A 67,758-nucleotide genomic window follows, 5' to 3' on the forward strand; every position below is an offset into this window, starting at 1 on the left:
CCACGTACTAGTTTCGTGTCTTCGCGTAATCGCCACCTTATGTCCGAAGAATTTAGTTTTGGCTCGTGTCACATTTTCAAAACTTATTTACCATGTCGTTATCATAATTTGTTCAAACTTTTTCTTTCACTCGCTTAACCATACCATTTCATACGCCCATACGTTAGGTTTACGTACCTGGGGTCAATTCGTTTCATTACTTGCCTCGATGCCGGTCCTAAACCGCATTCACGGATCATCTCTCCCAGCAATTGCGCTTACCCTTCACAAAACATACTATTAGTTTCCTTCAAATACGTAATCTAATACATACTTACATTCGCTTTTGCCTTTAGGCCTGGATCGAGTCTTGGATTGCACGGGTTCTTGGTCACGAGAGCACACCGGTTTGAGTTCAAGTATTTACCTCCTGTTACTTGATTCTCTCAAACCAGGGCTCTGATACCAACTTGTAACACCCTAACACGTAATTAACGAAAGTCGCAGCGGAAGTTCATGCCATAAAAATTCTTTCATTATAAACCTTACGTCTTACCTGAAAGTTCACTTTTAAAATAACTCTTTTATACTGAATACAACAAACTGACTCAATTATAGAATAAATCATAACTTATGTATAACAAATTACATCCTTAGACAACCCCGTACAATCCCTCAAGTGACTCGGTCCTCGATCTTTATTCCTTGATGATCCTTCGTGACCCGTACAACCTGCATTCACCACATACATTCAAAAAGTTAACACACAATGTATAAACAAGATCATTCGCGTACACTTCACATCTCGTTCTTTAACAAACTTCAAGCATTTCATCTGCGTATCCATTTCCTGGTGAGGCTTCATGAATGTACCTGCATTACTTATCATTCTCAAGGTACCCCATTAATAACGTTAATCCTCAATGTGTCTAAATCATACACATATACGTATTTACATACCCACATACATATACATCTACATACGTACATACACTCATACATACCCTTATACATACCTACATACACAACTACATACTTACATATCCTTCCTACAACTAGACATACGTACATACACTCATACATACCCTTATACATACCTACATACACAACTACATACTTACATATCCTTCCTACAACTAGACATACGTACATACACTCATACATATCGTTATACATAACTACATATCCCACTACATACGTACACTTAGAGTTATAAACATACATACGTATGTACCTACATACATACTTACATAACTTCTACATACGTATACAAATACATACAAACATACATACTTGCTTATCTACATATGTGCATACCTATATGCTCACAAGAAGTTTTACGAATCATCGGGTCGAAAAACGATACACCGGGATGCGTTACAGATCATTCGGAGGTGCAAAACTTAAGAAATCGGAGAAGTGGGCTTAGACAGCCCGTCGGCGACGGGGTGGGGACCCGTCGGCGACGACCTCTTAAAACACCCGTCGCCCAATCTTTCCCGTATCCAGTTAGATAGGCCGTCGGCCAAAATAGTGGTTTTGGGAGCCCGTCGGCGACGGGGTGGGAGCCCGTCGGCGACGCCCTCTTGAAACACCACTTTTCTGCAGTTCCGTTCCATCGTTCGTACGCACTAAAACGCGCGTATCTTTTGAACCGTTTACCCGTTTAACCTCCCGTTTCTTCCTACATGCTTGTAAATTCACATCCTATCAAATGAACTTAAAATCCCATAACCGCCTTAAGGAAAATCTTAACTTACACGCTATCGGCTTATTACCCTCTTACCCACAATTCGACCCGTTCATGCATTCATCAACGTAACTTGTTTGTTTTACCATAAACTCTTATAAACCTAATAATATCAGTGACATCTATCATAAAATAATAAGTTCTTAGACATTTTGCATCCTCTTAACACATTATCGTTCACATACTTAGTTTTGACCCGTTAAGGGTATTTGCGCGTTAAATGGTTTATGACATACCAAGACCATACTCTTCGCTTCCATACTTGTCCAAGACATTACACTAATCAATAACTTGTTTCTAAACTACTTATTAAGATCGTTTGCCCAAAATACCCATCAAGGGCATTTTGGTCAACTTTAATCCCATCATTTACGACGAAAGACTTTCCTACATATTTAACCTCAAACATCATGTTTAATTAATTTCAACACTTTATTACTTACTTGAACTAAGAAGTGATTACGGAAATCACTTACCTTATGCATCCGTGCTCATATCCGTTTTCTTGCCACTTCTTGACCCGTTAGCCTTCCGTGCTTGATTCCGTCTCGACATGATTCCTATACTTCCATGTCATCGAAATCACATTCATATTAGCATACGCAATTGTACATGTTAACGATCATATCGATCGCATAATTCACATTTAACTTTCATTTGTCACTTCTAACAAGCATAATACATGCAACCAAGTTCATGTCATTTCAAACTCATGTAATCTATCGTTTCATCGTATTAAACACACTCACGTCTAACACGTCATTAGCCTAACTCATGACACATAATTATTCCTAAACCTTACAGTAGCATTCATAAGTCGAACCATACCATTCGTATATTCGTTGACTTTTCAGAAAGTCAACAATCAAGCATACAAATTTCCAACTCAAGAACATATGTCCATATTGATGTAGTGGACCATGCTAACGACATCCTATGCATTTTGTAATCATATTCTTGCACACATACAACCATATAATTACTTACCTACGTACACGCACGTATACGTTATCCATTCCATTTATACTAGTATTTCTATAACTCCACAACTAACAGTATAACACGTATTTAGCTAGCCTTATACTATTCCAACAATGATTCTTTTTAGGAATCTCATATGCTTCACATATACTTCTAGTTCACAACTAGCGGATCAAACAACCACATGGTGTGCATCACATCATTTAAACACATAGTACAAGCCACTAGTGCACCCTTCTACCCGGGCATGAAATCAACAAAATCTCCACATGGAATCAATCTAACACATCTTCTTCATGTAGGTTTACTAACAATCACATAATTTCCACCATATATCCTTATTCATCCATTGTTATCATGTAATTTTACATACTAACTTATACTAGGCATTTCTTCAAACACTTGGCATGCGTACTACTATCTAAGCATAATGTACAACTAATTAAAGCACATTCTTCCTAGTTTCATACATAACTCATCAAATCCTCCTACTAATAACATATATCATTCCCACATAAACATTCAAACATATTATCATCATATTTCTTTCAATTCCTCTAGTAAGAATCCATCCTATCCATCATAATACATCAACAATCATGATTAATTAAACATGGATGATCATTCAAGTCACCATTCTTACCAAAACAAATGGGTTTCACCTCTAATCATCAATTTAGGTCAAACCATGTATAATCTTGGTTCTATATCATGACATTAACACCTACTCATACTCAATTTCATACCAATTCACGATTTACAACATAACCCATCACATTCAAAGTCATCAAACACCAAAATTCTACTTACCTTGTGTTCAAGAATGCATAGATGATCCAAAATCGAGACATGCATCGACTCAAGATCACATCTAGGGCTTGAATTTGCTAAATTTATGATGATTAGGGGTTTCCCCCTTTTCTCCTTCCTGATCCACGCGACACACACACCTGAATGTGTGTGTGTTTGTGTTTTAACCCTAATTAACCATTCAAGTTCTATTTTTAACATGTTTGCCCCCTAAGGATTCATTCCTTTATTATTCTTAGCTACCCCTTTTAACTAGGTTCAATAGCCTAGTTATTTATCTCATGTTATGTCCTATAGGAATATACGACAATATAAACATTCGGGTTTTGGGGCGTTACAGATCTCATCGAGAGTTCTTGGTTTTCACACCTGGTCTCGACTGGATCACTCGGTTTCGTTATGCGAGTATTTTCAAAAACGTGTGCATTGTGTCAGCCTTAGGAAAGGCTAAGTAGTATTTCAGCCTTAGGAAAGGCTCCTTTGTGTGAAGCTGTAGTACGCGGTGTTCACACAAAGTTGTAGTTTTTTTAGCAATTTCGATCGAGAGCATCAAGTAGGCCCATACAAACCCTACTGGGTTCGTACGAGTCGGCCTGTTGGTACTTAGACTATAGACTAGGTCAATTTCTAAGACGTCGACCCGGACTAGGTCGAGTCACAAAATTTTACCTAATTCCCTTTAGTTATGGCTCTGATACCAATCTGTCACACCCCAACTGATGGCAGAATCATCGGGGCGCGGCACTATGTGGATCAGATTGCTCAAGAGAATCCATAACAACTATATTGCGACAGTATTTAATGTGTTCATTATCCCATACTAATAAACCATACAATCACATAAGGTATCACGGATTTCTTGTCCTCTCGAACAATACAATCCGACAACATAGATTTTTAGGTGAGTTTCTAGACTTCCTAGCTTGATTTGATGTAGGCTGCTACTAAACCTGCAACATACGTTAAAACAACATCAATACAAAAGTATTGGCGAGTATACAAGTTTTGATAGAGTATCGTAAAATAGTTAAAAGTGTTGCGAATTACCAAATACATAAACGGGATACCTCACAATACATGCAAAAAAATGGATACTACCAGCTAAGTCACTCGAGCTGCGATTGCGATTGCTATTCATCCTAACTAGACCCCGTCGGTGCTATAGTACTATACTAGTTAAGGGGGGACCTCGCGAGTATAAGTCCTAACACATATGTAACTAGCATCACGTGTAAATATGCATAACAGTTATTCGCAAGTGATAAACAGTTTGATTGAATAATTCGTTTTGATAAATTCGATTTAATAGGAACGTATGTTACACCCGAAATGCGATAAAAGGGATTCGAGTATACTCACAGTCGGTGCTCAGCAAGCAAACACAGCTTGGTTGGATTGAAAGGAACGCGTCTGAGATTAGCCTGATTACATATTGATAGCGTAAGCGTTAAATAGTGCGTTAAATGGTGTAAAGTGTCAAAGGGTCGGACGGTACTCCGATCGGATGGCAATTCGATCCGGTGAATGTTAACCGGTCGATCGGTTGACAATCCGCTCGGACGGTCATCCGGTTGGGTGACCTTTCGAGTGGATTGTTTCCTTCTCTAGGAAGGATGTGTTTGTGTATGATGGTTTGCCTTTTGAAGTTTTCGTTGTACCATTTTGAAAACAGAGAAGTATCTCCACCTTTCAGGTCGGTCGATCGAACGACCGGTCGATCGAGTAGCAACTCGATCGGGTGGTTGTTCGATCGGATGGTTGTTCGATCGGATGGTGATCCGATTGGCAAGGCACTTTGGTTAATGATAAGTTCACAGCAGCCTGGTCGCTCGATCGGGTGGAAATCCGATCGGGTGACAATCCGTCGAAACTGATGTGTGATAAGGATTTGTAAAACGTTTAAGTGTTGATGATCCAAAAGTCAGCCGATCGGATGGTCGTTCGATCGGATGGCAATCCGATCGAACGGTAATCCGTTCGTTGTTCAGATCCTTGAATGTTTGAAAATTTGTTCAATTCTTGACCCCAAGTGCAACCCGACCGGGCTGCAGGTCGATCGGGTGGCAGCTCGATTGGACGGCAATCCGATCCGACGGTAACCTGTCCCGCAATCTTATCGCTTTACATCTTGGCTATCTCGTTAATTTTTTGTGATTTGATCGAGACGTTTCGACTACGAGCTAAACAATGGAACCCTACCAAGTCTGAGTCACCGGATCAGATGGGAATCACCCCGTCCGATCAGTTAACTGTTATCGAAGGTTATTCGTGTTTAACACGACAAGCCGGTCATCTCGTCGATAGGAACCAGTTCTCAAACTGACACTTCACTATAGGAAGAGTAGAAGGTCTGTACGAGCTCTGTTGCTACCGGTTTCGAGTGAAAAGTTAAGAAAGTTTGAAGAAAAACTTAGAAAACTTAGATTTGGCTTAGATCTAGGTGAGATTTGTGTTTATGCACCGTTGAATCTATCAGATCTGGACTGTTCTTGATGAGATGAGGTCACACTTCATTGTCCTAAGAACTCCATGATGACATCACCTTGGAACGGCTCAAATCCGAGGATTTAACTGTGAAAAAGTGAGATTTGATGGTGGAAAAGATGAAGGAGTGCGTGTAGATCATAGAAGTACAATATTTGAGGTAGAAACTTACAAGAATTGAGAGAAATCGAGAGAAAATGGCGAGAAGGCGTCTGGTTGAGCGAGAGCAGTCACATCAACTGTTGTTGATGTGACAAGTGGGGTATTTATAGGCAAAGGAGGAGAAAGGCGGTGCAGTGCATCGGATCGGATGGCTGTCCGATCGATTGGTTGTCTGTTCGGATGGCTGTCCGATCGGATGGCCATTCGATCGAAGTGCCATTCGATCAAACGCCCCCGGCGAGCTGAGTTTTGGCGTTCTGTTTCGATGGTTAAGCGTTGCAATAGTTTGGTTACACATTCTCATCCACATAATTATATATTTATTATAATTAGCCACGTTGGGTCGTATATACATATCCATATTTCAAAGTTGCGATACAATAACCGGGTTTCGTTTCGAATATGCGTTACCATGCGACGCTTCACGGTCATCGAGGATGGTAGAATAGGTCCTCACACAACGTCATCGTGAACGTTAATGTGTGTGATGCGATGTGCGTTTTGAGTAATGAGTTGCACTGTGACACATCACGCAATCAAGGAGGGTAGAATTGGTCCTCACTCGACATCTTCGTGGTTGTTAGCAAGTAGAATGTGATGTGATAGTGATAAAGTACGCGAAATTATGCGAAAATACTGCAATATAGCGATATATGTGATATAGGTACATTATGATCCGAATCTCTGATGCTAGGCGTAACGAGTATAACGAGTAGTAACAACGCACGAACGTGCGGGTTGTTACATTTAGCTCTTACCACGTCAGCTCATAGGCTGTGTCATTTCCGCGTTTGTTCCTCTCGGCCGTCCACCAGTCTAATGCGCGGGACTGGAAGACACCGGTAGCGAGTACGGAGATTCTCAGGACATCCACTCTGGCGCAGAGTGACTTCGATGGAATCAAACCATTGAAACATAGCCGTAGGGCCATCTTCGCCAGTAAATTCCTTTGGACCACAAGCTTTGAACTGCTTGAAGCTAAAAGCAGTCTTTGGTGCATCTGTTCACGATTCTTCAGACGATTTGCTAGCGTTCTCGTTTAGCTCGCTGACGATCTGGGGAATTACTTTGACGACTTGGGAAGCGACGAGAGAGGCGAGTCGCTTGTCAGATAGCTTTCGTTTCATGGCGCGAGAGTGAAGGGATCCAGTAGTCAACATTGTCTTCAACAGACATCATCACAGGACTCAGACACAATAAAATCGAATCTCACCTCACACGCCTAGTATCACTAAAGCTCGGAACGCGATCACCTAACACATAATCACATAAGCATAGAAGCACGTAGGCACATAACACGAAAGGCACATAGGGCACGTAGAACACATATAAGCACATAGAGGCAGTCAGAATACAGAAACCTATCATTCACAGTCGCACGTTCGAGGATAGCGATTGCGAGTACACAACGAGTAGTATGGCGTAGCGAGCAGCGTATCGAGATAGATGTGTAGTCCGGTTTGTGTGTGTCGATCGAAGCGAAAAGCGAATAAATCACCAAAATCGAAGCACATAAACAGTAAAACCACATAAAACACACATAAAAACGTTAAATATCAGAGTTAGCAGTTGCGGGCTTATAAAAATCGGCGGAAATGCGAAATTAAAATCGATCGTAGATTGTCTTAGGTTGACAGACATTGACTACCCAAAGTGATTCGACTATTCACAAAGACTTTTGGTACACACTTTGGCTCTCGGGACTATGCTCTCGCCTCGATTCGGGCGAATGGCACACATCCTTCGAGTTTTAGTGCGACTTCAAGTCGTTGGAGTCCCTCGAGACTTTGGTGAGAGTTTTGTAAAACCAAAATAGATGCGGAACAAGTCGTCAAGGTTCGGGAGTCACCCCTGACTTAACAACTTCGTTTCCTGTTTTGATGAAGTAGAAAAGAAAATCTGTGTTAAAGTGCGGATTTCACTCCTGATTCAACGCAAATTCTCGTGTTTTATAGATAAATGTGGGTCGAACAAGCGATTTAATCGAGAGTTTGCGGTTTTCACACCTAATCTCAATCCAACCACTCGTTCAAAATAGTGCAGTGCGACTACCTTAGGAAAGGCAGTTGTGATAGTATAGTGTGAGTGCGAGCGAGAAATAGCAAGTAAGCTCGTGCAGAACCCCTACAGGATTGGCACAAGTCGGTCCTTTGGAACTTAAACTATAGACTAGGTCGTTTCTAAGACATCGACCCGGACTAGGTCGAGTCTGGCCTAATTCCCTATAGTTATGGCTCTGATACCAATCTGTCACACCCCAACCGATGGCGGAATCATCGGGGCGCGGCACTGAGCGAAACAGATTATTCAAAGAAATTCCATAACGACTAAATTACCGAATAGTTTAAAATATCATGTCCCATACCATGACCCATAAGATAATCAAGTTATTACAGATAGAGATTTTCTTCAAACAAAAGCATGTTCCGACAACTCATATTTTAACAAATAAAAGTAAATTGTCTTTGTTTCTAGACTCTTTCCTAACCTCGATTTCACAGCAATCCAAGCAAATAAGCATCTTAAACACCTGCCACATACGTTAAAGTAAAAGTCAATACACATAGTGTAAAGGTGAGCATACAAGTTTGATATAGCATAATAGAGTTCGAAATCGTTTACGCATAACCAGCACGTACACAGCGTGGAATGAAGCACGTAAGTTATCGACATGATCCTATCAATACCAATGACTGCGGGTTGACTGCCCAAGGCAGTTCGTAATGCATGATCACCACTGTGACTCATGTGATTAATTATCCTATACAACCCCTGAGTGAACAGGTGCTGAGTCCAAACTATAGTACTATCGTTGCTAAGTGTCACACCCCGATTTCCACGTGTCTCACCGGTGGGCCCGGTGGGGGATTACCGTGACGATGTTGGCAACAATATAGTCAAACCACACAATTATATAATGCACAGCGGAAGCATAATTTAAATATATAATTTCAACCTCTGATTGTAATATCAAAATGTATTACAGAAGTTGAATATCCACAGTGGATCGTAAATACAAATAAAGTATTGTTCCATCAGATACTGCAATCAAGCTTGCGAGGCTTATCCCGACGCTAGGGAGCTAATACCAGCCAATTACGTTTAGGTACCTGCACTTAATCTTTTTGGGGAAAATACGTCAGTTTACACTGGTAAATACATTCAACTGACACATTTGAAAATGTTTATTTAAAATTGATTTGAATGCACAAGGCACAAACTCTTTTATAACTTGGGAAAATTCATAATGATCTTGTGAACGTTTTACATGTTCTTTTATGCGTTCAGTAGCCCGGGTCGTGCCGGGTTAAAGATTTATAGACACACCACGTTTGCGTAAAACCGTAGTATGAAAACCAACGGCTACGTCTTTTAGTTTTAATGTCGACACTTTATACCGGGTGTACGCCTACACCGGGATGTCGATGGTCGTGGCCATTTCGTAAAATGATGCCGAGGATATCCGGGACAACGGTCATTAAACCCCCCAAAGGCTTATAAGCAACAAAACTGTTTAAATGAGCCAATCATATTTAATCAATTAACCACCTAAGCGATGGAAGTATATAATGCTCAATCAAGCGGTATTAATATACCGTAACCCAAGCCCATATAGGGGAAATAAGTCAAAAGTATTTACCTTTGCAAGTATTAATCCTTAATTTAGATCAAGTCACCGATAGCTTTTACTGGGGCTCCTAATCTGGAACGAAGGTTTTAATTAACCTCTTAGAATCCTAACGGTCCTTGTATTAGCCGTAGCTTAAACCGGTTGATTCCGATATATAGATATGGTTAATTCGCACGAAAAGGCGAAAACCGAGAATGGAGTATGATTTGGACCCAACAAGTTCAGTGACTTGTTTTATATGGGTTTATAGTTCATACTCTGGATTTTGGGGTTCAAATAATATAATTTGACCCATATCGGCTATTGCACGAAAACTAGTTCCATGAGCCGTACCGTGTGCGCAAATAGGCGAAACGGTTAATCATAAGAGTCGTACGCTTATTTCCTAAGTCAATATGCCTTAAAAGTATTTTGGTATCAGTAGGATACCTTCCGTAATGCCCGTAACGAGTTTAAGTTTATATTATGCCCCGTAGGGGCTTTTCGGTCATTTTAAAGACTTTAAAAGGGATTTTCGAGTTCTACAGGAAATCTGAGTTTCCCGAACAGCTTATAAAGCTTAAAATACTTTATTTATTATTTAAAACCAGTAGCAACTGGAATCGGGTCAAAAGACCTTGTAGAACTCCCGTTTTGGCCAAAAAGGGCATATTCGGTATTTACCGAACCGTAGCCATAACCGCAGGTTATGAGCAAGGTAAAAATTTATTAAAAATCTTTAAAATTCCCAAAATATTATTTTACCACAGTGGGTAAAAGTTTTGGTGACGAAAACTTGGGTTAGATGGGCGTTATGCTAATTGCGCCGTTAATTGTAAAACTTTCTTAAAAGTGCGCCTTTTAACATAACTCTCATTCTAGACCTCGGATTGACGTGAGACTTTAGGGACATGCTTATAATTTAACAAGCAAGGTTTTGGTCCGTTCACGTGTCCGAAATACTTGTTTTTATTTTAAAAGGCCGTTACGGTCAACTTTTAGGCGAATGACGGAAATGCGCTAAAGACTCGGATAACTCATGAACCGACCACAGAGGCTTATACCAACATGTGACCTGGTCCTAAGAGAGTCCTAAGGTATATTTATACCTCACTAAAACGGGTCAGAACTGAAGTCAAAGCAAAAGTCAAACTTTTGCGACTTTCTGCTCCGAACCGGTTCTATATAGCAAATGATCGATTCAAACGAGCGCAAACATGTTTATATACTTATTATCATGTTTTATGATTGTCAAAACAGGTTCCATAACATATATATCACAGATTATGCTTAAATTGCTAAAATAGCTTTCTGTTGACTTTTTAACCGCACGTTTGACTCGATAATTGACACAATTAGAGTGGTGATCAGGGGGAACCATTTTAGAGGTTTAATACCCACATAAATACCAACTCATAACCATTTTTGATTCGTCATAAGACTGAACCATTTGCAAGATATTGCAATGACAACCGTTAGTTACGACGGTTGCGTTTATAGGCTATAACTATGGAAATGTGAACCCAAAATGGTTATGAACGACTTACAGAAGTTAACTCTTGATGAGAGAACAGAAGGGAAAGCTAGAGAGCTCTTGAATGATCAGATATAAGTGTTTTTGAGTTGTGTGAATTGTTATGCTTAAGGCATGCTATTTATAGCCAATGCCAAGCTTTGTTGATCATTGCAAGCACTACCATCTGACCAGAGGTAATGGTAGGTGTCCCCTAAGTGATATGGGTTGAGCATAGGGTGCCCATGCCCCATAATCATGTGTATGATCGTTCACAAGCTCCAAAAGCCAAGTAGTTACAAAGTTTCTGCATCTGGGCACTTTACGCGACCCGCATGGACATTCCATGCTTCTTTTACGCGGGTCGCCTAAAGTTCATATAACAGACGCGAAATAGAGGAGGCTCGCGGCCCGCCTCAACTAAACCATAAACTTCACGCGGGTCGCCTAAGGTTATATTTTCTGAATTTTTCAAATCTTTTATAATGATTACAGAATCGGGCCATTAATAACGAAATCTTTCGTAATGATTTGCCTGACCTTTCGGATTTGAAGGGGTAACTTTGCGGTTTGGCCCTCGGTTATTTACCGATAGGGGCCTCGTGTTAATTACCCGCATTATTAAGTCCCCGGTTTATTTATTAATTATTTTGGAAAGCCTTAACTTTCACTGTTGACGCTTTTAACCCTTCTTCTACGAATTCGATCGTAACTTTCTCGTTTCATATCGAAACTTCGCGAAATTCATATATATTATTTTAGTGAGGGTTTAATACCGTTACAAAGTCTTTGGAACGTTAAAGGGTCACTCAGAGGTATTATTAAACATGTTGACACAGTTAACCCCTGTAGTTTGTAATCTCTCACTTTCTTCCGCGTTTTATATTTGTACGATCTATAATTTATTCGTCTGAAGGTTTAAGCATTATTTAGGGATACTATACAGTATATTTACCCTTGTTGACATTTATAACCCTCGAATTTATATACTTTCAAGGTTTGTCAAAATTAGTCCTTTATTTATTATAGATGCCACGTGTAAACAAATGACACGTGTTAACACATCACTGGACACAAAAATTCGAGCTGTTACATCCTCACCCCCTTAAAATAAATCTCGACCCGAGATTTACTCAAATAAATAGGGGTATTTTTCTTTCATTGTAGCTTCGACTTCCCACGTATATTCAGGACCTCTACGAGCATCCCATTTGACTTTTACAATCGGTACGTGCTTTCTGCGAAGCTTCTTCACCTGTCGATCTTCAATCGACAAAGGTTTTTCTATGAACTTTAAGCTCTCATCTATATGCACATCTGTGTGTGGAATCACCAACGATTCGTCGGCGAAGCACTTCTTGAGATTGCAGATGTGGAACACATTGTGAATTCCATTGAGCTCTTCAGGCAAGTTTAGTTTATAGGCAACTGATCCGACTCGTTCAATGACCTCAAAAGGCCCTATGTATCTCGGACTCAGCTTGCCCTTCTTGCCGAAGCGCATCACCCCCTTCCAGGGTGACACCTTAAGTAATACTTTTTCACCCACTTCGAAGTGAAAATCCTTACGCTTTGGATCAGCGTAGCTCTTCTGCCTATCGCGGGCAGCCTTGAGACGTTCTCGGATCTGGACAATCTTATCCGTCGTCTGGAAAACAATCTCTGGTCCCGATAATTGGACCTCTCCTACTTCCGCCCAACAAACAGGCGATCTACATTTCCTACCATATAATGCCTCAAAAGGCGCAGCCTTTATGCTGGTGTGGTAGCTATTATTGTAGGAGAATTCGATCAGGGGTAGGTTTTTATCCCAGTTACCACCTAGATCGATCGCACATGCACGAAGCATGTCTTCTAGCGTTTGGATAGTACGCTCACTTTGACCGTCCGTCTGTGGATGGTAAGCCGTACTAAAATTTAAACGCGTGCCCAAAGATTGCTGGAAACTTTTCCAGAAGTGAGATGTGTATCTAGTATCCCTGTCAGAGATAATAGACACAGGTATGCCGTGTAAGGCTACAATCTTATCAACATAAAGTTGGGCTAACATATCGGAGCTATACGTCTCCTTGATGGGTAGAAAGTGAGCTGATTTAGTCAGCCTATCAACTATGACCCATATTGTATCGTTTCCTTTCCTGGTTTTGGGTAACTTGGTTATGAAGTCCATAGTTACACATTCCCACTTCCACTCGGGAAGTTCAGGCTGTTGTAGCAAACCAGACGGCTTTTGGTGCTCGGCTTTGACTTGAGCACAAGTCAAGCACTTTGCTACATGGGCGGCTACAGACTTTTTCAAGCCTATCCACCAATAATTTGCCTTTAAGTCTTGGTACATCTTATCAGCACCAGGATGGACTGAGTATTTGGAACTATGGGCTTCCTGGAGAACAACATCTCGTAGCCCCCCATAAATCGGAACCCATATACGTCCATTCAGCCTAAGAATTCCATCCTTGCTAAGAGTCAACTGCTCCGCAGTTACCCCCAGCTTTTCATTAGGATAATTAGCTTCCAACACAGCCTCACGCTGCGCAGCTAATATCCTTTCCATCAAATTATTTTTAACTTCCATGCTCTTGGCACTGATTCGAATGGGTTTTACCCTTTCTTTCCTGCTCAATGCATCGGCGACCACATTCGCCTTGCCAGGATGGTACCTGATTTCGCAGTCATAATCATTCAGGGTCTCCATCCAACGGCGTTGTCTCATGTTCAACTCCTTCTGGTTGAACAGGTGCTGGAGGCTTTTGTGATCAGAATAAATCACAAATTTAATACCATAAAGGTAGTGCCTCCATAACTTCAGTGCAAATACAACGGCACCCAACTCCAAATCATGGGTGGTGTAATTCTTTTCATGCACCTTTAATTGCCTTGAAGCATAGGCAATCACCTTGCCCTTCTGCATAAGCACACACCCCATGCCTGTGTGTGATGCATCGCAGTAAACTACGAATTCATCTGTACCCTCAGGTAAGGTCAACACAGGTGCGTTGCTTAGTTTCTGCTTCAGTATTTCAAAGGACTCTTGCTGCTTCGGGCCCCAAATGTACTTTTCTTTCTTCTTGGTCAAAGAAGTCAAGGGCGCAGCAATCCTTGAAAAATTTTCAATAAATCTCCGGTAGTATCCTGCTAACCCCAGGAAGCTACGGATTTCGGTAGGCGTCTTTGGCTCTTGCCAGTTCATAACTGCCTCTACCTTAGCGGGATCCACTTGGATACCACGCTCACTCACAACGTGTCCTAAAAACTGGACTTCTCGTAGCCAGAATTCACATTTCGAGAATTTGGCGTAGAGTTTCTCACGTTGTAGTAATTCGAGAATGCAACGGAGGTGCTTCTCGTGGTCAGCTTGATTCTTGGAATAGATAAGGATATCGTCGATGAAGACTATGACGAATTTATCTAGATACGGCTTGCAAACGCGATTCATGAGATCCATGAACGCAGCCGGTGCATTTGTGAGCCCAAAAGGCATCACTAAGAACTCGTAATGACCATAGCGAGTCCTGAATGCAGTCTTGTGTACATCTTCATCTCTGACCCTTAGTTGATGATAACCCGACCTTAAGTCGATCTTGGAGAAGTAGCTTGCTCCTTGCAGCTGATCGAATAGATCATCGATCCTTGGTAAAGGATATCTATTCTTTATGGTAACTTTATTTAGTTCTCTATAGTCGATGCACAACCGCATCGATCCGTCCTTCTTCTTTACAAATAGGACAGGAGCTCCCCAGGGAGATGAACTAGGTCTGATAAAACCTTTCGCCAGCAGTTCATCCAACTGGGTCCTCAGTTCTTTCATTTCCGTTGGCGCTAGTCTGTAAGGTGCTCTTGCTATCGGAGCTGCTCCCGGAATGATGTCAATTCTGAACTCCACTTGTCTGTCTGGTGGCAACCCAGGTAGTTCTTCAGGAAAAACCTCGGGGTATTCAGAAATGACGGGAAGATCCTCGATCTTCGGCTTTGGTTCTTCTATTATCACCTGTGCCATGTAAATTACACAGCCTCTGTTCAAACACCTTGAAGCTTTCAGCATAGATACGTCTTCGGGCAACCCGTACTGCGTATCTCCTCGAATGGTAAGAGATTCACCACTCGGAGTCTTTAAAACTATCTGCCTCTTGCCGCAAATGATTTGGGCCTGGTTATGGGATAACCAGTCCATGCCTAGCACGATGTCAAAACCCGCAAGTTTGAAAGGAAGTAGAGATAAAGGAAAAGAATGGTTCCTAATGGATATTTCACATCCTTCTAGAACAGTAGAGATGGTTTCTATCGTGCCGTCTGCTAACTCTACTTCGTATTTCACGTCAAGGGTTTTGATTGGCATATTCAGTAGTTGGCAAAATTTCTGGTCTACAAAGGACTTGTCAGCGCCAGAATCGAACAGTACTCTTGCAAATATATTATTTACGAGAAAAGTACCTGTAAGCACATTGTCGTCCTTGACCGCTTCCTTTGCATCCAAGCGAAAAACTCTCGCATTTGTCTTCTTAGTTTCTTCCGCCTTCTTGGCATACTTCGGGCAATTACTCTTTATGTGCCCCTTTTCATTGCAATTAAAGCAGGTTGCGTCCTTTATCTTTTTGCACTCTACTGTCTTATGCTCCTTGGACTTGCATAGCCCACAGGGTGGAGTCCTTTGTTGCGACTGCGAACCAGACGCAAACCTACACTTCCCGGAGTGAGGTTTCTTGCAGACCTTGCAGTAAGGTCTTCCATCAGCTTGCCCCTCCTTCTTTGCCTCCGACCCTCTTTTGCCCTCACCGTTTCCACGGTGCTTTTTACCGGACTTTCGTGAGGTATCATCCTCACGCTTTCGCTTTTCAGCCTCCTTGCTCCTTTGTGCCCTCAGACGGACAGCATCAAGTGTAAGAGACAAGGAGAGGTCAGTAACTGACCTGAAGGTCGTTGGCCTAGAGGCCTTTACACTGGCCTTAATAGCCGGTTCTAAGCCCCCAATGAATCGGGCAATTCTTCGTGGTTCTGGTGTCACAAGATATGGCACCAGGCGTGACATAGTGTTAAAGCTTGTCAGATAAGCTTGACAATCCAGGTTTGTCATCACTAGTGAGACAAAATCAGCCTCAATCTTCTCAACCTCGTGCTGAGGGCAGTAGTTTTCTTTTATGAGGGTAATAAACTCCCCCCATGACATTTTGTACAAGGCAGACTTACCTGAAGCCTGCACCAGAGCTCTCCACCACGCCAGGGCCTCGCCCTTGAATGACTGGGACACAAACTTAACCACGTCCCTCTCAGCGCACCCGCTGATGTCCACAATCGTGTCCATCTCGTCCAGCCAGGTGATACAATCAACCGCACCTTTTTCCCCTGTAAATTCACGGGGCTTGCATGATACAAAGTATTTATAGGTGCAACCCTTAGCACTGGACGCATCAGTATATTCTCTATCGCGGTGAACGCTGTGCTCAGTAGACGAATGCTTGTCGTCATCTTTCTTGGGTTCAGAGGGTGGTTTGGAGTGTGTCTTTGGTTTAGATGGTGGCTTTGACACAGATCTGCCGTGAGACTCAGTATTCTGACGATCAATCGCTGCCTGGACAGCATTGTTGATCAGAGCCTTTAGTTGTGCGCCTGTCAAATGTACTGACGCATTGTCATAGTCATCTTCGTTTGTGTGGCTGTTCTCTCCATTGGGATCCGCCATTTGTAACTTGAATCTGTTACAGAAGATAACAAAATTTTTAATTTAGGAGATTATATAAAATTGTCTTTTATGACAATTTGTCAACCATGGTACGGAGACCATATCTGGTTAATTTATTATTTCATTATATATTAGGATCTGAATATCTCCTATTTCAACTATATAAATAGTATTGGCGGCATCAAGCCTAATCATGATGATGTTTTATAATATTAGCCGAGATTCCAGAGAATCAAAGGCATAGAGAGTCGAACCGTAGTTCTTTTATCTCTTTCTGACAGAGAGTCATAGACTACTACTGCCTTTTGTCTTATAAGACAATTATTATGGCCCATAGGCACTACACCTCTAATGGATGTCTTAATATGGTTGGCCCGTAGGCACTACATCACTAATGGATGTTTTGATAATATTGGCCCGTAGGCACTACATCACTAACGGATGTTTTAATAATATCGGCCCGTAGGCACTACATCACTAATGGATGTTTTAATAATACTGGCCCGTAGGCACTACATTACTAATGGATGTCTTTATAATATTGGCCCGTAGGTATTGCATCGCTAAATGGATGTCTTTATAATATTGGCCCGTAGGCATTGCATCGCTAAATGGATGTCTTTATAATATTGGCCCGTAGGCATTGCATCGCTAAATGGATGTCTTTATAATATTGGCCCGTAGGCATTGCATCGCTAAATGGATGTCTTTATAATATTGGCCCGTAGGCATTGCATCGCTAAATGGATGTCTTTATAATATTGATCACCTTTGTTGGTGATTTAACCCACGATTTATATATCATTTAGTTGGGTTTTGAAATCCTTAAAGGATTATTGTATAGGAATGACGTGCGTGATTATAACGAATCACATCTGCCATGAATGTTAACATGCGTACAGAGGTTAACAGGGAATCTGAATCTTTTCAGCTAGGTCGTACCATCTTGACTGATCTTAAAAGACCCCAAGCTAGGTTTCACCCCTTTAAGATTCTTTATTAGGCAGATCAATATAAAAGGAATGATTTTGATTTATTTTTATATCTATTAAAACAAAACTCATAACATACATTCCAAAATCTCAAATACAATTACATATTGCCCTAAACGGGTCTTTCAAATAATACATACCTCCATAGAGGTTTTTAAAATAAGTGACAAGTCCACGCAGGGACTAATATAAGATAGGTGTCCATGCAAGGACTAAAGATAAGTCCACATAGGGACTGAAATACGATAAGTTGTCCACGCAGGGACTTATTTCAAAGTAGAAATTACATTCGTACTATTATTAAGAGCTAGTGGTCACGTTTCTTCTTTTTGCCCTTTAGTAGATTCGCCAAGCCCTTGAGAAATCCTCGGTGGCTTTTCTTTTCTTCCTCGAACTCTCTCTCCACACGATCTAGTCGATGGAGTATTTCTTCCTGTTCAGGAGGAGAAAATCGTGGTTGTGGCGCTTGATGTGGAACTGGAGGTCTGGGAGGTATTGGATACCCATGAGCTGAGTAGTCCGGTGGTCCCATGTTTCCATGTGCTCCGTCAGGGTAGCGCGCATTATATCTAGCCGACACCACATATGGGTCGCGCTCATAGCCGTAGTTGTATTGTGCTTGAGACGGTTCAAACGGGTTGTAAGCCGTTGGACCTGTGTAAGCTGGTATGGGTTGGTCATACCCAAATGGTGGCGAATTTCGTGCAGTAGGTGCTGAGTTCGCCTCCTGTATAGGACTTGAAGGTCCTTCCTCATGTAGTGGCGGATAGTGGCTACTACTAGAATGTCGAGGAGTGCTGAAGTGGTTACCCCCTCCTCCTCGTGTAGACATACGAGCATTGGTCCTCCTACGCCTCGGCGGATCAGGTATAACTGGTTGTGCCGGTGGCGGAGGTGGTGGCGTAACTGCCTCAAAGCGTGAATCCTCAGATGGATCCTGTGGATGTCTCGGTTGCGATGTCTGATGAGATGGTGTGTTGTACCACTCATGTCGGTCAAACAAGGCCATAAAGCTGTCTGGGCCTTGATATTGTGGACCATGATATGAAGATCCATCAGATACTTCTATCGGATGCGTGGGCGTACCACGAGCTGGTTCAGTTGGATCCTCATCTTCCTCCATGGGATCTTCAGAAAAGTGGTCTTGAGGACCAAGCGGAACAAATCCTGAAGGTTCCTGTATGTAGTCAGCCGGATTAAACTGAGCTACGTAGTATGGACTAGGGTCGTCGTAGTTTCGGTGCGATACCGAACGTTGCAGAGGTATGAAGGAAGGTTGTGGGTTATTGGGATCATTTTCTGAATTTGGCCCAAAGGAGTGCCGGTAGGATGGCGTCGAGCTGTGCGAAGTGGAATGCCTCGCTGGTTCGTAAAGATCTCTTCGCTTCGTGTCATCGAAGGATGTCTTGTACCAGACGGTCCAGCTTCTTGATCGTGATGTGTCACGATTTCTCCTCGGCCTCTTCGTCCCCTTCCTCTTCCTCGGAATATAACAGGTGGCATTTTCCTGCTCCAAAACTTGTTAAAATTCAAATCGAAAATAAAGACAAAAAGGGAGTAGAAATCCGAATTTGTCCTATGTTCTTGTCTAGACTCAAGTATGTGCAATTGTGTCACTGAGATTAAACACAATGGGGTAGTGTTTAATTCACTCAATGTTGGCTCTGATACCAACCTGTCACACCCCGATTTCCACGTGTCTCACCGGTGGGCCCGGTGGGGGATTACCGTGACGATGTTGGCAACAATATAGTCAAACCACACAATTATATAATGCACAGCGGAAGCATAATTTAAATATATAATTTCAACCTCTGATTGTAATATCAAAATGTATTACAGAAGTTGAATATCCACAGTGGATCGTAAATACAGATAAAGTATTGTTCCATCAGATACTGCAATCAAGCTTGCGAGGCTTATCCCGACGCTAGGGAGCTAATACCAGCCAATTACGTTTAGGTACCTGCACTTAATCTTTTTGGGGAAAATACGTCAGTTTACACTGGTAAATACATTCAACTGACACATTTGAAAATGTTTATTTAAAATTGATTTGAATGCACAAGGCACAAACTCTTTTATAACTTGGGAAAATTCATAATGATCTTGTGAACGTTTTACATGTTCTTTTATGCGTTCAGTAGCCCGGGTCGTGCCGGGTTAAAGATTTATAGACACACCACGTTTGCGTAAAACCGTAGTATGAAAACCAACGGCTACGTCTTTTAGTTTTAATGTCGACACTTTATACCGGGTGTACGCCTACACCGGGATGTCGATGGTCGTGGCCATTTCGTAAAATGATGCCGAGGATATCCGGGACAACGGTCATTAAACCCCCCAAAGGCTTATAAGCAACAAAACTGTTTAAATGAGCCAATCATATTTAATCAATTAACCACCTAAGCGATGGAAGTATATAATGCTCAATCAAGCGGTATTAATATACCGTAACCCAAGCCCATATAGGGGAAATAAGTCAAAAGTATTTACCTTTGCAAGTATTAATCCTTAATTTAGATCAAGTCACCGATAGCTTTTACTGGGGCTCCTAATCTGGAACGAAGGTTTTAATTAACCTCTTAGAATCCTAACGGTCCTTGTATTAGCCGTAGCTTAAACCGGTTGATTCCGATATATAGATATGGTTAATTCGCACGAAAAGGCGAAAACCGAGAATGGAGTATGATTTGGACCCAACAAGTTCAGTGACTTGTTTTATATGGGTTTATAGTTCATACTCTGGATTTTGGGGTTCAAATAATATAATTTGACCCATATCGGCTATTGCACGAAAACTAGTTCCATGAGCCGTACCGTGTGCGCAAATAGGCGAAACGGTTAATCATAAGAGTCGTACGCTTATTTCCTAAGTCAATATGCCTTAAAAGTATTTTGGTATCAGTAGGATACCTTCCGTAATGCCCGTAACGAGTTTAAGTTTATATTATGCCCCGTAGGGGCTTTTCGGTCATTTTAAAGACTTTAAAAGGGATTTTCGAGTTCTACAGGAAATCTGAGTTTCCCGAACAGCTTATAAAGCTTAAAATACTTTATTTATTATTTAAAACCAGTAGCAACTGGAATCGGGTCAAAAGACCTTGTAGAACTCCCGTTTTGGCCAAAAAGGGCATATTCGGTATTTACCGAACCGTAGCCATAACCGCAGGTTATGAGCAAGGTAAAAATTTATTAAAAATCTTTAAAATTCCCAAAATATTATTTTACCACAGTGGGTAAAAGTTTTGGTGACGAAAACTTGGGTTAGATGGGCGTTATGCTAATTGCGCCGTTAATTGTAAAACTTTCTTAAAAGTGCGCCTTTTAACATAACTCTCATTCTAGACCTCGGATTGACGTGAGACTTTAGGGACATGCTTATAATTTAACAAGCAAGGTTTTGGTCCGTTCACGTGTCCGAAATACTTGTTTTTATTTTAAAAGGCCGTTACGGTCAACTTTTAGGCGAATGACGGAAATGCGCTAAAGACTCGGATAACTCATGAACCGACCACAGAGGCTTATACCAACATGTGACCTGGTCCTAAGAGAGTCCTAAGGTATATTTATACCTCACTAAAACGGGTCAGAACTGAAGTCAAAGCAAAAGTCAAACTTTTGCGACTTTCTGCTCCGAACCGGTTCTATATAGCAAATGATCGATTCAAACGAGCGCAAACATGTTTATATACTTATTATCATGTTTTATGATTGTCAAAACAGGTTCCATAACATATATATCACAGATTATGCTTAAATTGCTAAAATAGCTTTCTGTTGACTTTTTAACCGCACGTTTGACTCGATAATTGACACAATTAGAGTGGTGATCAGGGGGAACCATTTTAGAGGTTTAATACCCACATAAATACCAACTCATAACCATTTTTGATTCGTCATAAGACTGAACCATTTGCAAGATATTGCAATGACAACCGTTAGTTACGACGGTTGCGTTTATAGGCTATAACTATGGAAATGTGAACCCAAAATGGTTATGAACGACTTACAGAAGTTAACTCTTGATGAGAGAACAGAAGGGAAAGCTAGAGAGCTCTTGAATGATCAGATATAAGTGTTTTTGAGTTGTGTGAATTGTTATGCTTAAGGCATGCTATTTATAGCCAATGCCAAGCTTTGTTGATCATTGCAAGCACTACCATCTGACCAGAGGTAATGGTAGGTGTCCCCTAAGTGATATGGGTTGAGCATAGGGCGCCCATGCCCCATAATCATGTGTATGATCGTTCACAAGCTCCAAAAGCCAAGTAGTTACAAAGTTTCTGCATCTGGGCACTTTACGCGACCCGCATGGACATTCCATGCTTCTTTTACGCGGGTCGCCTAAAGTTCATATAACAGACGCGAAATAGAGGAGGCTCGCGGCCCGCCTCAACTAAACCTTAAACTTCACGCGGGTCGCCTAAGGTTATATTTTCTGAATTTTTCAAATCTTTTATAATGATTACAGAATCGGGCCATTAATAACGAAATCTTTCGTAATGATTTGCCTGACCTTTCGGATTTGAAGGGGTAACTTTGCGGTTTGGCCCTCGGTTATTTACCGATAGGGGCCTCGTGTTAATTACCCGCATTATTAAGTCCCCGGTTTATTTATTAATTATTTTGGAAAGCCTTAACTTTCACTGTTGACGCTTTTAACCCTTCTTCTACGAATTCGATCGTAACTTTCTCGTTTCATATCGAAACTTCGCGAAATTCATATATATTATTTTAGTGAGGGTTTAATACCGTTACAAAGTCTTTGGAACGTTAAAGGGTCACTCAGAGGTATTATTAAACATGTTGACACAGTTAACCCCTGTAGTTTGTAATCTCTCACTTTCTTCCGCGTTTTATATTTGTACGATCTATAATTTATTCGTCTGAAGGTTTAAGCATTATTTAGGGATACTATACAGTATATTTACCCTTGTTGACATTTATAACCCTCGAATTTATATACTTTCAAGGTTTGTCAAAATTAGTCCTTTATTTATTATAGATGCCACGTGTAAACAAATGACACGTGTTAACACATCACTGGACACAAAAATTCGAGGTGTTACACTAAGGCAGGTAGACAGCAATCCATGTGTAAACATAACAAACAAGCATTCATTGAGTCACATATAACATGCAGTAACGGTTAACGTGTAAATAGTGTTTATGTTGTGTGATTGATGTGGTTTGAATATAGGTAACGTATGTAACACCCAAAAGTGCTAAAAGCAAAAAAGGGTTAGATTATACTCACAGCGATGATGGATTGAGGGGAGCGCTAGAGTGAATTTAGCCTGATCAGAATGATAGCATAAATGATAAGCAATATGTAATCGGGGTGAAGTGTCAGTGGATCGGACGGTAATCCGATTGGACGGCAATCCGATCGGGTGGCCGGTCGATCTGGTGACAATCCGCTCGGATGGTCATCCGATCGGGTGACCTTTCGAGTGGATTGTTACCTGTTTAGGAAGGATGTGTTTGTGTATGATGGCTTGTCTTTTGAATTTTTCGTTGTAGCATTTTGAAAACAGAGAAGTATCTCTACCTTTCAGGTCGATCGATCGAACGACCGTTCGATCAGGAGATAATCCGATTGGAGGACACTTAGTGAGAACAAGTTCACAGCAGCTTGTCACTCGATCGGATGACCGTCCTATCGGGTGGCATTCCGTTTGTCTTGTTCATGCAGTTGAAAATTGTTTAAGTGTTTGAGTTTAAAACATCACAGGGTCGGATGGTCGGTCGATCGGGTGGCAATCCGTTCGGTGTTCAAAACTCCTGAAGTTTGAAATGAAAGTTAAGTGTGAGGCCAAGGTGCAATCCGATCGGGCGGCAACCCGAGCGGGTGGCAATCCGATCGGATGGCAGTCCGGTCGGACGGCAATCCGTCCTGGTCGATCTGATCATCTTACAGTTGGTTGTTTTGATAGTTTTGTAGTTTTATCGAGACGGTGTGATAACGTGCTAATCAACAGAACCCCATTTTGACCCAAGTGACCCGATCGAACAGGAATCACCCTAGTTCAACCGGTTAACCTGTTCAAGACGGTTGTTCATGCTTAGCCCGAAATCGGTGATCTCGTGGATAGAATTTAGATCTTGAGCTAACACAACACTAAGAACGATTAGAGGTTAGAACGAGATCCGATTCCATCGGTTTTGAGTGCATTGAGTGTAATAGAGTTGAATGAAAGTTAGAAACCATCTTTCAATCCCTTTTCACCATGAATATGTTCAGATCTATGCAAGACCTTTGTTTATTTGTATGGAAATCGTTCAGATCTAAGTTGTTCTTGGTGGATCGAAGCCAAAACATGAAGTTCATAAGAACACCATGATGCCATCATCCTACAACATCTCAAATCTAGTGATTTCACAGTTAAAAGTTAAGATTCAAAAGATAGAAAGGTGTAAGAGTGCGTGTAGATCAAGAAAGTACAAGATTTAGGTTGGAAACTTACAAGAATCGCGAGAAATCTGAAGAAAAGTGGACAAGAAGCGCTGGTCGGACGAGAGGTGCAGAAAAGGTAAGTGTGTGATGTGACAGGAGGTATTTATAGGGTTTCCCATAAAGGAAAGTGGGAGATGTGGCTAGTCGATCGGGTGGCAGCCCGATCAGGTGGCACCTCGATCGAGTGGCACCTCGATCGGGTGGCAGTCCGATCGGGTGACAGCTCGATCGGCTGACCACTCGGGTGGAATGTTTGGCGCAACGAGTTTTGCGGTTTCGATTCGCGTGTTGAGCGTTGCGATACGATAGAGTTTCCTATTCAAATTACTTTTAATCCCAACTACTATATCAACATACAATCATCCTAACTTAACTTGCGTTTAACGTCTGCGATTCGATTGCGATAGAGTTTCGATTGCATTTCGATTAATCACCACATCATAAACATTAAATAAACATGCACAAGTAACACATAAATAGCGCACACACACATAAAACAATATCCAGAACGCATAAGTCGGGTTGCGAGTGCGATTGCGATAGGCGATAAAGCGATAAAACATGCGATAAATAGCGATTAACCTCGATTATTAATAAGTACTCCACATAATACAACTAATGCGATAAAATAAATAGGCTATCTACAAGTCAAATAAGTCAAAACAGAAATTGAGCAAGGAGTGGCAGATCGCAATTAGCAATCTTTTCTTCCTTTGACTTCAATCTTGACTTTGACTTTGATTTTCGAAACACGGGGTGTTACATCGCGCAACTCTCTTAGTCCTCAAAATCTCCATAGAGTCAACGCCGGACATCGCACGCCCGCAAACACATTCATCAGATGTCGTTTGGATCTTGTTTGCAGAAGTGCCCAAGGTTATTTACAGTGGCGGCTTTGATAGTGTGCGGGGAGGACCTCCGCACAAGGCCCGTGATTTCGAGGGGCACGCGATTTAAAAAAATCCGATATGTATATGTTATTTTTTTAAATAGTAAACACATACCAATTCCAATATAGATCCATTTACAAATCATTTTTTATGGTTTAGAACTTCGCCCCACTTTGTATTAAGTTTATTGAGTCCAATACTAATTTGATTATTTTTTAAAATAATAATAAAACATTACGAAATGACACATTTTTTCAAGTTCGAATAAAGTACATGAATTCTTAGAATTCTTAGAGATGCCTCTAGTTATTTAACAACTTATTAGATAACTCTTTTAAAATTCTTTTAATTTTATTTTAATGGGTAAACAACTAATTTAACTTGCCTTTAACATATATGTAATTTCAAAATTTTGAAAACCAAAATTAGAATATGAGAAAACACAGGACCATTCATGTAATTGACTGGAAAAAAATTAATAAAAAATCTAACTACTATAATAAAAGAAACCAATTTTTGGACACATGTCATTCATTGAAGGTATCCTCAAATTTATATTTATCTAAATTAATATCATAATTTAATAAAATATTATCCTCAAATCTAAATTGTTAATTTAATATATTTTTAAAACAAATACCTCTGTTATCTACTTATCTTATATTAAATATATAAATAATAAATTAATATTAAATGTTATCCTAATTATTTAAAAACATAACTTTTTTTTATTATTTGGTATACAAACTTATGTTTATTCAACTCGAGTAAAACACGAGGTTTTAAGGATATAATTTTTTTTATTATTTGGTAGATTTTTCAACCTGACTATACATGGGTTTTTTTAAAGATACGAAGTTTTTAGTATTTAATATACAAAATTACATTTATTTAGGATATAATTTTTTTATTATTTGGTAAATTTTTCAACCCGACTATACACGGGTTTTTTAAAGATACGACGTTTTTAGTATTTAATATACAAAAATACATTTATTTAATCTGTGTAATACACATGGTTTTTAAAAATATAACTCTTTTTTATATCTATTCAACACGTGTAATATACGGGGTTTTTAAAGATGTAATTTTTTATTATTTGGTAGAGTTATTCAACCCGATTATACACGGATTTTTTTAAAGATACGACGTTTTTAGTATTTAATATACAAAATTACATTTATTTAATCTATGTAATACACATGGTTTTTAAAGATATAACTTTTTTATGATTTGATATATAAAATTACATTAATTTAACCCGTACAATATACAAGGTTCATAAAGATATAAGTTTTTATTATTTAATATATAAAATTACATTTATTCAACCCGTGTAATACACGGGGTTCTAACCTAGTATACATATATCGGAATATTCGACGTGAAGACCGACCCCTTCTCTATTCGTTTAGCACCTTTCAAAGCACAAACGTACAGCCAATGATCTCTAGATCAAGTGGTGGAGGGCAGGGCCGTCTCCGAGAATATTAAAAAAAATCTGGGCCTTGGGCGAGACAAAAAGTTGGGCCCACTCCTTATAATGTAAACTCATCGATTATATATCAAGAAACCAATATGACGATAATTGTAATAAAAAATTAAAAAAAAGATAATGTAGCAAAATAATTGAACTTATTTAAGCGAATCATGCGGCTCTCCTAATGTTTTGAATAAAATCATTTACAACAGCTACATTATCCATAAACATGTAATCGCTAAAAAAATCAAACATTCAAAATCCATACAAGTAATATTGCCAGCAACAAGATTTACTATTTTAACCAATAAGCAGCAACATATAAGCATAAAACTCTAGTATTAATTTAGGGCAACTTGAATTTAATGTGTAAAAAATAGAATATGAAAAATTCCCATCACAAACAAATATTTCTGAAACCAGGAAATATATACAAAAAGTCAAAGGCCAACTGGCCACCTACAAAAAAATAAAAAAATGGTAGAAAAGCGGAAAAATCAAGAATCGAACACAAACACCTTTAAAAACTAAACTGAAGTACAAACCAGCAGTAATACTCACTGTTAGCATATGGCCTAGTCCCTTGTTATTCATATAATAATATACATAAACAAAATTTTAAATTTTGGGCCCCTTTTAGTTTTGGGCCTCGGCCATTGCCAGGCTGCGCAGCCCAATAACCGGGCCTGGTGGAGGGCTTGCATTTCTTTTGAGAGACGCATGTTCGACTCTCACTTGGTGCAAAGTGAGGCACTGGTGGGCAATGATAGGAGACCCAGGGAAACCTGGGTTGGATCCTTGAGTCAAACGGGTTTTACCGGTAATTTCACTGTTGTGCCTACGGGCGGGTGGGTTACCGGGTTTTCCCCGGAATTGGTGGTGGACTTGGGTTACTCTCGGAGTACTCCGTTTATCCAGTGGGTGCCCCAAAAGTGCCCGGGATTAAGTTTGTTGGCCGTTAAAAAAAAAAAAAAAAAAAAAAAAAAACACATACACGTACATACATACATCTGACATATCTCACTTTAAGCTTTGACATCTTTTGGACAGATCCCTCCCTCCTCAGGTTATTCAATACATACAATTTTCAATTTCTTATGAACTAGGGTTTTTCAACTTCCACACTCCCCCAAATTCAATTAAACCATCATAATTACTGTTTTCCGTTGTCTATGATGTGCTGTTTGGCTAGGGTTTTAACAAGATTTTGTTTCATGCTTGTGCTTAAAGTAGCAAAAAAAGTAGCCATTTGTCACACTGTAGCTGCTCTTATTTCTTTACTTTATTGTTTTAATTGGTTTGATATATTAGCTAGCCTTCATTTCATGGAATTGGAATTTCGGTGTGTTTGTTTCAAAGAATGAAATGAAATTGGAATGTAGATTACATTCCTTATGTTGTTGTTCAATTGGAACGAACACTATCTTAGGGTTTAAGAGGTGTTTAATGGTTCAGACATTTTACTGGTTCAACACTTAATGGTTCAGATTGTTTGTTTCGCGAGCGGATGTCTGAATGATTCAGACATTTGCCTCTGAATTGTTAAGCATTGTACCGAGTCTGAATGGTTAAAACCTCTTATCTAAATTGGTCAGACATTTGCCTCTGAACGGTTAAGCATTATACCGGCTCTTAATGGTTCAGACATCTTATTGGTTCAACACTTAATGGTTCAGAACTCTTACTGATTCAGCACTTACCCATTCAGAAGTTGCCAAACAACCCCTAACTGTAATTGTGATATACGCAAATAGATTTTGCAAGATACTTGTTTCTAGGTGCAGTTTTGTATTTATAGAAGAAATGTAAAGAATAATCACCAGGTTTAAGTTAGGATATTTTGGTTTAGATTAAATTAATTCTAGAGTATTCTGGTAGCTAGACAAGTCAAATAGTCAAGCTTTTTTGAACCTGTTGAAGTTAACTTCTGATCGAAGCTCTAGACATTTTATATATTTTGATCCTCATATGATACTACTTATGGTTGGATGATTAAATAATGAGTGTAGGAAGTTGTTTTTCTAAAATTAATTTTACAAATGGTTTTTAACCTTTTTAGTGTCCCGTGACAGTAAATTTTAGTTTTGTTGTAGATATACTAATAGTTATCGTTGGGGTATAACATTTGAACACCTTGGTTTAGGGCTACAGGTACTTTATTGATATCTGATTTTTTTTTAACGGCCAACAAACTCAATCCCGAGCACTCTCGGGGCACCCACTGGACAAACGGAGTATTCCGAGAGTAACCCGAGTCCACCACCAATTCCGGGGAAAACCCGGTAACCCACCCGCCCGTAGACATGACGGTGAAATTACCTGTAAAACCCGTTTGGCTCAAGGATCCAACCCAGGTTTCCCTGGGTCTCCTATCATTGCCCACCAATGCCTCACTCTGCACCAAGTGGGAGTCGAACCTGCATCTCTCAAGAGAAATGCAAGCCCTCCACCACTTGACCTAGAGATCATTGGCTTGATATCTGATACACTTCAAAATTGGATTATTATTTATATGTACCCTGTGACATGTGTTTTTATCATTAAAAATGGATATTATATATCCCTACAAAAAGCAACTTGGGTTGCCTCTCTAAGAATGAAAAGTCGTGACTTTTAAAACACCACACATACATACCCATTTGCTTAATTATTATTAGTACAATGGCTGTCTGTCTATGTCTAGAATGAAAAGTCGTGACTTTTAAAAAACTATACATACATGCCCCTTTGCTTAACAACTTGGGTTGCCTCTCTAAAATGAAAAGTCATGAATTTTAAAACACTACACATACATACCCCTTTGCTTAATTATTATTAGTACAATGGTTGCCTGTCTAGAATGAAAAGTCGCGACTTTTAAAAAACTACATACAAAAAGCAACACGTACTCATTTGTCTAACACACATACCCCCTTGACTAAAACATACCCATTTATTTAACACATACATCCCTTTTATTAAGACATACCCCTTTGATTAATAAATACACATTTGTTTAACACACATACCCATTGATTAACAAATACCGCTTTTGATTAATACATACCCCTTTATTTTACACACAAATACACGTTGGTTAACAACAAATACATAAACGATAGTTGGTTGCCGCTTCGGTTCACATAACAAATATGCCGCTTCAGTACACATATGTAACTGCCACCCTTTTTCAAACATAAGACAAAGAAGAGAGTGTGTACAATGTGTTATTATAGGGTTTCTTTTTTTTTTTTTTTGCGAGAAGAATTAAGGAAGGTATATTAAACGGAATGAATACGTAGGCATGTTTCTATTTTACCTTCAAAATCCAGTCAATTTCAACCAAAAATAAATTAATTCAATACACACCTGTTCGTGAAACGAAACTAAATTGAGCACATTATTCCAATTCCACCCTTTGGGTACCAAATCGAACAAGAAAACATGAAATCAAAACAATGAAAAGCAGAATTTCACAATTATAACAAAATCTCAACACATATATGGCCGGTCCTGAGAATTCATGTGCCCTGTTCGAGTTTGAAAAAACGTGCCCGGCTTAATGAAATTGGGTATTGGGCTCATTAAAGACAATGTAATAACTAATCTAAACCATAAAAATAGTTTTGTAAGTGGGCCAATGTTGGTGTTTGTATAACTATACCCTATTAATTTATTTATTTTTACATTTACATATCGGATTTTTTTTAAATATTGTGCCCTTCGAAGTATCGGGCCCTGCCCGGTGGTCCTCCCCGCCCACCCTAAGGGCCGGCCATGTGATATATACGTATAATTAGAGTATTTGAAGTGAGAGAAAGAAAAGATTTAAATGATGGTAAAATGTTTATGCCTAAAAACCAGAGATATTAGAAAAGAGATGGTGTTCTTTATGGCTTATGTGAGATGTAATCAGGTGTGGATGAGGTGTTGGGTTTGGATGATGGGTTACACATTTTAGCCTGAATCTTTGTGTGCTCAAAATGGGAATTAATGACTGGTACGTGACACATTGTTTGTTTATGGAAGTTAATGAGTAATATTAATACTTTAAAACACATTTACCTATTTTTTATGTTAGGGCATGTTTAAGTTTTTGAAACAAATTATTGACTTATTGGTTTTTTAAAAAGTAATAAGCTCCAAAATGATGTTTGGCAATGAGGGTGTATGTGAGGGGAAAAAGCCAATAAGTCACTTCATACTGACTTTTCCAAAAAGCCAATAAGTCAATAAGTTGTTTCAAAAAGCTTAGCCAAACATGCCCTTATTAATGAATGATTATCTCAACCGTCCTTCCATAACAAAACGCCCCCTAACACCAAAGTCGAAAGAGCAATTGGGCATTTGCTCGATTTGCAACAAGAATATGTAGCATGAGAAGGCCATGAAAAGACACATTCATTGGCACACGGCTGAATAGAGAGAAGCCGAGCAAGGAAACGATACCTCATGAAATAGCCTTTTATCAACCAAATTTAAAAGTTTCTACAATAACAACAACTTTTATAACGAAATAGTACATATATTATAATAACTTATTCCAAAATTAAGAATTTTTGTATCTCATATAGTCATGATAATGGCTTTCATAACCAACATCCCGCTGCAACGCGCGGGTAACGTCAACTCGTTATGTTATATAATCTATATCTGTTTGTATACTAGTGGTTTTTTACTTTTTTTTAACCTGCTCCTTTAATCTTATTCTGACAGATAATAAGAATATGAGTATCTGAGTAAACGATTGTAGGAGGTTGATCGCATTAAAAAAGATTTTGAACGAATTTCAATCTGATTGACCCATTTGACCTGTTGTTTTCTTTGCCTATTTGACCCATTTGAAAAATAAAGCAACTCAAATCGGCGCATTCATAAGTAATTTAGTTGAAATTGTCATTTTTGTTATGGCCGTTGTTTCGTGTTTGGATATGTACTGTCTTTTAGTCATAATCACGCTAAGATACTTTTTGGTGTAGTCATCTCTGAACGGATCGGCTTCAAGCTTTCAAGACAACACTGGGCGACCATTTTCTGCATCTTTTTCAACTCAATCCGGTGCACCGTCTCCTGTTTTTCATCAAAGTGGTTAGAGTTCTACTGATTACCTTTAGTATTCTTATACGTAAAACTACATGACACCTTTTTAATTTTTATAGGATCTGTTCAGGGGCTCCACAACTTACATGGTAGTTTCAATGTCGCGGACACACTTGGATCCCGAAATCCAACAACCGCTAATGTACCTTCAAGTGGGCTTCAACAACAAAGCGGAAACCTTTCTGCTGGAAGATTTACATCAAACAATACGCCTGCTGCTCTTTCTCAGGTACTTCATATATGTATATATACGTTACTATTTGTTTTTGTGAGTTGGTTTTACTTACATATAACTATTCGCGATGAACCATTGAGAACAAAAAAATACTGTTTTATTTTTTCAGATAGCTCATGGCAATTCATTCAGTCATTCAGGGCTAAATAGTAGAGGTAGCTTGAGTGTTGTTGGAACCCTTGGGTTCAGCAGTGGTGCAAATGCAATTAGTGGTTCGATTCCTGGAATCCTGCCTACGACTGCAGCAATCAGTAACCGTAATTCTATTGCGGGAGTCGGAGTCCCACCGGTTTTAGGAAATCTGAGCTCCCGGATCACCGGTTCAGCTGGAAACATCGGCAGCAGTGGTATCATTGGAAGAAGCTTAAGTTCTGGTGGCGGTTTATCAATCCCGGGCCTTGCTTCTCGATTAAATCTAAACACTAGTGGTTCCGGAAATTTAGGTGTGCAGGGATCAAATAGATTAATGGGCGGTATGCTTCAACAAGGTGTGTTGTTGCATGTCCTAGCATGACATTTTTTTAATTTTTATATAGAGAGTAAAATGCCATTTTCGTCCCTGAGGTTCGGCCAGTTTTGCGACTTTCGTCCAAAGGTTTGTTTTTCCGCATCCGAATACAAAAGGTTTGAAATCTTGTCATTTTCATCCGGCTCGTTAAATCCATTCATTTTTCCCCGTTAAGTCAGGGGTATTTCCGTCTTTTTTTGTTAACTTAAAATGCAGTTCGGTCTTTTTCACTTTATGTACAAGCATTTAGCATAATGTACAAGTATTCAAACGACCGAATTGCCCTTTAAGTTAACAAAAAAGACGAAAATACTCTTGTCTTAACGGAGAAAAATGGATGGAGTTAACGAGCCGAATGAAAATGACAAGATTTCAAACCTTTTGGATCCAGATGCAAACATTACAAACCTTTGGATGAAAGTCGCAAAACTGGCCAAACCTCAGAGATGAAAATGGCATTTTACTCTTACATATCATCATCATACTCAGTGAATCCCACCAATAGCAAAGCTAAGGTAGGGTCTGAGGAGGGTAGGATGTAGACAACCTTACCTCTACCCGTTAGGAATAGAGAGGTTGCTTTAAATTGTTTTTTTAATCTCTATATTTTTTAATGTTTTTATAATGCAGCTTCCCCGCATGTTATGTCGATGTTTGGAAATTCATATCATTCAGGTGGACCGCATTCTCAAAATCATGTTCAAAACTCCATGGGAATGTTAAACGATATGAATAACAATGACGGTTCTCCTTTTGATCTAAATGACTTCCCTCAGTTAAGCAGCCGTCCTAGTTCCTCTGGAGGGGCCCAAGGGCAATTTGGTAATCTAGAGCTATGCTTGTCAGTTGTCACTAATTTTACTTCAAGTCTTCGTTTCCATTCAAAATTTTATTTTCATTACAATTACAGGTTCGTTACGGAAACAAGGTCTTACGGTTAGCCCGATTGTTCAGCAAAACCAAGAATTCAGCATCCAGAACGAAGATTTTCCAGCCCTACCAGGATTTAAAGGTGATTGAACCTTTTATAATAAGAACATTCGTTTAACAGGATTTATCTGAGGCATTGGTGTATAAAATGTGATTTTTTGGACTTTGTAATTTAAGTACTTTTGGACTTCGTAAACGAACCGGACGAACACGAACATGGCCTTGTTCGTGTTCGTTCGTTAAGGAATGAACATGTTCATGAACGCTTGCCAAACGAGATTTCTAGTTCATGTTCGTTCATTAAGGGAATGAACATGTTCATGAACACTTGCAAAATGTAAACGAACACAAAAAATGTTCATGAACATAAATGAACACAAGCGAATGTTATATATTCATTTTGAAATAGTATCTGCATTTTTCATCGGAAAGGTTACAAAGAATTCACCAAAAATAAACAAGTACTCAACATAACGCTCCAAACATAGTTGACATAGTTATCATAAACACAATTAATACAAAAATTAAGTAGTTTGTCAAGCTTTACCACAAACTGAAATTAAAATGGTCAAACGAGGGATGTTGCGGAGGCGTATAGCAAAACTATAGTTTCAAACTTTTAAAAACTAAAACCAATAAGATAAAAATATAGAGTTAAGTTCCCGTGAAAATAAAATAAACGTACGAATTGAAAGAAAGTCAAAAAAAGTGGCGGTGGCATTTTGATAATTATCAGCAACTTCAAAATTACTTTAGTAGAGTAATTTTGAGCTTCTGTAGAGTAATTTTTGTAAAAGTTCATGTATTGCTCAATGTAGCAATTTGAGCAATAACAGTCGACCAATAACAGCTGTTCAGCACTGTTGAGCAGTGGTAAATCAACATCGGTAAAAACGTCTTCATTTAAAGACGTTGAGCAATAACAGATGTTCAGAACTTCTATAAAGTTAATCATTGATAATTCTTTGGAAACTGTTGTTGTGAATAACAGATGTTCGCACCAGTAGCAACTCAACAGTCGTTACAAAAAACAGCATTTTATGAGATGAGACAATACCTTTAAACAGTGGATGAATCTTTTGTCAAACAGTTGTTTTAAAAACAGCTGTTTCAACAGACTTTTAAAGATTTTTTGTCAAATTTTTTCAAAATACCTATTTTTTAAGAATGTTCAGAACTTCTATTGGATTGATGGTTGACAATCCTTTAGAAACCGCTAATGAGAATAACAGATGTCGCCAACAGTAGCAACTCAAGAGTCGTTACAAAAAACAGGAATTATGAGAACAGACAATACCTTTAAACAGTGGATAGATCTTTTGCTAAACAGATGTTGGCAACAATAGCAACTCAACATTTACAATAGCAGATATCAACACTAACAACTGTTAATGCTCAAATCAGTAAAAATAAAATGCTCTACAAAGATCAACAATTACGTTAAGAATTGAAAAACGAAATTTAATAATCTTCAGCTCTTGAACAGTAGTCCTATCCTCATATACTTGATCCTCAACTTCCTTGAAAAAGCAATACTTTAAATCATAAGAACCTACAGAAGGATATATTGACATTTTTAACTTGTATATTTCTTCAACTCCGATGTTAAAGAAGGATATAATGATAGTAAAACGTGATGAAAAGCTTCTGCACTGTTTTTGAATTCCGAAGTGCAGAAAGATATCACCAAAACACCTCTTCAGCTCTTCAGCTCTTGAACAGTAGCCATATCCTCATATAAAAGAAGGATATCATAATCGTAGTAAAATGTTAAATATCAATAAACCGAAAGAACAAAAATAAAATTAGAAAAAAAAACAGATTCTCATAATTACCATTAAGTTCTTCATTTATCATAAAGAAGTACTCCACTTTCTACACTTCAGACTTCAAAAACAGTGCAGAAGAACTTCCCACTGCTCGCTTGAAAAAAAAAAAGCTGAAATATATCAACACCTTAAAATAAATATTATCAACATAATCAACAGTCTAAAAGAATCCACAAACCTAAAATAACCCGCAAAGCCAAGGTCAAAGGCGAGTGTGTGAAACAGAGCTACCATGAAACAACGATGTTGGAACAATGATACTAGAACAATGACACTGGAACAAAGAACTGTACCTGAAGATTAACCAGCTCAATCATGAGAGCTATGCATTTGAGTAAGAGAGATATGATCGCAAATATAAAGTAGAGAGATAAATTGAAATTTGAATGTGGAGCCAAATTCATATGTAGATATGAGCGAGAGAGATTTGAATGTGGAGCCTGATAATTATATTTTATTTATAGGATTAGAATTAGAATATATATGGTTTGAATTTTGAATGTGGAGCCAGAATTTTGAATTTTGAACGTGAGAAGAGGTTTTTTGAATTTTCAATTAACATCAGTACTTTAATATAAACGATCAGGGCAGACCTTTGAGTATAAGGCAGACCTTTGAAAAGGTGGATGTGGGCCAAGTTTGAATTTTAAACTCTTTTAATATTGATGTAATAATGAGATAAGAAAAGCCTTGTTGGACATGCTCTCCTGCTGACACATCAGCTTTTCTTATGTCATTGAGATTTCTCATTTTATAGAAAGTATAGATATATAATTTTTCAATTCCAGATCATGAGAGAATTAAAGAACTGAGTAACATCGCTCTGATACCACATTTTAATCAGTTCTTTTAATATCTAATGGAAAAACACTTTAGGGATCTTGATATACCTGACAATCCAGTAGTGGTTAGAGATGAAGAAGAAGCCATCTTGATCGGTTCCCGTTTAGGGTGAGCAGTTAGGATGGAGTTGAACACGAATTAGGTTATTGCAATAAGGGAGGCCGTAAACTTTTTATGGTGTGTCTTTAGGGTTCCCAACAACGTGTATTTATATGCTTCACCCAAGGGGAAACCCTAATTAACTAGTACGGGCCTTTACGTCCATCAAATAAAGCCCACTTAATTTTATTGGGATATTAAGGTAAATATCGATCTGGTTATTATATAAATGATTAACAAAGGCACCATAAATTATTTAATAAATAATTTACGCTAACATCTAGGCCTTCAAACGTTTAGCCCCCACATTTTTTAGCCTATTTTTTTTCTTTCAAATCAGGCAATTTGTCTCGTCAATGGCTACCATCAGCCATGAGGCATGAGGAGGAGCATTAAGCCATCATTGATAAGTTTTTTCGAACTTATGAACAAAACCATATGATTCTACAATTATGAACAAAACTTACCTCTCCTTGTTGTTTATATCTGACAACCATGTATTGCTACAACTGAAAGTACATTGGTATGGCCTTTAGTGTATGTCTTTTGTGTTTCAACCTTGTTTTGTTTATTTTTTGTATACGTGACGCGATATGTTATTCTATTGTTGATTAACATGATGGTTTGCCTTTAGTAACTTATGTTGTAATCTGTCAAAGTTTTGTTTGCTATTTTTTTTGTTTTATTCATTGAATGATTGATTTTTGTTATTCATAAGTGTTCAATGATTGCAATTAGTGCAATCTTTGGTATGCTAATTAACAACATCTCAATTTTTTCCAACTTAATTCTCTATTATACCCTTGATGATACCCTTCGAAAAGAGGAAATGACACACGGATAAGGGTTCATATTACCGTTCACAGGCATACACCAGAGTAACAAGCTCCGAATTCACTCCATTGGTGACAAAGACCCCACCGATGAATCACATGCGACGACAGCACCGTCTCTCAATCTCCTTACCAACCCTCACGCAACTCTCTCAGTCCTCAAAATCTCCATAGAGTCAACGCCGGGCATCGCACGCCCGCAAACACACTTATTAGATGTCGTTTGGATCTTGTTTGCAGAAGTAGGGTGGGGCCCAAGGTTATTTAACAACTTATAATATCCCTTTTAAAATTCTTTTAATTTTATTTTAATTATTAAGGGTAAACAACTAATTTTACGTGTTAATTTTATTTTAATTATTAAGGGTAAACAACTAATTTTACGTGCCTTTAACAGAGTAAATAGTCAACCGTCAGAATTATAAATTGCAAACCACCAATAACATATATGTAATTTCAAAATTTTTGAAAACCAAAATTAGAATATGAGAAAGCACAAGGACCATTCATGTAATTATGTAATTGACTGGAACAATTTTCATACTATAAATTAACAACATGTTGATGCTTTATAAAGTTGTACATTAAGGGGCTGTTTGGTATCCTCTTAATCCATTCAGAGGTTGTCTCTTAATGAAATCATTTGTGGCCCTTATGTCTGAATGAATAAGAGGTAACCTTATGTCTGACTGGATAAGAGGTCACATCTGAATGGTAAACCATCACATGTCACATTCTTCTACATTATCTTTGTTAAACTCTTAAATGATTTCATTAAGAGGTAGCCTCTTAATGTCATTCAGATGCTACCAAACAGCCCCTAAGTATTGGGAGTTTTTAAAAAAAAAAATTATTTTCCACTTCTAGCCCAAATGTTTTATTTTTTTGTATTCTAACCCCTTTGATTTTTTACTTTTACCACAAAACTTTTCATCTTTGCAACTTAGTCAAACACTTTTTTATTTTCAATATTGATCCCCCATGTTTTTCATCTTTTGCAAATATTTCGTTCTAAATTTTGCAAATGAACACGCCGCAACGTGCGTGTGGGGTTCAACGTTTTTTCGTCTATTTTTTCCCGTTTGACGGGCCCATCGCAAGTCGCAACGCGTCTATTTTCCCTGTTTGACAGGTTCGTCGCAACACACGGGGTCCTATATCGACTTACTTATTCTTTTATATGTTTTACGTTTCAGTCTAATTTCTTCGCATTAACACACCGGAACGGGTATCCGTGGTTCAACAATTTTACGTCTACTTTTCGTTTGGTGTTATGTTTTCCTTTTTCTTTATTTTGTTTTTATGGGTTTTTTCATGTAATTTTTGTGTTACTTGGTACGGTTAATGTCCCCACCGCAACGAGAGGAGGCCTTAATACTAGTATTAATAAAAAAGAATTTCACATATAAATATATCGGAATATTCGACGTGAAGACCGACCCCTTATCACCTTTCAAAACAAACACGTACATACATACATCTGACATATCTCACTTTAAGCTTTGACATCTTTTGGACAGATCCCTCCCTCCTCAGGTCAGGTACTCTCTTTCTTTATGTATTCAATACATACAATTTTCAGTTTCTTATGAACTAGGGTTTTTCAACTTCCACACTCCCCTAAATTCAATTAAACCAGCATATCATAAATACTGTCTTCCATTCTATTTTGCTGTCTATGATTGGCTAGGGTTTTAACAAGATTTCGTTTCATGCTTGTGCTTAAAGTAGCAAAAAAATGTAGCCATTTGTCACACTGTAGCTGCTCTAATTTCTTTACTTTATTGTTTTAATTGATTTGATATATTAAGTCACCTGTTAGCTAGCCTTCATTTCATGGAATTGGAATTTCGGTGTGTTTGTTTCACAGAATGAAATGGAATTGGAATGTAGATTCCACTCCTTATGTTGTTGTTCAATTCCAATTCCATCAAGATTCCATTCCATTCCGTGAAACAAACACTATCTTAGGGTTTAAGAAGTCGTTTGTTTGTTTAGCTCTTAATGAGACTCTTAATGGTTCAGACCTTTTACTGGTTCAACACTTAATGGTTCAGATTGTTTGTTTCGTGAGCGGATGTCTGAATGATTCAGACATTTGCCTCTGAATGGTTAAGCATTATACTAAGTCTGAATGGTTAAAACCTCTTATCTAAATTGGTCAGACATTTGCCTCTGAACGATTAAGCATTATATTGGCTCTTAGTGGTTCAAACCTCTTATTGGTTCAGCACCCATTCAGAAGTTGCCAAACAACCAACCCCTAACTGTAATTATGATATATGCAAATAGATTTGCAAGATACTTGTTTCTAGGTGCAGTTTTGTATTTATAGAAGAAATGTAAAGAATAATCACCAGGTTTAAGTTAGGATATTTTGGTTTAGATTAAATTAATTCTAGAATATTCTGACAAGTCAAATAGCCAAGCTTTTTTGAAGCTGTCGAAGTTAACTTCTGATCGAAGCTCTAGACATTTTATATATTTTGATCCTCATATGATACTACTTATGGTTGGATGATTAAATGAGTGTAGGAAGTTGTTTTTCTAAAATTAATTTTACAAATGGTTTTTAACCTTTTTAGTGTCCCGTGACAGTAAATTTTAGTTTTGTTGTAGATATACTAATAGTTATCGTTGGGGTATAACATTTGAACACCTTGGTTTAGGGCTACAGGTAAATTATTGATATCTGATACACTTCAAAATTGGATTATAAGTACCCTGTGACATGTGTTTTTATCATTAAAAATGGATATTATGTTATATAATCTATATCTGTTTTTATATTAGTGGTTTTTTACTTTTTTTTTAACCTGATTATAGGAGGTATTAAAAAAAGATTTTGAACGGATTTCAATCTGATTGACCAATTTGACCTGTTGTTTTCTTTGCCAATTCGACTCATTTTGAAACAATATCATCACAATAAGAATATGAGTATCTGAGTAAACGATTATAGGAGGTTGATCGCATTAAAAAAAGATTTTGAATGAATTTCAATCTGATTGACCCATTTGACCTGTTGTTTTCTTTGCCTATTTGACTCATTTGAAAAATAAAGCAACTCAAATCGCGCATTCATAAGTAATTTAGTTGAAATTGTCATTTTTGTTATGGCCGTTGTTTCTTGTTCGGATATGTACTGTCTTTTAGTCATAATCACGCTAATATACTTTTTGGTGTAGTCATCTCTGAACGGATCGGCTTCAAGTTTTCAAGACAACACTGGACGACCATTTTCTGCATCTTTTTCAACTCAATCCGGTGCACTGTCTCCTGTTTTTTATCAAAGTGGTTAGTGAGTTCTACTGATTACTTTTAGTATTCTTATATGTAAAACTACATGACACCTTTTTAATTGAGTTAAATGCCATTTTAGTCCCTGTGGTTTGAACCATTTTGCCAGTTTAGTCCAAAGGTTTCATTTTTAACCTGTGGGTCCAAAAAGGTTTCACAGTTGCCATTTTAGTCCACTTGGTTAACTTCATCCATTTTTTCTGTTAACGAGAAGGCCAATTCGGTCATTTTCTATGTAATTCTGTTAACTAAAAAGGGCAATTCAGCCATATAAAATGATCGAATTGGCCTTCTCGTTAACAGAAAAAATGGATGAAGTTAACCCAGTGGACTAAAATGGCAACTGTGAAATCTTTTTGGACCCACAGGTTAAAAATGAAACCTTTGGACTAAACTGGCAAAATGGCCCAAACCACAAGGACTAAAATGGCATTTAACTCTTTTTAATTTTTATAGGATCTGTTCAGGGGCTCCACAACTTACATGGTAGTTTCAATGTCGCGGGCACACTTGGATCCCGAAATCCAACAACCGCTAATGTACCTTCAAATGGGCTTCAACAACAAAGCGGAAACCTTTCTGCTGGAAGATTTACATCAAACAATATGCCTGCTGCTCTTTCTCAGGTACTTCATATATGTATATATACGTTACTATTTGTGTTTGTGAGTTGGTTTTACTTACATATAACTATTCGCGATGAACCATTGAGAACAAAAAAAAAACAAAACATACTGTTTTATTTTTTCAGATAGCTCATGGCAATTCACTCAGTCATTCAGGGCTAAATAGTAGAGGTAGCTTGAGCGTTGTTGGAACCCCTGGGTTCAGTAGTGGTGCAAATGCATTTAGTGGTTCGATTCCCGGGGTCCTGCCTACCACTGTACCAATCAGTAACCGTAATTCTATTCCGGGAGTTGGAGTCCCACCGGTTTCAGGAAATCTGAGCTCCCGGATCACCAGTTCAGCTGGAAACATCGGCAGTGGTGGTAGCAATGGAAGAAGCTTAAGTTCTGGTGGCGGTTTATCAATCCCGGGCCTTGCTTCTCGATTAAACCTAAACACTAGTGGTTCCGGAAATTTAGGTGTGCAGGGATCAAATAGATTAATGGGCGGTATGCTTCAACAAGGTGTGTTGTTGCATGTCCTAGCATGACATTTTTTTTTATTTTTATATAGAGTAAAATGCCATTTTCGTCCCCGGCCAGTTTTGCGACTTTCGTCCAAAGGTTTGTTTTTCTGCATCCGGATACAAAAGGTTTGAAATCTTGCCATTTTCATCCGGTTCGTTAAATCCATTCATTTTTCTCTGTTAAGTCGGGTATTTCTGTCTTTTTTTGTTAACTTAAAGTGCAGTTCGGTCTTTTTCACTTTATGTACAAGCATTTAGCATAATGTACAAGTATTCAAAAGACCGAATTGCCCTTTAAGTTAACAAAAAAGACGAAAATACTCTTCTCTTAACGGAGAAAAATGGATGGAGTTAACGAGCCGAATGAAAATGGCAAGATTTCAAACCTTTTGGATCCAGATGCAAACATTACAAACCTTTGGATGAAAGTCGCAAAACTGGCCAAACCTCAGAGATGAAAATGGCATTTTACTCTTACATATCATCATCATACTCAGTGAATCCCACCAATAGTAAAGCTAAGGTAGGGTCTGAGGAGGGTAGGATGTAGACAACCTTACCTCTACCTGTTAGGAATAGAGAGGCTGCTTTAAATTGTTTTTTTAATCTCTATATTTTTTAATGTTTTTATAATGCAGCTTCCCCGCATGTTATGTCGATGTTTGGAAATTCATATCATTCAGGTGGACCGCTTTCTCAAAATCATGTTCAAAACTCCATGGGAATGTTAAACGATTTGAATAACAATGACGGTTCTCCATTTGATATAAACGACTTCCCTCAGTTAAGCAGCCGTCCTAGTTCCTCTGGAGGGGCCCAAGGGCAATTTGGTAAATCTAGAGCTATGCTTGTACTCTTCGTTTCCATTAAATTTTATTTTCATCACAATTACAGGTTCGTTACGGAAACAAGGTCTTACGGTTAGCCCCATTGTTCAGCAAAACCAAGAATTCAGCATCCAGAACGAAGATTTTCCAGCCCTACCAGGATTTAAAGGTGATTGAACCTTTCATAATAAGAGCATTCGTTTAACAGGATTTATCTGAGGCATTGGTGTATAAAATGTGATTTTTTTGGACTTCGTAATTAAGTACTTTTGGACAAGGTTTAAAAGAACGGAAACGACTTTCGAGGCGTTTTCCCTTCGCCTCACGGGGCGTAAGCCTCGAGGCGAAACGAGGCGTAAGGCCGGGGCGGTATTAATAAATAAATATAAAAATTATTTATATGAACATGAACATGGCCTTGTTTGTGTTCGTTCGTTAAGGAATGAACATGTTCATGAACGGTTCACGAACGCTTGCCGAACGAGATTTCTTGTTCATGTTCGTTCATTAAGGGAATGAACATGTTCATGAACACTTACAAAACGTAAACGAACACAAAAAATGTTCATGAACATAAATGAACACAAGTGAATGTTATATATTCATTTTGAAATAGTATCTGCATTTTTCATCGGAAAGGTTACAAAGAATTCACCAAAAATAAACAAGTACTCAACATAACGCTCCAAACATAGTTGACATAGTTATCATAAACACAATTAATACAAAAATTAAGTAGTTTGTCAAGCTTTAACACAAACTGAAATTAAAATGGTCAAACGAGGGATGTTGCGGAGGCGTATAGCAAAACTATAGTTTCAAACTTTTAAAAACTAAAACCAATAAGATAAAAATATAACTTAAAAAAACCTTTAAATGAACAAACACAAATGAACATAAACAAGTGAACATAAATAACACATTACAGAACGTTCACGAACATAACCGAATGAACACAACCTCTGTTCATGTTCTTTTGTTTAACTTATCGAACGAAATTTCTTGTTCGTGTTTGTTCATTTATCAAACGAATGGACATAAACGAACTTCTCGCCGAACGGTTCACGAACTGTAAATAATCTAGATCTTTCTTTTGTGATAGTGGTGTTTTCTGGCTTTCAAGGATCACATTCATCTTATCACTCACAGGTTTCCTTGCACGATCTCGATCATTTTAACGGTATTTTTCTAATTGGTGTAAACGTAACTTGATATTGAGATGTTTTTAGGGCGCCGGATCATTAAACTCCCCAGGTGTTGGTTTGAGACCATTAAACTCTCCAAATACCGTCTCAAGTGTCGGTTCATATGACCAACTTATCCAACAATATCAACAGCAACAAACTCAATCTCAATTCCGGTTGCAGCAAGTTTTTTCTTCTAGCCAATCTTTTAAGGATCTAGGAGTGAAGTCAATGCAGGTCTCACAAACCGCCCCAGATCGGTTTGGATTACTTGGCATATTAAGCGTAATTAGGATGAGTGATCCTGATTTAACATCTCTTGCACTCGGAATCGGTTTGACAACACTTGGCCTCAACTTAAATTCTTCTGAAAATCTTCACAGGACGTTCGGTTCCCCATGGTTGGATGAACCTTCCAAAGAACCTCCGGAATTCACCGTCCCACAGTGTTACTATGCCAAACAACCACCTGTCCTTTTATTTACTCGTTTGACTCATTTGATCTGTTGCAGGTATAACAGAGGGTGGTTCTACCACCGAGAGCCAACGTTGTAGAAGGCGCTAGGCGCTAGTCGGGCGGTGAGGTACAGCCTAGGGATTAATCGGAATGGGATTTTTGTATGTATTTTTTCAAAATTATATATATATATATATACCCAATAATATAAAAATAATACTTCAAAATTCACATAAATACTTCAAGTTTCAGATAGTATGGTTCGATTTTGACCGATTTTGACCGATTTTGACCGCCTAGGACCGATTTTGACCGACTAATATTGTCCGATTAATCCGATTTTTGACCGCCTAGGACCGATTTTGACCGATTTTTGACCATGACCGATTAATTGACCGCCTAGCTCAAAATTAGGCAGTAAGTGACCGCCTAGGCGCCGATTAATCGGCCGCCTAGGCCGATTTCTGCAACAATGCCGAGAGCATAGATTGTGATTTATGCGGGCGGCAAATATGGAGCCTCTTGTTAAGACAAAGACATACGAGAGAGGATCTTATGTTTGTTTTGACCCAAACACATGGGAAACCGTACGCAAGGTTGAAACAAATTTGTGATACATGTTTAGTCTAATTTTGTTTTATCGTTTGAATTCTAACCTGTTTTTGTCGGTTTGCAGGAAAATTTTGTGGTCTACTACGAGATGTCGGAAAAAAGACCGACGCTACCTCAACATTGACGATTTTACATGTAAAGTTTGTTGATAGTTCATTGGTTATGGTAGTCAGGTTTCAGGTATAGGATTAGGTTAATGTTGTCTAATCCTTTGTAATATTGGTTATTTACTTGTTCATTATGATTTATGATGTCATTCTAGGGTCTTTTTTCAAATTGAAATTAAGCAATGTGAGATATTTGAAAATGAGTGTTGTTTGGTAATGTGGGCGTCAAAATTGGGCTGGGCCAAATTAAAAAAAAAAAAAAAAAAAAAAAAAACCCCTTAACCGAGCCCGCGGAACTTGCTAAACTCAAATTGTATAATGTATTAAGCTTTAGTCTACTCAAATCATACAATTAGCCAAAAAATAATGAAACTTGCTAATAGGTCATCATCATCATTGATCAATGTTTGGTTGTTGCTAAAACCACTGGTGTTGCCTTGCCACCACTACCATCTACTGTCGCTGTCAACACCACTGCTGCGATGCCACCCTAACCACTGTTGCTGTAGTCGGCGCCATTGTAACCACTGACGCCTTCACCACCCAGCTGCAGTCACTGTCCCAACCGCTGAGACCATAACCGCCTTCGTCACCTTCTGACCAACCACCATTTCGCCACCTACACCCCCATCGCCGCTTCCACCATCACCAGCGCTACACCACCTGCACCGATATTGCCATCAGCGTTACCCCATTGCAACCACTAGCGTAGTTGCTGCCTCCGTCACTAAAGGCCTTGAAAGAATATAGTGGCTGGACCCGTTTTAATGCTTTTCTTTTTCTAAAACGACTAACTTTAACTCAAGGTCATTTTGATCAGAACCCGTATTGGCACGAAGTGAGAACCTGTTACCCGATCACCCGTTTTACTAGACTTATCTGTGTCCAATGTGATCCGGTCTACTTAAAGCTCGTTACCACGCTTATTTTTTCTTTGCTACAACAGGATGAAATTTAAACAAAAAGACCAAAAATATTTTGTTTAGAACTATTTTTTTCCCTCAAATCGCGTACATTTTCTTAAACTCGGTACCATGCGCTTCCGGATCCGAGAGTACAGACATCGACCATGACCTCGACCTCGAACTACTTCCACCACCCGACGTCGACTTCCTTCTCAGTTTTCTCATATTCTTATCTTCGATCCGATGCATGATGACCCAATAACACATTAAACCCAAAGTCGTGACCATTATCGTTGTTCCTATAATCGTCACACAAATCGCTAGCCATTTCTCGTGTTCCCCGACCACAATGAACGCAAGTGCCAAATACGCAACGGATACAAGCACACAAGCTAACCACATTAGTTTGTTTATTATAGCCATCATTTGCTTCTTCGCTTTGCTTTCGATAACCACCACGGACGTTTGAACCACGACCACGGCTAACGATATAAATAGAGCCACCGAGTCGAAAACAAAAAAGACTATAAATAATGGTTGTGGAGCTATATTCGCTTCACCTAGTGAAAACCCGTCCGGTATATTGTTCCGGTCATCGGCATATTGGCCTGGGACAGTAAAGATTGCTGCAAAGGCCACAGTCGCGATCAACACCGCCACCACAGTGGTGGAGTTTATCGCATTGTTGAGTCCCTCGGCGTGCATTTTGTTGAGGTGTCTTGCAATGCCTTGGACCCTTCTTCGAGTTTGGCGAGTGTGTTCTAGTTGGTTGTGGACCTCGTGCTTTATGTCGCTGACGGTTTGCTTTAGCTCTCGGGCTGGAGTCGTTGGAGGTTTTAGGACCCGCGCGCTTGGGACTCCATGTTCTTGTAAGATGGACCCGATGTGGGGATGCCCCATTTTATGGGCCGTGTCTAAGGCGGTTTCATTCGACCTGTTCACGACTCTTGTATTCGTTTCGCTTCGAGCTAGTAGCATTTTAACAATCTGCATAAATATAAAATTTATTTGTATGAGAACAAAATACTAACAACCTTTCTCTGACAGGTTGCATTTGGCGTCCCAAACATTTTAGACGTCAAATGCACCCATTTAGTGCATCTGATGTCTTACTTCAGATGCACTGACATAAAACTTTATTATTTTACCTGAACGCGGCCTTTGCGCGCTGCAATATGCAAAGCCGTATTCCCCTTCGCGTCAACCATATTAATCAACGACGGATCCGCCTTGATCAACTCCTCAACCACCTCATGCTTTTGCCCTTTCGCCGCCATGTGAAGCGCGGTCTGCCCCTTCTTATCATTCCTCGCCGATATCCCAGGCGCCTTCTCCAAAAGCGCCTTGACCACATTAACATGCCCATTCCTCGAAGCCGAATGCAAAGCCGTCTTCCCATTACTTCTCGCTATCGACGCCAAACTACTCTCTATATCCAACAAATAGTTCATAACATCAATGTTCCCTTGCACCGCGGCCGTATGCAACGCCGTGGTGTTCGACACATCCACCGTCATCGCTAACTCCGGGTGCGCCTCCATCAACACTTTTAACACACCTGCAAATCAACACAACAACAATAGTTTACCAAAAAAAAAAAAAAAAAAAAAAAAAAAAAAAAAAAAAAAAAAACAGTTTGATCATAATTCATATACTAATATATACTAAATGAGCATTTGGTTACCTAAATCTCCTTGTTTGGCAGCAATATGAAGAGCATCAAAACCATTATTAGCTTTAATACTAGCAGTTGCAATATCACATTGATCAATCAAAAGCCTAACCAAATCAACATGACCACATTCCGCGGCGACATACAGCGGCGTCTCGCCGGCGTAATTCTGTTTCGACAACACTAATATCGATTCTTCCTCGCCATAACAGTCTCCTAAAATATCCATAACCGCATTAATATCACCCCCTCTGGCTGCTGTATGCAACGGTGTATCGTCGCGTTTTCCGGTCACTTGTTTCGACATCTTTTTCCGGTGACCCGTGGCCGGCGGCAGCCCTGTTTCCGGTGATGGTTTCATCGGAAAAAAAATAATGTTTTTTTTTTCAAACCTTGGAAATAATTATTTTATGACACAATGCAAATGTTGTGAAAGAATTACATCCCGGAATATATTAATATTGATGGGTTGCAAGATCATGGGCCTGAAATGTATGCCCTGTATAAACAGAAAGATTATTATTATTTATAAAATGATATGTATAAGAAAGTAAAATAAAGAAGAATGATAGGAAGGGTTACCTTGGTACGAAGAAAGGTGGAGCTTTTGTTCTCCGCCATTGAGAATGAAAAAGCCCATGAATTGAAAATGGCTTTTTGAGATCAAATCAATCTGTAAAAATGGTATTAAATCAAAAAAGAAGGAGGGCTATCCCCGGTTGTACGTGTATCTTTTTTGTGATCAATCAAGAGAGAGAGAGAGATGGCACATGTATGCAACAAAGGTTTTGTATATTTCATAAAAATAAAAGAATCCGAATCACTCACAAAAGCCCTTTTCTTTTTTATTTCAAAAGGAACAAATTTCTTTTATATTATTGAGTTTTGTATACATATTTGAACATGCATTTACCGACAAAAATTCTAACTAGCCGCATTTTATTTTGTTTTTTTTAAATGTGTTATTTTTAAAGTTGTAGTAAAGGCTTTTTAGAACATCCGTAATAGGGCCTTATATCATGTCATATCTTCCCATAACGCCCTATAGTGCCCATAAACACTATTACGGGGCGCTATGGGTGAGAAAATTTCAATCCTCGCGAACACTATCACGGCGTGACCCATTCTACCCCACTCTCACACATATATATACATACATATATAAAGCCTCATACATATATATCCTCACTACACACTCAAGTTATATAAGGGTGTAAGGGGCACTCCTCTAAGTGGGGAGTGACCTCTCTTACCCACATCCAATCAGCACGTGCCACGTCAACTCTCCACTTAACTCCCCCAACACCCTCAATTTGATGGCGGCACTCCTCTCTTGGGGATTTGGTTTTATTTTTTTTTTTATATAAATATTTTTATAAAAGTAAAACATAATTTAAATAAATTAAAACTAAATAAAAAAATAGAACATTTCATTTAACTAAAAACAAGTTTGAGGGGTATATTTAAAAGTAATAAAAAAATTTAAGTGTTTTTTAAATTAAAAATAAAACTTAAGGGTTATATTTGAAAATTCTTTTTCTTCTTCTTCTTTCTTTCTCCTCCCCTTCTTCTTCTTTATTTTAACCTGCACTTTCATCTTCACCTGCAAATTATTTGTTCTTCATCCTCCTACAAAATCACAAGGAAAAAACAAAAAAAAAAGGAAAAACTAAAAAATATACAAGTTTCACACGGTGAATGATACCCGCTCCCCACTCCCCGATTTGGGTCACCGAGGGGTCGGCGGCGGTGTTCCCGATCGGGGAGTACACTCACCGCACCCCTCCCCGCAGACGCCCCGGACACCCTAAAGCTCCATAAATCTCATCTCTTACGCGTTTCGCCACTTATCGCATAATGCCCCACAAAGGGCCTTATGACTACACATGTATACAAATTTATAAATTAAATGCTTTTTTACTTTATATAAAACAGGTAAACAAGTGGTGGGACTAGACTGATGTGTGTCTATCGAAGTCCATAAAGATGCAACTTTTGTTTCTTTACGTGAAATACATCAAGTCCCGACAATTAAAACAATAAATAAACATAAAATTTGGAATAAGCTCTCTAATATATTGATCAAGAAATTAATTCAAAACTTGATACAATTATCTTAATACAAACTCAACTATGTATTTATAGGGAACTAACTAACTTGCTAACCCTAACTTAGTCAACAAGAAACAATTAGAAAGCCTAATTAACCCCTTAGGTTTAGGCTCACTTGCCATCACTTGCTTGGGCCGACCCATCGGCTCAGACCAAACTGAAATTACGCCAACAGTGATAAACGTTTTGACGGGATATGTTCGTCATCTCACTCTACCATGTCTGATATAACACGGCAAACTGATATGACACAAACATGTGTATGCGTACATTGTATATTATAGGTGATATGTTTAAAGAAATAAAGCCCGTTTAAGCATGGACAACTTTACCGTATAAGAAAAAAAGGATATTGGATTTAAATAATGACAACTTTCATCGATTGCCAATAACACTCTCAACTTTCGATTTGTACACCAGCACTCTCAACTTATTTTCTTCTAGCACTCCCTAACTAACTAAAACCTATCCCAGTTAGTTTTTGTTGATGCGGCCTTTTTGCTGACGTGGCAGCCGACGTGGCATTTTTCGATGACATGGCAGCTGACGTGACATTTTTTGATAACGTGCCAGCTGACGTGGCATTTTGCGATGACGTGGTATCTGATATCAGCTAACTGGGTTAGGTTCAGTTAGTTAGGGAGTGTCAGGGGAAGATAAATTGAAAGTTGAGAGTGCTGCAGTACAAATCAAAAGTTGGAAGTAAAAGTTAAAGTTATTTAAATACAATATAACAAAAACAATACTTTAACCCTTCCAAGTTTTCAAGGTTTGATAAGAGGTGTGACTAAAAACTTCATGTAGTAGATTCAAGGTGAATTTAAGAGATAATAAATAATTGACTTTTGGCAATATGGTGTGAATTCGATCATCTATGTATATTTTCATGCATTTTAATTTCTCCGGTTGTATGTATTTAAGCGAGAACGATAAAATAGCACCCACTATTTCGTCTCTAGCGATAATGTAGTTAAAAATTTAAGAAATAAAAATACCTATTTACTGAGTATGATGATGATGATGATGGTACTAGTAGGATTCCCGCGCACTTCGTTGCGGGCCTTTGGTCAATATTAGTCTGGTTCATTACAGTGCCAGTATGATACCGACAATCGACATAGCAATAATTGCCGATTGATACGTTTTTTACATCGATTGAAAATCCATAAAAACGAGTACCGGTACCTGTGTTGTTTGGTCAGTATCGGCCCATTACGATACCGGTATCGTATAGACACTCGATATAGCTTACGATACCAAACAATACTTTATTGCGAATATTACTTTGTGTTCAATGAATTTTATACCGCCACCTCAAGAATTAAAACCGGTACCGGTGTTGCTCGGTCGATATCGATTCAATTCGTTACAGTACCAGTATTGTTACGATACAAATTGGTATCCTTTAATATGTTTAAGGTTAAAAGTAAATATAATAAAATAAATATACTACAAAAGCTATTTATTATTAAAAAAATAAACTTACTATTCATAAAGCCTTTCTAATCACTCGGCATAGCAGTCGTTGCCAATGGACACGTTTTTTATATCGATTGAAAACCCATAAAAACGAATACCCGTACCAGTACCGGTGTTGTTTGATCGGTATCGGTCCGTTATGATACCAAAAAAATACTATTGTGAATATTACTTTGTGTTTAATGAATTTTATATGACCACGCCGAGTAGTAAAACCGTCACCGGTGTTGTTCGGTCGATATCGGTTCAGTTCGTTACGGTACCAAAATAATATTCTTTAATATGTTTGAGGTAAAAAGTAAATTTAATAATAATCTATTATCATATTAAAATAATAAACATAATAAAAAAATATATATTATTGATGTATTGCAAAATACATTTATTTCTGTTGGATAGTTTTATAGTTTTTGAGTAAGTTTGTGTCGTTTTGTTGTGAGTTTTGTATACTACGTAGTTGTATGTGCTTTTACAAGGGGTTTGTGTGTAGAGGAACAAAAAATGAGCTAAAACGAGCACACAGGAGAATGTTTGAGCTTAGTGAAGGATTCTCATGAAATGGAAATGGATATTTAAGAATATGAGATGATAGAGAATTGAATTGTGAAGACGTAGGCGAAAATGATGAAGAAAACAGAGTTAAAACAAAGAAGTTATGACGAAAACCGTTTTCCGGATACACCGCATCACCATAAGACCAACTAGCCTAGCCTGCGACCATTTACCCCCAACCCGCCCACTGGTGCTTGCATCAACTCGCAACCTTGCGTGTTCTACACGGCATCACCATATGACTATGTGATCATTCACAATTCATCATACTTCGTCTCCTTAGTTTCACATTACAACCCTTCCCCATCATCCAATCATGGTAATACCAATTATTTATCATTCACTTTGTTTAATTAATATAAATACCATATTCGCGTTAAGTTATCACCTTTTTCCATCTTCACCTTATCTTTAAACCATGAATAATACCAATAATTCATCATTTGGAGCGTGTAAAAAATCAAATTAACCGACCCATAACCAAATAAACCGATAAACCGACCAGAAATAACCAAACTAAATAAAAACCGGTGGGTCGGTTAATTATTTTTTCTGAAAACCGAAAGTAGCGGGTCAGTTATGGCTATCAATGTTTCCATGGCCACTATTACCAAACCGAGTTGACATGTAATAAAATCGTTGTCGGATTTTTGACTTTTCACTACTTTTTTAATACTTGATGTTTTTGTTAAACGTTCGTTTGAATTTACGGGTCATATACTCATATCATATAGTTTTGGTTGAACGTTTGTTTGATATATAGATTATATCATATCGTTTTGAATGAATATTCGGTAATAATCGCTATTAACATTACATATTATATGTATTTTTCAATGCTAATTAATATATAAAATTGTGTAAAAAGGCAAAACCGACCCTGCACACCTCTACTATTTTTATCTTTTTAACACAAATAATATTTATTTCATATAGATAAATATTAAAAATTATTATTTATTATAATAAAACATTACCTAATCTAACAAACACGAACACAAACAAGGCGTGTTCCGTGTTCGTATTCGACCGTTTAACGTTAACTAAACAAATGAATGAACAATATATTTCAATATTGTATAACCAAATTATTATATAACTAAATTTTATTAGTAAATCTTAAATATTACATAATTAAAATTAACTTAATAATTTTCATAAAAAAAATAAAAGTTATTACTATAAAAAGAAGAAACAAAAAAAAATATGATTGGTTAACAACAAATATATTCGTTTTGAAACATTGCATCATAACAAATTCGTTTTGATTGATCAAGAAAAGGAGAACATTTCACATGAAATTATGAAAAAAAAAATCTAATATTTGTGGACGTTTTATATTTCATTAAAATCAACCACAATATTCTAAAAAAAATGCCGAGAAGTTCATACGGATTTTTCAGTATGCTAACACAAAGTTTTGTAAATATTCTAAGCACTTTTTAGATGCAATTTGATGTAAGATTAAATATATTACGTATTAATATTTAATCTATAGCCATCTTAATCATTTACATTATAGAGATCAAAATATATTAGAACCTATTATTTAATTAGTTGGTAATTGTTGATGGACCATATTACCCTTAGTAACTAATTAGGTTTCCTCCTGGGTGCTTATATAAGGAGAGTTATGTGGAGGTTTTAGGGGTTACTCAGTTACACAATTCACACACCCCATAAGTCACAACATCATCACGAAACCTCCTCTCCATAACCAATACCCTTTTCGGTTTCTAAGTTCCCATCATCAGTCAGCACCCTAAGGAGGAACCATATCAAGATGACAGGCATGTCGAACTCCCTCACTGGATTCTCCTCTGCCCTATCTGCTGTGACAGGTATGATTCATATGTTTTCCTTCATGCACAAACAGAACTGAACCAACATGTGGTATCAGAGCATATGTTGATTAGTCAGTTTTGTTTTCGTATCCATAATTCTGTGATTGAAACTTGGAAAATGTTTTTTTTTTGCAACTTTCAAAACCATCACAGCCGGTTTCGAGTCATGAAGATCGACTCGAAATCATGATTTTCGGGAAAAGATTAATGATATGTTCATTCGGAATTAACTTGTTTATGTTTAGCCGAAATCTGTTTAGAAAAAAAAAACTATTAAAATTCAGGTTTCGGGTTCCAGAATTTATGTTTCATGTTTTAGGGTTCATCATGTTCTTGAGAAAATTCGAAGTATTCTGTTATGATTTGGAATATGATTTGGATTATTAAGTGTTTTTCCTGGTTTTAATCTATTTTGTCCTTTAAATTTTTTAGAAAACTGTTAAAAAGATAAAGAGATTGAAATTTCGAAATCTGTTGACAAAATTAGATCAGCTTAAAACAGGAAAGAATATCTCTTAATCCCTTAGATTTCGAATTTTCGGTTATGATATCACAATTAACAGCTGTTAGCGAGGTTGCTACTCGCAACCACGAGGTTGCTACTCGAGACCATGAGGTTGCTACTCGCAACCATAACGTCATCACTCGCAACCATGAGGTTGCTACTCGCAACCATAACGTCATCACTCGCAACCATGAGGTTGCTACTCGCAACCATAACGTCATCACTCGCAACCATGAGGTTGCTACTCGCAACCATTACGTCATTACTCGAGACCATGAGGTTGCGACTCGCAACCATAACGTGATTAGTCGAGACCGTAGTTGCGACTCGCAACCATAACGTGATTAGTCGAGACCGTAGTTGCGACTCGCAACCATAACGTCATTAGTCGAGACCGTAGTTGCGACTCGAAATCTCATTATTGCGACTCGATCCGCGCTAACGGGTAGTTTGCTATTAAATAAATGGTTTTGTAATTTACTTAGTTAATTAATCAGAATAAGATAATGTAATGTTTTACAAAACCAGAATAGCTTAACTTGAATGAGCTTTTGATATATCATTTCTGGCCAAAGCTGACTTGATACATCTACTTATCATTCAAGTATTACGAAAGCTATGCTAAGAGTGCATCATAAGCATGAATGTTTTAATATCTGGCTAAAGCTGATTTAATTCTTTCATAGATGGCATACTTAGCAAGTGCATAACTAAAGTGATTGTTTCAATTTCTGGCCAAAGCTGATTTGTTACAACCACTTTGCACATATGCTTAAATGATTACACTTCTGTCCAAAGCTGTTTTGTCTTCGTTTAAGTAGAATTTTTTTTTTTAGTTAAGTCTATTATTTTGATGTTAGTAATAGACATTATCACAGCTTCATTATGTAAAATGGTCATTATTTTGCCTGCCTTAGTTTAACGTGCCCATAGATCACATTAGTTTTTCTTCCTTAGTATCATAACTTGCTCATCTTATTTCCACTATCAGCACCCAACTGCGGGATTCCACCTTTGACTGGTGATAACTTTGCTGCATGGAAGGATGCTCTCATGCTTACTCTCGGATTGCTTGATTTTGATTATGCTCTAAGAGAGAAAAAGCCAGCGGACCTTACCACTCAAAGTACTGCTGCTGAGCAGTTAACTCATGAAAAGTGGACTAGGTGTAACCGCATGTCTCTCATGTTTATGAAGCAATCCATAAGCAATGCAATCAGGGGAGCTATTCCTGATTCTGAAGATGCTAAAACCTATTTGGAACATGTGGAGGCGCTGTTCAAAGGGACGTCTAAGGCGCACGCTAGTACTCTTATTCTTAAGCTGGTGACAACTAAGTATGATGGGAGGAGCGGCATTCGCGAGTATATCATGATGATGAATGACATGGCCAATAAGCTGAAGGGGCTGGAAATGGAAATCAGTGATGGTTTCCTTGTTCATTTCATCATTACTTCGCTTCCTTTTTCTTTTGAAGCATTCAAGATCAACTACAACACTCAGAAGGAAAAGTGGACGATGAGTGAGCTGGTCGCTATGTGCGTACAGGAGGAGGAGCGCATGAGGATGGATCGCACTACTGATGTTGCCAATTTCACTACCTCAAATCCTAAGAAAAGGAAGCACAATTATCAGAGGAAGGATGCTTCTAAAGTCCATAAGTCTAATCCTAACCCTAATGCAAGTGCACCTTCCAGCTCTAAGAACTCCTTAGGCAGTATCCGCTGCAAGTTCTGTAAAAAGACAGGACACATGCAGAAGGAATGCCCTGACTTTAAGGAGTGGCTGGCTAAGAAAGGTAACGATTATTTTATGATACTTGAGTCCTATAATTTAAGTGTTCCTGCTAATTCTTGGTGGTTTGATTCTGGTTCTATGGTTCATGTTACCAATTCTACTCAGGGATTCCTTTCAATCCGAAAGCTGGAAAGAAACCAAAGAACGCTTAAGGTTGGGGATGATCGAGAATTAGAAGTGAAGGCCATTGGAACATTACAATTAGTTATGAAAACTGGTTTATGTATTAAACTTTATGATACCTTATATGTTCCTAAGGTAACTCGGAACCTTGTATCAGGACCAAAGTTAGACATGGACGGTTTTATTGTTTCCCATGGTCATCGCAAACTCTCTATCCATTATGATTCTGTTCTTTATGGTACTGGTGTTCTGGATGGAGGTCTCTATAGATTAGAACTAGATGATGGCTTTTCCAAATCTTTGTTGTCATATAACATTAATGAATCACTCACAAAGATGGAAGAGAAACGAGACTTAGAGACTTCATCCATGTTGTGGCATCAGCGTTTAGGCCACATTTCAAAAGAGCGATTAAATCGTCTCGTAAAGGATGAAGTCTTACCTCCTCTCGATTTCTCTGACTTTGGAACATGTGTCAAATGTCTTAAAGGTAAAATGACATTAGCGAATAAGAAAGGTGCCACTAGGAGCTCTAATTTATTAGAACTCATTCACACTGACATTAGTGGTCCCTACCAAATCGCTGGCATAACAGGACATACTTCATTTATCACTTTTATTGATGATTATTCTCGTTACATGTACTTGTATCTTATTAAGGAGAAATCTGAATCTCTTACAACTTTTAAAGATTATAAGGCTGAAGTTGAAAAGCAATTAGATCGTCAGATTAAAGTTGTGAGATCAGATAGAGGCGGTGAGTATTATGGAAGACATACTGATGTGGGTCAAGCTCCTGGTCCATTTTATGAGTTTTGTAAGGGCCAGGGGATTGTGAACCAATACACCATGCCTGGTACACCTCAGCAGAACGGTGTCGCTGAAAGAAGAAACCGTACCCTTATGAACATGGTGCGCAGTATGTTAGCCAACACTAACTTACCATTATTCCTCTGGACTGAAGCGTTAAAAGCAGCTGTTCATATACTCAATAGAGTTCCTTCTAAGTCTGTCCCTAAAACTCCTTATGAACTTTGGACAGGAAGGAAACCGAGTCTTAAATATATGAAAGTATGGGGCTGCATTGCTGAAGCAAAACTTTACAATCCTTTCCTAAGGAAACTTGACCCTAAGACAGTTACCTGTTTCTTTATCGGGTATCCTGAGAACTCTAAGGGTTATCGTTTCTATTGTCCTTCCCATGTCACCCGTATTGTTGAAACCAAGCGTGCTGCGTTCCTGGAGAATTTCAAGGACAGTGGGAGCAGTACCAACCCTTACGAAGAATTGCAAGAAGTACAAGACGCGGGGGGGAGAGACTCGTCGCTTACCATTACTCCGATTACACCTCTTGTACCCAATGCAACTATTGTTCCTGAAGCTACTGCACCAACTGCAAATTTACCTCTACAATCAGAACCCATTATACCTCATGACTAAGGCACATCAAACGCTCAAAACCAAGACAACGCTGACCCTGATAATCTACTCAGGAGGTCATCCAGGCAAAGAAGGCCTCCTAATTGGGATGATTATGTTACCTACCTGACTGAAATGGATCCCGGAAAGCTCAATGATCCTATCTCTTACAATGAAGCCATTAGCAGTGATCAGTCTTCTGAATGGAATAAAGCAATGATTGATGAGCTTGAATCCATGAAGAAAAATGACGTTTGGGATTTGGTAGAATTACCCAACGGAGTCAAACCCGTAGGATGCAAATGGGTGTTCAAAACAAAACTGGATCCGAATGGCAACGTTGAACGCTACAAAGCAAGATTGGTTGCAAAGGGCTACACTCAGAAAGAGGGAATTGATTATCAAGAGACGTTTTCACCTGTCTCTCGTAAAGATTCATTAAGGATCGTCATGGCCCTAGTAGCTCATTTCGATTTAGAGCTGCATCAGATGGACGTTAAAACCGCTTTCCTTAACGGAGATTTGGACGAAGATGTTTACATGAAGCAACCTGAAGGCTTTGAGCCTGAAGGTCAGGAGCATCTAGTCTGTAAGCTGAAGAAATCCATTTACGGGTTAAAACAAGCATCACGTCAGTGGTACCTCAAGTTTGATGAAGTCATGAAGAAGCAAGGTTTTATGAAGAATCAAGTGGATCAATGCACCTACCTCAAGATGAGTGGGAGCAACTTTACTATACTTGTCCTTTACGTTGATGACATTCTATTGGCAAGTAATAGTTTAGACATGTTGCATGAGTCGAAGCGGTTACTCTCGCATAACTTCGACATGAAGGATCTCGGAGATGCATCTTACGTCATTGGCATCGAAATTCACCGAGACAGACACAAAGGGATCTTAGGATTGTCCCAAAGGGCCTACATAGATCGTGTCCTTACACGATATAACATGCAACAGTGCAAACCCTCCGTCGCTCCAGTAGTTAAGGGAGATGTTTTCGGTTCGTTTCAGTGTCCGACAACAGAGGTTGAGAAGGAGCAAATGAGCCAGATACCTTATGCGTCAGTAGTCGGGAGCTTGATGTATGCTCAAGTCTGTACTCGTCCAGATATCGCTTATATTGCTGGAATGCTAGGCCGTTATCAGACTAATCCTGGCTTAGATCACTGGAAAGCAGCTAAGAAGGTACTTCGATATCTGCAAGGGACGAAAGACTATAAGCTGACTTATAGAAGAAGTGATCATTTAGAAGTGGTGGGCTATTCTGATTCTGACTTTGCCAAATGCAAAGATGACAAGAAATCCACTTCGGGCTATATCTTTATGTTAGCAGGCGGCCCTATCTCTTGGAAGAGTCATAAGCAACAGTTGACTACAACTTCCACAATGATGGCAGAGTACATTGCTGTCTATAACGCAACCTGTCATGGAATGTTGATTAGAAACCTGGTCACTGGACTCAAAATTGTTAATTCCATTTCTAGACCATTGAAGCTTTACTGTGATAATTCAGCTGCCGTTAGTTTCTCGAACAGTAACAGTTCGACTGGAGCTGGTTTATATCTCGATACAAAATATCTATTTGTACGTGAACGAGTTGAGGAAAATAATCTTTGTATCGAGTATATTAGTACTAAGGATATGCTTGCGGATCCGATGACTAAAGGTCTCCCTCCTAAGGTTTACGAAGAACATGTTCGGAATATGGGATTATGTAAAGACCTTATTTGAGCATATTGTACTAACTTATGTTTTATGTTTAATGAAATTTCCTCAAAGTTTGATTTTGTATGTCTGTTAGAATATGTTCAACCGGTATAATGGCATATAGACAAATAAAAGTTACAAATCAAACAAAGGGCTTACGCGTATTTTGATCATGATGATTAGGTTTTAAATTAAGGCTATAGTATGATTAATGGGGGTCCTGAGTCGCATAATGATTCAACGGCTGTATTTTTCTGCTATAGTACTTGTTTAAGGCTAAAATGAGTGTTAACTCCTGATCAGGCTTATCTAATACTCATAGTAAATGATTACTCGGCTAAGTGGGAGAATGTAAGATTAAATATATTACGTATTAATATTTAATCTATAGCCATCTTAATCATTTACATTATAGAGATCAAAATATATTAGAACCTATTATTTAATTAGTTGGTAATTGTTGATGGACCATATTACCCTTAGTAACTAATTAGGTTTCCTCCTGGGTGCTTATATAAGGAGAGTTATGTAGAGGTTTTAGGGGTTACTCAGTTACACAATTCACACACCCCATAAGTCACAACATCATCACGAAACCTCCTCTCCATAACCGATACCCTTTTCGGTTTCTAAGTTCCCATCATCAGTCAGCACCCTAAGGAGGAACCAGATCAAGATGACAGGCATGTCGAACTCCCTCACTGGATTCTCCTCTGCCCTATCTGCTGTGACAGGTATGATTCATATGTTTTCCTTCATGCACAAACAGAACTGAACCAACATTTGATACATAGAAAAACATAGGGGCAAGCATATGTACATCATCTAAAACTTAGTTAACCCTCTTTATATATCAAGCATCTAAGCTAATGTTTTTCATACTCATTAACAAAAATACACACAAGCTGATTCATTTGTCATGTAACCATGTCAACCGACTCTCTCTCTCTCTCTCTTCCAATATGCATAGACAAGGTGTGATTAAATCTTTCCTATGTATAGACATGGTGATCAGATGCACTACCAAAAAGGACTTTCACTGACTGAATAATTCCGTTGAGAAAAATCGTCAGTGAGTTTCCAAAGGATAACCGATGGATATCGTCTTAACACACTTAAAAGATAAAGAATTTAACGTTTAACGTACCCATCGGGGATCCGACGGTGCTCAATCAGTGAAAAAAAAAAACAAAAATCACCCCAACTAGCTTTATTTAGGTTTGATTCTTGAACACCTGTCTGGTACAGGTTATCTATGAAAATCCAATGGAAATACATCTATAATCGGGCACTTTCCCAACACACTCTTCCATAAACAACTAACTTTGCAGACCTTACTCCTACATTTTTCCGTTAACACAGAAGTCTATCGACACAAACTTCTATAATAACACTCTCACCTTCTTACTAAAATATATCCTCAACTTTTTACAAAAAAAATAGCAATCTTGAAAAATACTCGTCATAAATGGCAAGTTCTCATAATTTCAAAACGTGGAAGTACGTTGTTTGCGTGTTGTATGTACATCATTGGTCGAGAATACGACAACGAGTTAATATTGAAAACCATTGCAAGCAAGTTAGTTGGAATTGGTGGTCTCGGAATATTGTGTGTACATCATTGGTTAGAAGATTCCGCTAGAGTTGATGGTCTCAAAATGTGGATCCAGGTCCTATCCGTTAGTTCGAGCCATCGGAGTTCCTGGGTACATCCGGTATTGACGAGAAAGCATTGCCCTGATGTGTGTGTCTAGCCATCAGAGTTCCGCGTGTGCGCACATATAGAGATTAGGGAATATATACAAAGTACTATATTTATATATGCATAGTATGTATGTGTTTCTTTATTTTAAGTGTATGTGTTTGTATGTCCGTATCTTATAAGCAAGAAACATATGTTAGCCTTCAGATTTTGTATGTTTAATTGTATGTGTTTTATATGTTTGCATCTTCGTATGCATCTTTACTTTACTTTACCTGTACACGTATGTATGTATGTATGTATGTATGTATGTATGTATGTATGTATGTATGTATGTATGTATGTATGTATGTATGTATGTATGTATGTATGTATGTATGTATGTATGTATGTATGTATGTATGTATGTATGTATGTATGTATGTATGTATGTATGTATGTATGTATGTATGTATGTATGTATGTATGTATGTATGTATGTATGTATGTATGTATGTATGTATGTATGTATGTATGTATGTATGTATGTATGTATGTATGTATGTATGTATGTATGTATGTATGGTATGTATGTATGTATGTATTTGTATGTATGTATGTATGTATGTATGCATGCATGCATGCATGCATGCATGTAAGGGAAGGTTTCCGTACACGATACTCTTAACCTAAAAACAATGAGAAGTAAAGTGCTGCTATGAATACACAGTGTTGATATGTAACAAACAATGCTGATATATAACTACACAATGTTGTATATCACTATTGTATGTCATACATCAACAGTTTGATATTTGCATATTAATAATTTGTATTCATATCAACACTTTGCTACCTACGTTTCTAATGTTATGATCTTTATGTACTTAATCCTGCCTCTGTGTATGTTTATGTCTGTGTGTGTATGTGTGTGTATATGTTTGTGCATGTATATTTATTTTAAGTATATGTGTATGTTTGATGTTAATGTGTATGCATACTTTAAGTGTATGCGTTTGTGTGTTGTGTAGGTGCATGTGTGATGTTAATGTGTATGTCTACTTTAAGTGTGTGTATGTGTATCTTTACATCAAGTGTATGTGTGTGTATGCATCTTTATTTTAGGTGTATGTGTTTGTATATGTATGTTTGTGTATGTATGGATGTAAAAAACAACAACAACAATAATCTATTTTACCGAGGGATTTTCGATGGGCATACTATTGAAGATTTTAAGTCAAAATCAAATCAAATTTCCCTAATTTTCATTCCCCCTCTCTATGTTTGTCTTTCTCTCTTTGGCACCACATTGTATCTTTGACCACCACAACGTCTTTCTCGCACCTTCTTTCTCTCTTGATATCATCAGATACACTTTTAATCCACCCTGACACCTTTCATTCTCATGAGGGATTGAACCATAATTTCGTCTATTGAAGTAGGGATTGAACCTTTATTATATTCGTTGAAAGTGTTATAATGCAGTACGTTGTCCTTTATTCACTTGTTCTTAATTGTTTGCAGTATGTGTGTGTATGTATATATCTTAGGTGTTTGAAGTTTTATTCTGTTATGTGTATGTATATAATTTCATCCATTGAATTTAGCATCTTGTTGACTAAATGAGCATAACCCTAATATGTGAAGTAATATAGGAATCTTTTTGAATTAGGGATACTCGTCCAATGATGACTTTCACCGACAGGTTATCAACAGACATGCCCGTCGATGAAAGTTCGATTTACATTTAGTAAAGGTAATATTCGCATGTAAAAAAACAGTAATTCCTTGATAATATTTTTAGAGTTTCCTACAAACAATTTGTAACACCTCGGAAATTCCTGTCCAATAAAATAAAGACACGTGTCATGAGGAACAAACGTGTCAGGGAAACCGGATTAAATATAAAGATGCATGGTAGGATTTTAAATGCAAGGGCGTCATGTTATTTCAAAATACCTCTGAACGACCCAAGGGCGACATGTTATTAAAATACCTCTGAGCGACCCAAATTTATAAATCCCAAGATCCTTAAATCGTTTGATAAACATCTTATATATATGTATTAACCGGTCGTTTCTAAAGTCCCATCTTTTATACGGAATTTGGATTATTGGGAATGTTGTTACTAAAATGCTGAATAAAATTCTTGTATAAAAGAAATTAATAATAGTTAACTATCATGACCAACTCTTGTGAGAATCCAAGACTTAGAAATATCCGTCACTTTAAAAGATTACAAGATGCCAAAGTTGTAGAAACGTGTAAGGGACATACAAGCATGCAATGGCTGAGCCACTAGGTCCCACAACTGAGAAAGTTAGCATGTAATTCGGAATCCACGAGGTTGCATGGTCAAGACTTGAAGTTTGTGAAATTTTTGTTTTCTGATCACCGGTTACGGACCGCAAGGCCCTAGTCTTACGGTCCGTAAGGAGGGTACCTGGGCGATTTCAGGAAGGGTCAGTTACGAACCGTAACTGTTTCAGCATACGGTCCGCAAGAGGGTCTTACGGACCGCAAGGCCTTGAGCTTACGGTCCGTAAGGCAGTCGCTGGCAGCAGAAAATGGACAGCTGCCTGTTCAGCCTGTTACACCGACTTAAATGAGTGGTTTTCGAAACCAGGGACTTACTAGGCAGTATATAGCATCATATAGACACCTGGGATGATCTTGTAACCACTCTAGACTATCTTGGCATCATCTTGGACCTCAAGGTTCACTATATAAGAGCTTGAAGTTGTGAACACTTTACATGCTCACTTGCAACTTTGGTTCAAGACTTCTCTGGAGCTTTTCTGGACAACATCAAGTTCTCATTAAATCCCTAATCCTTCTTAGGACTCATGTAAGTGTCCTTAACCCTCTCTAATTACTTTTAGCTTAGTTATTTAGCTAAAAGTCAAACCATCGTAATTAAGGTTTGACATTGGGATTAGTCTATAATTACTCACTAATATCCCGAATTAAAAATACCTATAAGTAGGTAATTATGTGGGTAACAAACCCTTAAAAGGGTATTTCCAGAATCCCACTCTAACTATGCTAATTGTCGAGTCAAAGCTTATTATAAAAAGTCAACAGAAAGATTATTTGCGAATTAATGCATAATTAGCAATGTAGGTTACATGCAATCTGTTTGATCATTAAAATAACTTGTTAATTAATGTAAGAACATGTTCCAACATGTTCAACTCGACAATTTTCGGTTTAGGCTTGGTTTGGAACCGAAAGTCGCAAAGTTTGACTTCTGCTTTGACTTTCAGTTCTGACCCATTTAAGCCAAGATTAGGATTGCCTTAGAACTTCTTTTGAACCTATTTACATGTTAGTATAACTCTCTGAGATTATACAACTTGGTTCATTAGATATCCTATTCACATGCATGTTTCCGTTAATCGCTTATATGTTGACCATTATGCCCATTTGACCTTAAAACGGGATTTTTGAAAATATAAAAGGGTAAGCACCTTAGCTTCTGATTTATAAATTTGCACCCAAAATTTGAAGTCAGTTTGAGGTCTAGATTAAGAGTTATGCTCAATAGCGTAATTAAGAGCTTCTTTACTAATTAAATGGCGTAAATTATGTATAGCCTATAAAAACCCAAATTTTTATACAAAACCTTTTACCCACTATTATAAAATTATATTTTGGGATTTTTGGTGATTTTTATTTATTTTTAGGCTGAGCATAACTTAGAGTTCTAAGATTAATTCGGTTTATGCCGGTTTTGCCCTTTTTAGCCATAAAATGAGTTTTACAAATCCTTTTGACCCCAAACCAATTTCTACTGATTTGTTGTAATAAATAAATTATTTTGAGCCTTCTGGAATATTAAAAATATCGGCTTTTTACAGAAAACCCGGAAATGGCTCCAAATCGCTTTTTTTAGGCATTTTTAAACACATAAGTGTGCACTAGAACCTTATTAAGCTTAAGGGTTTGAACCTACTGATGTAATTAGTAAATTTTTATATTCTAAACAGTAGTCAAATGTTTTGAACTCAGAATTCCAAAATTGACCTTTTAGGCACATGTGAAATTACCAAAATGCCCCTACGGTGCATAGTAAGGTTAAAGATAATAAATTTCACATAAATTTGATACCCTACTGTTATAACTTAGTAAATTAAGTATATTTACTAATATATTCAGACCTGTAACTCAGGTTATCATTTTAACCTTTTTACACCTTATAAAATGACCAAAACGCCCTTATGAGGCATAGTTTTGGTTTAAAATCATATGGAAGGTATCATTCTGATATCACAACATATTTTGAGCATATTGACTTCAGAAACTTGTATTTGACTCTTATGGTTACTCGTTACGCATTATATGCGTTCGGATCGGCTTTTGTGACTAGTTTGGCTATTTTAGCCGAAACGGGTCAAACCATATCTTTTTGGTCTCAAAATCCAGAATGTGATTATGTTACCCATATAAAACAAGTGTGCAAGCTTGTTGGGACAAAACCACATTCTAAAACGGTCTTCGCCTTATTGTGCGTTTAAAACCGTAATCTTTATATAAAGCTAACCGGTCTAAGCTAAAGACCCGTTAGGATTCTAATAGGTTATTAAAACCTTAATTTCCAGATCTAGGAGCCCAGTAAAAGCTACGTGCACTCGTTATATTTGGTTTATACTTTGCTCAGGTAAATACGTTTAACTTATTTTCCCTATACGGGCTTGGGGTACGGTATATAAAATACCGCTTGGTCCGGGAATTGACCTTAATCGGTCTTGGTTATGCGCAGTCAAATTAACCCGTTTGAAAATGCTGTTTTGTTTGTTTAACGCCTTTGGGGGCTTAATGACCATGTCCCGGATATCCTTGGCATCATTCAAAGAATGGCCACGACCTTAGCACTCGGGTGTAGGCGTACACCCGTAGTGTTGTACAACATATATAATCGTCGGTACGAGAGAAGTCTCGCAGCGGAATTATATTAAGTGGTGTGTCTATTAATCTTTAACCCGGCACGACCCGGGCTACCGAACGCAGAACGAACATGTAATTCTTTTACAAGATTATTAAGCAAATAATTATCCCAAGTTATAAAAAGTTTTATGCCATGAGCATTTAAATCAATTTTAAACATTTTCAAAATGAGTCAGTTAAATTGTATTTACCAGTGTAAACTGACGTATTTTCCAAAAAGACTAAGTGCAGGTACTACGTGTAATAGGCTGGTCACTCCTTAAGCATCCATAGAAGTCTCGCAAGCTTAGGATGCATGAAGTCTGTTGAAATGTAGTTTCCTGTTTATTTGATTCTGCCTGTGGATTCTATTTCGACATTTTGTGATACTCGAATATTACAATAATTTAAGTTGAAATGAATCTATCTTTGCTTCCGCTGTGCATTATAATTTGTGTTGTTTGACTATGATGATATCAACTATGTCACACCCCAACCAATGGCGGAAACATCGGGATGAGACGAAGTGTGAAGATTGCTAGAGACATCATAACGCTATTTGTGACAATATTTAATAAACCGATTTCATTTCATAGATAGATTGTCAAACATACAAGGAAATTCAAATAACAACATGTTAAAAGGAAATACGTAACAACATAATCAAAATTGATACAACATATTAAACCTAAACGTCTATATGTGTATCTAGGCATCAACGCTACTTCTTTTCATAGCATCGTCATCATCAACCTGTAACATGTTTAAAATACAATTCAATGCAAAAGCAAAGGCGAGTATACAAGTTTAAGCATAAGTATAAGTATAAGTGTAAAAGTTTAAAAACGAATCCACATGGCAACTTAGTTTATACGAGATCAACCTAACATGGCATGCAATATTTCTAGCCAATCCCCTGTTTACGCAAGTAAGTTTAGTTAATTCAACATGACCCAAGTTTAAGGGGGGCGGTGCGTTACTCCTATAGCGCTATACATGTCGAAGGGAGGCTCGTGAGAGCTAATGACTAAAACATATCACATAAGTATGGTCCACGTAAGCATCAAGTATCATATCATAGTATTCATGTATAAGGATTGTTTTGTGCATTGCATAAAGAATAAGTTTAAGTGTAGTTTTAATAGTAAAACATGTTACACCCCAAAAAGTGGTAAACATAAAAAGGGGTTGCGAGTATACTCACGGTTTTGCAAGTCTTCTACTTGAATCCGCGAGTGAGTTGGTTGATTAGGAAGTTGGAACACCAAGTCCTTCTACACAAGGAAACATAGGTGCGTGAGTTTGGGCATTCGGAGGATTTAGAGATTTTAGGAAGTTAAAACACAAGAATGTATATATTCGAAAGTAATCATCCTTCAACATTAAGTACTTGTTCTTGACACTATGAAACCTCAAGGGTTAATGTTTTCATGAGTAGTATACTCATTAGAATCGTAACAAGTCTTGTGTTTTAGATGATGTATTCTAATACCTTGACGAATGAACACAAGTCCATCATCAAGAGTTCGAATAGTAAATATATGTATAAGTATTATATGTATCATTTAGTCTAATAATCAAGCATGAGGTAGAAGATAAATCTTCATTTAGGTACCTCTATTGTGTCATAGAATTCATGTAGGAGGTAGGAAGAACGAGCTTCCATTTAGGTACCTCTTATGGTTCACCACTACACTTGATGTAAAAACATACAAGGAGGGTCATGAACTAATATCAATACAAGAATAAGAAACATTTACACAATGAGAATTCATCAAGGGATGTGGGGATTTTATGTTGGACAACCCAAGTTAGTCCACAATCACACCTTTATCAAGCTTGAAGCTTGAACACCTCTTGTGGGTCAAAAACCCTAAACAAAACAGAAAGTATTTGAGGATTAACCTCTGATTTTGTATGTCTCAACCTTGTTTTTAAGCCTAACTAACCATAGAAGTGGTTATAAGCATAAGGACATAGGTTTGAGATGATTTAGACTCAAGTTGAACAAGTTTAGTAAAGAATAGATGAAATCAGAAATGAACAGTGAACTTTGGAGCCTTTTTGCCGAAGTTCCAGGGACTTATTTACTGTGAAAAACCCATGGAATCGAAGCCAAGGTCAATCCAAGCACATAGGAAAAAGAATGGACTAAATCGGACAAGTATTGAGTGAGTTATGCTCACTTTAGTGGAGCTTGGTACTTCTGTCCGAACCTGCACTTTCAGCTACGAATTTAGGGAGTTTGAGAGAGTTTTTGAGAGTGTTTAAGG

The 67,758-nt window shown here is 38.0% G+C and overlaps 3 protein-coding genes and 2 non-coding genes across 5 annotated transcripts; 2 read left to right on the forward strand and 3 right to left on the reverse strand.

Annotated features, from left to right (window-relative positions):
• Positions 1–31,674: 31,674 nt before the first annotated feature.
• Positions 31,675–33,703, forward strand: LOC110942668 (probable NOT transcription complex subunit VIP2). Its single transcript, XM_035989824.1, is given in 5 exon segments — positions 31,675–31,855; positions 31,927–32,096; positions 32,212–32,590; positions 33,241–33,432; positions 33,521–33,703. Coding segments are annotated over 5 exon segments (1,032 nt in total). The 3' UTR covers positions 33,631–33,703.
• On the reverse strand, positions 31,775–31,855 carry LOC118479434. The gene has a single exon (XR_004859569.1). It is a non-coding gene; the product is annotated as a small nucleolar RNA snoR35 (small nucleolar RNA).
• A 2,525-nt stretch (positions 33,704–36,228) lies between the features above and the next one.
• On the forward strand, positions 36,229–44,922 carry LOC110942667 (probable NOT transcription complex subunit VIP2). Its single transcript, XM_035989825.1, has 10 exons — positions 36,229–36,307; positions 38,645–38,685; positions 40,333–40,441; positions 40,901–41,070; positions 41,196–41,574; positions 42,215–42,406; positions 42,471–42,572; positions 43,506–43,552; positions 43,633–44,640; positions 44,721–44,922. The coding sequence occupies exons 1-9, from the start codon at positions 36,229–36,231 to the stop codon at positions 44,140–44,142; spliced, it is 1,629 nt and encodes a 542-aa protein (XP_035845718.1). The 3' UTR covers positions 44,143–44,640; positions 44,721–44,922.
• Positions 40,361–40,441, reverse strand: LOC118479435. Its single transcript, XR_004859570.1, has one exon. It is a non-coding gene; the product is annotated as a small nucleolar RNA snoR35 (small nucleolar RNA).
• Positions 44,923–45,064: 142 nt separating the features above from the next.
• LOC110939964 (ankyrin repeat-containing protein At5g02620) lies at positions 45,065–49,205 on the reverse strand. Its single transcript, XM_022181533.2, has 4 exons — positions 47,923–49,205; positions 47,353–47,839; positions 46,817–47,226; positions 45,065–46,655 (listed from the first exon to the last, which is right to left on the reverse strand). The coding sequence occupies exons 2-4, from the start codon at positions 47,699–47,701 to the stop codon at positions 45,765–45,767; spliced, it is 1,650 nt and encodes a 549-aa protein (XP_022037225.1). The 5' UTR covers positions 47,702–47,839; positions 47,923–49,205; the 3' UTR covers positions 45,065–45,764.
• Between the last annotated feature and the right edge of the window lie 18,553 nt (positions 49,206–67,758).

This window comes from Helianthus annuus, chromosome 5 (genome assembly GCF_002127325.2).
Source record: "Helianthus annuus cultivar XRQ/B chromosome 5, HanXRQr2.0-SUNRISE, whole genome shotgun sequence".
NCBI lineage: Eukaryota > Viridiplantae > Streptophyta > Magnoliopsida > Asterales > Asteraceae > Helianthus > Helianthus annuus.

What these genes read in the sequence shown, in the direction of transcription:
- LOC110939964 (XM_022181533.2), bottom strand. Translation starts at nt 47,701, where the DNA reads ATGAAACCATCACCGGAAACAGGGCTGCCGCCGGCCACGGGTCACCGG. An exon ending in TGCCAAACAAGGAGATTTAG is followed by an intron (nt 47,227 to 47,352) that starts GTAACCAAATGC and finishes GTTGATTTGCAG; the next exon opens with GTGTGTTAAAAGTGTTGATG. An exon ending in CGCGCAAAGGCCGCGTTCAG is followed by an intron (nt 46,656 to 46,816) that starts GTAAAATAATAA and finishes ATATTTATGCAG; the next exon opens with ATTGTTAAAATGCTACTAGC.
- LOC110942667 (XM_035989825.1), top strand. Translation starts at nt 36,229, where the DNA reads ATGGAAAAACACTTTAGGGATCTTGATATACCTGACAATCCAGTAGTG. An exon ending in TGCCTGCTGCTCTTTCTCAG is followed by an intron (nt 41,071 to 41,195) that starts GTACTTCATATA and finishes TTATTTTTTCAG; the next exon opens with ATAGCTCATGGCAATTCACT. An exon ending in AGCCCTACCAGGATTTAAAG is followed by an intron (nt 42,573 to 43,505) that starts GTGATTGAACCT and finishes CTTTTGTGATAG; the next exon opens with TGGTGTTTTCTGGCTTTCAA.